Source organism: Danio rerio, chromosome 9 (genome assembly GCF_049306965.1).
Source record: "Danio rerio strain Tuebingen ecotype United States chromosome 9, GRCz12tu, whole genome shotgun sequence".
NCBI classification, from domain to species: domain Eukaryota; kingdom Metazoa; phylum Chordata; class Actinopteri; order Cypriniformes; family Danionidae; genus Danio; species Danio rerio.
In genome coordinates, this window is record NC_133184.1 from 36,486,395 (window position 1) to 36,550,965 (window position 64,571).

General features: G+C 36.0%; 1 protein-coding gene across 15 annotated transcripts; it reads right to left on the reverse strand.

Moving 5' to 3' along the window:
• Positions 1–40,422: 40,422 nt before the first annotated feature.
• Positions 40,423–60,361, reverse strand: crlf2 (cytokine receptor like factor 2). Of its 15 annotated transcripts, none has more exons than XM_073911515.1 (8): positions 60,273–60,361; positions 57,242–57,310; positions 54,366–54,568; positions 45,777–45,934; positions 45,437–45,602; positions 45,182–45,284; positions 45,002–45,080; positions 40,423–41,813 (listed from the first exon to the last, which is right to left on the reverse strand). In XM_073911515.1, the coding sequence occupies exons 5-8, from the start codon at positions 45,528–45,530 to the stop codon at positions 41,574–41,576; spliced, it is 516 nt and encodes a 171-aa protein (XP_073767616.1). In that variant the 5' UTR covers positions 45,531–45,602; positions 45,777–45,934; positions 54,366–54,568; positions 57,242–57,310; positions 60,273–60,361; the 3' UTR covers positions 40,423–41,573. The 15 variants fall into 15 exon arrangements, with proteins under 15 accessions (XP_073767616.1, XP_073767618.1, XP_073767611.1 ...); XM_073911517.1 differs by lacking the exon at positions 60,273–60,361 and adding an exon at positions 59,848–60,088 and having other exon boundaries at positions 54,366–54,540; XM_073911510.1 differs by lacking the exon at positions 60,273–60,361 and adding an exon at positions 59,848–60,088.
• Positions 60,362–64,571: the final 4,210 nt, after the last annotated feature.

Consider the following 64,571-nt stretch of genomic DNA (forward strand, 5'->3'; position numbering starts at 1 on the left):
GTGTGTAAAGGTGAATGTGACAGCTTACAGTATGTACTTTTATACCTGAGAGTTTGTAGTTTTTCAGTGATGCAAAAACAGGAAAAAGATGTCAGAATTAATCCAATACTCGAGTTTAAAGGGGTGGTCCACTACGACATCGTATTTTAAACTTTAGTTGATGTGTAATGTAAATGCGTGAACATTAACAACCTTTCTAAATCTAAGATGCTCTAAGTTCAATGCAATGGAATACATTGGCTTTTACAGCATTGGCTTAGCGATGCCTACAGTGAACAAAATTTGAGGACTATAACAAAATACATCCGGGTTATTGATGTCATAAACCCTTTAGGTTACACACACCCTACACAGTAAAGGGGCAAGGCCAGAGGCACTAATGTTATAACAAAGATGCATCCTGGTGACGTGGAGCTGATCTGTGAATCACAGCACATGTTAGCTGACCAATCAGAGCCTCTTGAGGGCAAGCCTTTCAGAGGAACTAGTAAATTTGCCAGTCGTTTTCATTTTAGCTGAGTAGCAGTATATAATTAAGTTAAGATACATAAAAAAATAACGTGATTTTCTACAAATGAAGCATGAGCACACATTGCTTTGCACCCCATAAACACAACAAAGCCTTAAAAATACACTCTGGACCAGCCCTTTAATACAACTATGAATCTATGAAAGGACAGTTATGCATTTGCACAACAAAAGCATTTTGGGGGCCTGAAAAGTACAAATCTTGATATACACTTTTCAGAGCTTTAAAAAAAAATTCAAAGAACATTGGACACCTGATTTTTTTAAAGCATTTCTGTAATTCTTTTTTATGGTGGAAAAACTCCCACTAATTAGGAAATATTTCCAATAACACAAAAAAATTAGCATTTATTGGCCGATACCAATATGGCTGCAGGTATTGTGCATCACCATTTTCAGTAGAAAAGATCAGTGGACTAAATGGCTAATCTAATGCATTCATGTTTTTAAGTTGACAGAAAAAGAGCTAAAAAAAACAACTGGCTCCATTTCTATTGTAAGAGCCATCCTGTGACTGTATGTCTTTTTTTAAAGAATGTCAAAATTCATTTTCAGAATAATCAACATCATGCCACTTTAAACCCGGAATATTCCTTTAAAGAAAATACACAGAAAAGAGCTCCTAATTGTGAATGAATGACTTCATAAGTATTCTACAAGAGGTTTTCGCAAAATGAGCCAAATATGCATGTACACACACATCATCAGCCGTCTAATCTAATCACGCACACAACAAATATTCATAACACAATTCTTTCATCAAATTTAATTGCTTGAGACTCGTCGCCCGAATAACAAAGACTCTGCGGCTGATTATATATGTGTTGGATGAGAATTTCTAACAATGCAATAATTCAGCGTAGTGGTAAAGTAGGGGGTCGGGGGCCATTTTGAGAAAGCTGGATTGAGAAAGCATTGAAAGTGGCAGCTTGGTCATGTGCAATAAGGCATCACCCATTAGCCCTGTTGGCTTGGATTTATTTTAATTCTCTAATCCTCTAATCAGGCCTCTCTGCCTGCAAGTAAATGACACATCTGATGCCGCAGTCATTTCTGAAGGCTAACAGATCTACTAAGTGGCATTTGACTCCTTAAGCTTGCAGGAAAAAAAAGAGTACCTGAGAGAGACACGCAGACAAACACAAGAAATGTTCACCCCAAAAAGTGGCGCTCGCGAGAAGAACAGGCCTAATGGGGGAATTATTTATGAACTATTTGCAGTGCACCTGAAAATACCTCCAGTGAAATTATGTTTGGCAACCCGAGCTGCTTTGAAGTCAATGGAGTGGCAATAAAAATTAGCCCTTCATTAAAGAACTGCACCCTTCAAACGGAACTGGCCGATGCTCAGAGGGCCAGAAACAGCCACGCAGAGGCAGCCCTCAGCAGCAGGCCACACATGTTAGCAATTTGCCTGATTCTCGGCTGTTTTTATGATTTTCTCCCAAAAAGTTCTCCCCGCTGCACTCTCTTTTATGTTGCATTTAGGAAATTAACACTAACCGACAAATTACTTTGTAAATAAAGGGGTATAACTTTAGAATGTTGAAACCAGGACTTGCCCCAGGCGGGTGCTGCTTGAAGAGCAACAAAGAGATCCTTGATAGCTGTTTAGATATGCCAGCCCAGAGCCAGGCTTTATTTTATCAAGTGCACATAATTTTTCAATTGAATCTAATGTAAGGCATTCATTTCCCCGGCGTGCAGGTCTTGTGCAACAAGTCCACGCTAGCTTGAAAACGGCTGGAATTAGCAGCAGACTAAAAGACAAATAGGTAGGGGTCATTTATAAAGCGCTCTGGGTTTCTGCCAGAATCTAACAATTCAGTAAAAAGACAAAAAATAAAAACATTTTGGTAGGAGGGGACTAAAATCTAGCAGTAAGATCTACAGAAACCAGACGCTCAGAACTCTAAGGGACCGTTATCTGGAGCGATGGATGCTAATTACTTAATCACTTACATTCCTAAATTGTATTATTGCTAAAGAAATTACTGTACTGATTAAATTACTGATATTTATCTCCTAATGGCGCTGATTAGCTGTTGAAGATAATCTGTCACGGTGAAGGCTGATATTAGCCGCATCAATCTTTCAGAACAATAAACATCTAGCGTGAAAGCAAACTTTTGTCTGTTCAGGAGCCAGATGGTGTGCTTTAACAGAGGAATGTTCTTAGCGGAGTGGCCACAATTTTGATGATGGGAACCAAAACTGTTGCTTTTTTTAATTGAGTTGTTTTGCCCCATTAACCTTTCATCAGGCGCATACATCAAACTAAGGATGAGAACAAAGATCGCTTTGTCTTTGGTTGTAATCAAGCTTTGGACTTTCATTTGCATTTGTTCAGTTCAAAATAGCTAGAGTTGGGAATTTCATTAATGCGCCTAAATCAATCTGAATTTCACAAAACCCTCATGTAAATAAAGAGGTATGTGAATTCCATCAGTTCAATAATACTAAACTAATTTATCAAAAAATAACAATGGAATTTGACGCCAGAGGTGAACAGCACTTTTTTATTCAGTGTAGTAAATTACACCAATAAGATTTAAGATGTTTTATTTTTGGTCTGATATTTCAAAAGTTGAATAGTAAGCATTTAAAATCGTAGACCAAACAGTACCTCATGGATTTAATCCTAAGGATATGCATGAAATGTAGACCTTTAATGAAAAGTCAGTTTTAATAAAGCATCATCCAAATCCAAACGTATGAATGTTGAATAGGGCTAAAATGATTGGTTGATGATGATAAGATTATCAAACTATTTTATGGTCTAATAAGCTGTAATTTTATTAATGACAACCACTATAAAATGTTAAATGTTATGTATTACATCACAATTTTTGTCTGACATCCCAAAAATTGAATAATAATTTTGGTCATAAAGTATCTTGTAGCTCAAACTATAGGACATGGGTTCAATTCTCAGTGAATGCATGCATGGTCTGACAAAATGCAGAGCTTTGCAAAGTCTGGATAAAAGCATCAGCCCAATGCATAAATTAGAATGTAAAGGGAAAACTGAAACAATTAGTTGACATTATTGACAAATAATATTGTTTTAACTAACATTCTCATAAGGCATACAACATTATAGGGCATAAATATTAGATCAGATTTAGGTTGTGATGCCGGGTGAATAAAAATTCAATGTTGTGTTGGAAAGTAACCAAAATACAACATCGAGCCAACATCTTAAACCAACATCAAATACTGACATTTATTCAACCAAAATCCAATGCCTGATAGACATCATAGTAGTAAAGTCCACACAACATCAAGCTTTAACATCATTAGACATTGATATTTTGTTGTTTATAGGTTGTGTGATTTTGGAAAGTAACCAAAATCCAACGCCTGTCTGACGTTAGACAATAGCTATGTTTCCATCCAAAAATGCGCATACGTGAAGTGTTTCCATTGTAGTTTATGCAAATCTTTGCTTTTCGAATAAAAAGTTCATCCTACTCAGTTAATGGCATTTTAAAAACTGGTGCGCATATTGGCGTTTCCATTAACTGATTTTTTATATTCAAAATGCGCATGAAAACAGGTGGATGGAAACGTTGCTACTGATATTGGTCTGACGTCGGGTTCTGACGTCAACCTGATTATCCTTTCCACCCAAAATGCAATGTTCCCACAACATTGAGGTACAACATCAATTTGACGTCATGTTGACGTCTTGTGCCTGCTGGGTTGTTTAGCTGAATATGTAATCAACAATTGCTATTAAACATTTCTATATTTAACAATTAGTCAATTATTCATTCAAATAATCAGTCAGTAACAATAATGTCAATAATGTAATCAATATTTAAAAAAAAAAAGATTATCAAAATAATTAATATTCCTATTAATTATATAGACCAGCCTTCCAAAAAAGACAGTCAGACAGTTACAGCTCATCCAAAACGCCGCTGCCAGGATTCTGACCAGAGCCAAAAAAATCACATCACACCTGTCTGTCTCTCTGTTACATTCAGAAAAGATTTTAAAGTATTACTACCAGTCTGTAAATCACTAAATGGCCAAGGATCTAAATATATTACAGATATGCTCACTTAATACAAACCTAACAGATCACTCAGATCTTTAAGATCATATAAACTAGAAATTCCAAGAGTTCAGACAAAGCAGGGTGAATTCGCCTTCAGCTGCTGCACTTCCGCTGCTGGAATCAGCTTTCAGAAATGACCAGATGTGCTCCAACATTGGGCACATTCAAATCAAGAGTTAAAACACATCTGTTTAGCTCTGCCTTTATCGAATGAGCACTGATACATCCAACAGTTCAAACTATTATGTCTTTCTTTTCTTTCTCATTCTTTTAAAACCTACAACTTTTTATCAGTTTTAATTTTTTTAATTCTTTTAATCACTTTTAATTTTCTTGTTATTTCTGTTTATGTAAAGCACTTTGAATTAGCACTGTGTATAAATTGTGTTACATAAATAAACTTGAGAAAAATGATGCTTTAATATAAATGTTTAGCAGAGCTAATAACTATTGCACTTAATTTCCCCACAGACACAGAAATGAGTCCTTCAAAAAATGCTAGTTTTTTAAGCTTTATTAAAGCTTAATGCATTCTTATAGTTAAACATGCAAGCATTAGAATATCTTGTAAAACAACACAAAATAGTTTTTTATAGTGCATATTTTTACAAAATCTGTGAAGAAAAATGAAACTTTTGTCTCTAAATATTTGCCATCCTGGTCAAATAAATGTGGAGACAAAACTACATTTGGGACGTTCACCCAAATCAGTGTTTGCTGAAAGCTCGGCAGAATTCCTGATACTCTTTCTAAAACACTTTGAAGGCGATATAACAAAAAAAAACAAAAAAAACTCTGTGAAGCTATTCTCCCATGTTGGCTCTACATGCTGCTGGTATAAATTATGCATCAGACATATGTATATGTATTGACTTTAATAAGAGAAATTTTATACATGCCAGCTATTGTACCTGCGCTATAATCACTTGGGGGTATCGGCACTCAAAAGTGCATGCTTCCTTGTTCACACCGGCGCTGACTCAAGCTAAGCCTGGGGAAATTAAACACAAAGAACCTAATTAAAATAATAATAAAGTCTCCTCTTGTTTGGAGCTCAGGTGCAACAGACAGCGCCGTACAGAAGCATTTGATTTGCTGGTAGAGATATATTTTCCGAGGACATTCGAGATTTGTTCACTCGAGCTTACGGATCCCACCTCAGCCTCGCTCCCTAATCAGGGCGGCATTGACAGCTCGCAGCTTGCTTCTTATCATCGTCTTGACACTCCATTGCGCTTTAGTGTGGAATACTTGATGACGAGGTGGGGGGGATGAGAAGTCGACTCCTTGAGCGCCAAACTCAAGCGCTGCATATATAGAATGACTGAAAAAGAAAAGTCTTTCCAGGCTCACCGAGGATGGCACAGGATTTTGGCAGGTTCATGGTTCAAAGTCTGACGTTTACAGCTCGGCGCTCTGTTGCGTACATGTGTTGTCTGAAGTAGCAATGAAAGAAATGTGTGCGAGCGTCTTGCTGAAAGCCCATTGGCCAAACTGCAGAGGAGGGAACAATTCGAGCCTGTGTAGGGTATAGTCTGCAGGCCACCCTCTGGAGGGGGAATGTAAAACACCTGTTGAGGGTAAAGACTTGATGGCACACACTGTCAAAACCCAATAACTCTGAGTGACTTAAACTAAGCTCTGGCCATGTGGTGCACGTCTTTCTTGGGAGGTATTTCCAGAGGGGGTCTAAAGGGGGGGCAAGTGAAAAAAGCTCACACTTTTTGTCGAGTCCACTAGCCTTTTCGTCAGCTTCGGATGACAGTGATAGTTCAGATGGAAGTCTGCATAGAACTACTGAATATAACCATGCAGGAAGGACATGTTTTGAATTAAATAAATAAGGCACAATATAGTTTAAAAATGTTTATGATTATTTAACAAAACGGTTTAACAACTTATTAATTTATATTATATGTACATTGAAATAACGTACTTGTTTAAATAAATAATAAGTTATTATATATTTAAATTTTACACTCAGATTTTTAAACAAACAAGATATTTCACAGCAAATGTGCCATTTTGTCATTAATATCTAAGACCCGAAGAGATTTTTTCATTTTTTTTTTCTTTTTTTCTGTGATTTCCTACATCCTTTGGGTTAAAGAAATATATGTAATTTAGAGTTTTTACATTTTGTTTATATTTTTAATTTTATAGCATGTCCACTGTAGTGGACCACAGGACCATTTTAGTTCAAAATCAACAAAACTGTACAGGATATGGCTGTAAAGGGATAATAATCCAATATTAATGTACCAAAAACAAAACAAAAGCCATTTTTTCCCCTTTGTACTGAAATTCCTGAAACAGTTTATAGTCTGAAAGAGAACCAAACTCAAAAAAATATAATATTAAAAAGAGATTGTTACTTTTTTGTTGGATTTGTTAATCCAAAAGAAATTTAATATAAAAGTGATTTAAAACTGACTGTCATTCTCTTATTGTCTCTAATTCTCTAATTTACTAATTGACTCTAAATCTCCCTCAAGAATCTACCACAACTATTTTATAAAGAATCATCTCTGGTTTAGTTCTGCCACCTATAACATGCAGTCATTAATTACATTAAGATGGTCCTGGTGTCCACTATAGTGGACATTTAAAAAAGGATGATATTTTGAAACAAACAAGTTAACAGCTTTGAAAGCTAAATGTATTGTTCCTGACACTTTAATAAACAATTATATATGTAATAATAATAGTAAAAAAAAAACAAAAATCATTTAAAAAGCTAAATGTCAAATTTTTTATAATTTGACATTTTTACAGAAAGTGCTTTGCACTTAGCAAAGAAAATGCAGAGCACTTAGCAATGAGCATAAAACATATACTCTGCCCTTTGCTATGTCGTCGGCGTTTTCAAGTGACCACCTCCATTGACAACAACAGAAATAAAGAACAGCACTCACATGTTATCACCATAAAAATGCTTCGGTGGATACGCACCCTTAAAGCCAGATTTATTCATCAACAGAGCAAATTTGTGTTAGAGTACAATTCCAAAACTGTCCAGATGGCTCTGAAATTTTTGCAGGTGATTTATTTACTGACAAAGTGCAAATTAAAGATAATAAACGTAACATATATTGCTCAACGCAATATACCAAGTAAGCATATTCTCTTAAGGTGTGGGTGGTAGGACCATGCACTGCGCAAGATTTTTTTCTATTCTGTGTCTAAGCGAAGGCTAAACAAACATGTGTAGTTCTAATAAAATAATTGATATTCTAGACATCATAATTTGCACATCACATAGAAAAAAGAAGACATACTGTACATATATATTTTTGGGGCAAAGAATGGTTAGAAACACAAGCTGAATAGTGTCCACAAGACAAGACATAAAACTTTTACTTGAAAACTACTGGACAGGACCCATGTGCTGAACTATTCCCATAACTTGTTTTAAAGTTAACTTTTTAAGCCATAACTGACTGTATTTATGTGAGATAGCCTGCACAATGTACATTTTGACAACTGCTTGTGTATTTGACAGTTCAGGTGCAAAGTGAACAAATCGCACACTGTCTAAGGGAACTAGGATCAAGCTTCAGTTAAGTCATTTAGCATGATTCCATCTATCCCAGCTTCTCTTACTGAAAAGTAATCGATTGTGAAAGAATGGTCATTTTGTTCTACAATGAGCTTGGTTACCTTTGATTAGGTTGTTCTTGTGGGACACTAAATGAGAGTTGAAATGGGAGACAGCCCTGGGAAAAACATGACATGTGGTCACACTATTGGGGGTCTTAATCAGAGCTATTCAAAATTTTGACAGGGGTATTCAGGTGTATGACTATATTTTTGGGGTAATCTTTTAATTCCTGATGCAACTTTTAAAAAATAACATGGTTTGACAAAAAATATTTTTGGATGATGTGTTCAACTGGCATTCCAAAAAAATCGATACACAAGGAAAAATTTCTCTCTATTCAACTACCTGTATGCACTCTCGTTGTCTGTGGTGCCTCCTTGCAGCAAGAACTGCAGCTATTTTAAGTCCAACAATGGGCTACTCTATATGTACAGCCAGTGTTGTTCAGCCAATGATAAACTTCTGGGGAAAGCTTAATGTGACTATTTTGAATTACATAAGGTTTCTTTTACAACATCAATGTTGTAATATAATTACAATACAATCAGTTAAAAAGACTTCAGCATTCATTTCGTTGTTTAAGCGTAAAATGAAATGAAAGAGCAAAGTCAGGATCAGCAGGCGAGCGCAGAAACTCCATTGAAAATTCTGGGGTAAAATAAAGTTATTTTAAAGACATAGCAGGGGAAAATGTAATTTAATGCAGTGTTTATTGTCCTGTCTGTGACAGGATATGTGCATATACCTTATTAAGACTTTAATAGACATAAATAATTGCACAAGTGCCCTTCATTTGAAGAGCACAAATATTAGTAAATCATGTTGCGTCATGCCTTTAAATACGCTCCCTCCATAAAGTTTAAGTCTGACAGAGAAACTCTTACAAATGCATATTCAATATGTTCAGCCACAAAAACAGCTGTTCAATTCTTCACTGCACGTGTTTAGTAGATCCTTGTGTCCTGTTTCTTTGTTAATGCCAAAAAGACAGTTTGTTCTGACAGAATGTGTTAGTAAATCTGGTCCCTAATGTCATTTTTCTTGGTTACACCCAATTACATTTTTACAGCTATTAAATTTATAAAGCTTTTTTCTTTTATGAGCACATTCTTACACAAATGCATACACTACCGGTCAAAAGTTTGGGTCAAATTTTTTTTCTTGTTTTTTTTTTTTATTCTGTTCATCAAGGCGGCATTGATTAAATGTAAAAACTAATTGTTAAATATTTATAAAAATGTTAAATAACTGTTTTTATTGTATGTAGTTTCAAATGAAATTATTACTCCAGTCATCATTGCTTTTACTACTATTACATTTATAATAATAATAATAATAATAATAATTGATAAAGATGATTTCGGAAGGATCATGTGACTATGAAGTCTGGAGAAATGAAGCTGAAAAATCATCATTAAAATCACTAGAATAAATGATTAAATTAAATGATAAACAACTTATGAGCAGTTATTTTATAGTGCAATACCATTTTACAATTCTACAATTTGTTCTGTATTTTGATTAAATAAATACAGCTTTGGTGAGCTGGATAAGCTTATTTTAAAACATTTAAAAATTGTACAGACCCCAAACTTTTGACCGGTAGTGTACATATACACACACTAATATATAAATAACTGAATCTCACTCAAACATTCATAATCATTCTCTACAAAGATGATTTCCACTTGCAAATCCACACAAAATTACACAAACAATCTTTTCCACCAAATGAAGCGCAGCAAGCTGACAGTGATCAAGTGTAACTGAAATATTGCACAAGATAAATCAATGCTAATGGGTGCAGGTAAGGGAACACCACAGCATTCTTTAATCACCCGACCGCTTAACCAACGTGTGAGGACACACAGGTTGACGGAGCGAAGACTGTGACCACAAAGCTTAGGCACCAGAAAGCTTGCTTTAGCTCGATGAAAGATAAATCTCAAACAAGGGGCAGCTCTTAAAATCACAAAAGACAAAGCATCCAAGCAGCTGCAGTAGCTGTCTGTTAATTGAAAAGCAGCCAGATATGGGAACGAAAACCACAGCTAGTCTGAGAAGAACTGATGGACAACTAGCAACAAGGGGACCGATCCTCTCAACAGCCTAACAATGTGATGAGTGAAGTCAAATCTTTTGAACCCGCGCTCATGAGAGGTCACGAGGCAAGAAAAAAAGGCCCCGGCATTAACTGTAGAGGAGGTCCCGATGTGTAGAGCAAATGAGTAAAGTGGCGACCGTGCTTTTGCACAGCTTAATTGACCAAACAGCTGTGAAATGACATCAGCCAAGAGCGCCGCGCATTCACTCGGCAACAATTTCGCTCTTAAAAGGTTCCATCAGTACCTCGACAGCAAGCCATGGTCCGGTACATTTAATCTTCTCTGTTTTGCAGGCCGCCAGCTGGTGGGGTTCAGAGCAAAAGTGTTCTGGTGTGGGTCACGGGCGTGGAGCTGCCATGAGTGAGTCATTGTGCTGCCTCCTGTCACTCACACTAAAGAGTGGATTACATTCCACTGATGGGAAAGCACCAACAAGCATATCTGCACAGGCTCGGGGGTTTACAAAAACACCTCCCAGAAAATCTTGAGGCAATTTATGGATCAAATGTGTGGGAAAAGCCTCTAATGAGAGGATCGCCATGCGGTACTTACTGCCACGTACAGGTCACACAGGTTTTGTCAGAATTACCCTACGCATGTCATTAGCTACTTGTGAAGAATTGTTTTGGAAAGTTTCAGGTGAATTTTCGTGTGCTGGATTTCAAACTGGTCTGTTAAAGGTGCTCTGTGTAGCAGCTGTGATTTAGCACTTAAGCTAATAACTAAATAAAACACTCTTACCCCATTTTTTCCGTCCAAGTACCTGTCCAATGTGGCATCAAGGGACCAATTAAACACGAATCCACTTGGCAAAGCTCTGAAAAATGGCAAAAAAAAAAAAACTATGAGCAAACAAATTACTAGCATAGAAAAGAATTGATAGTGAAAAACACAGTGGTACAAAGGAGATCATGGTGTTCTTACATAAAGTAGCAAAGCAGCTGCTGCTAAGAGTTTAAAAAATACATTATATGAAATGATTATATGAAGAGAGTGGGCTATGGAGTTTAGTGTCAAACATAAGAACACACAGAATCTCTATTTCAAGAGTTCACACTTAGATGTAGGCCACCGTTGGTCAGTGTTGACCATGGATGATGTTTACTAATCTGATCTTGAACCATGACTGTCTGAGACAGCCCTATTGGTGGTTGAAGAGGCCAATATGGGAGAGACATTCTTTGAGGTCGCACTGATAGGTGGCTCCCTGACTGTCGTTGTTCCACACATTTCGAACAAACTCATTTGTCCTTCAAAGCACACATCATGTTCTTTTCACCTGACTTGAGTTGTTTGGTCAGGGTGCACCTCCACTTCGGGCATTCTGCTGCGAGGTCTTCTGTGTGTTTATGCCGAAGGCTTTCATGTCTCTCTTTATGACATCTTTAAATCGCAGAATCTAGTGCCCTTTGGTTCTCTTCCTGGATGAGAGTCCCCTGTTTAGGATGTCCTTTGGGATTCTCCTATCCTCCATGCGGCATACATGGCCAAGACAACGCAGGCGATGTTGTCGGAGCATGGTGTACATGCTTGGTAGGCTGGTTCGAGTCAGAACTTTGACGTTGGAAACTGTCCTTCCAGGTAATGCGCAGAATGTGGCGCCTAACTCATAGGTGGAAGGTGTTCAGTCTCCTCTCTTGGCAATAGTCTTTCTGCTTGATAATATTAGCAAGTTTGGCATGCTGTCCCAGGATATAACCCTAAGCTCGGAGATAATTGAGCCCAGGGCTCCTTCTTGGTCAATTAGCATGTAAGGGGGTAAGAGATCAGGTAGTTCTCGAGAGCTCCCCCTGGTAAAGGAGGAAAAGGGGGAGGTGGGGGGGATTCTTTGAAAAACAAAGATAAGAGAGTAATACCAGACGGGCTATTTATAGTGAGTTTGGATCAATCCGATTGGCTTACTAATGATTACGGATGGGAGACCAGCCGCAATCAATCAAATCACATGCTTCTCAAAATTAGTTTGTGAAACTTACCTCAATTGATCATAAAAGGTAAAGTTCACCAAAAATATGCTTTTAATGTACTCACCATCAGGCCGTCTATGATGTTGGTGACTTTTTCTGCAGAACATTAAGGATGATTTTGTTTTACAATATCCAAGTTGACAGCTAAAACCACTGCGAAAGAAAAAACAAAGATATAGTTTGTGAAAGAAATCACATTACTCACAGCATCCTCCCTTTAGAAACAAAATAAAAAACTGCAACCTATAAAATATATTAATTATAATTGGAAAGATTGTCTTTGGATGAAAGTTCACACTCTAAACCGTCATCAATGTGCTCAAGCCCAATTGCTGTGAATATTGTTGAACATAAAGTTCAGTTTTTGCACAGATAGATCATTCACAGCAAGCATTTTTTGTTTTTTAAAAGATGTCTAATAGACGTCTAAGCTTAGTCGTCTTGGCTAAAACGAGGCTAAATTTGCGCTGTCAGTGAAATAGACATCCAAGAATAGGCCAAAGCTAGACTAGTCATAAAATAAACAGAAATGAATGACTACACATATAAAGTCTGTCTAATCTGTCTATTTGACGACTAGTCTAGTTTTGGACTATTCTTAGATGCCTATTAGATTTTCACTGACAGCACAAGTTTGGCCTTGCTTTAGCCAAGCTGTCTACATTTAGATGTTTATTAGACATCTATTAAACACAAAATTGTTTGCTGGGTTCAATTTTAAAAGACCTCATTGTCTTGTTTTGTCTCTCAACATGCCATTGACTTCTACTGTTACACTGAATAAAAAGTGCTTCTTGGTAGACCTAAGGGGGAGTAAATTATCTGCAAATTTTCATTGTTGGTGTAACTTTCCATTTCAAGAATGTCTATCTATTTAGTTTCTCAACAGCTCAGAGATGATTTATAGGAGTTTCAAATGCTCTGCGGTACTCATACATTTAAAAAGTGTATGAATTACAACAACTATGATGCTTTATGTATGAAGCAACTGACTGGTCAAGTTTCCTGTTCTTTGCCTGTCCTCGGTAATCAAACTGCTGCCCACTAACACCAAATCCTGCTGCTGTCACCATGTCAGGATGAACGTCTCTTCGCCTCTTCCTTCAATACAATATTTAATTCATACTGCTCAATGTTATTTCATTTCTAGATGAAAGGCACTGAGATGGAGGGCAACCTTTTCCTCCCCTCTATCTTAGAAAAGCCGAGATGGAAAAAGCAAGGTCGTGGACGAGCTTAATTTCGAGCCGATAATTTAGCAAATGGTCTTCACTGTATCACTTTGATCTTGCCAAAGTTTTGGAAATTTCAATCTCGAGCCAACTACAACTGGCCGACTGTAGCCCTGCTTCATTAGTGGACCTTTAAATGGTTCACAACAATTAAGGCTGTCAAGCGGCTGTTCTCTGCCCAGGAGTAAACCTTGACTAATGATTTGCTAAAAAGTCCTGACAGTCTGTTACAGTCAGCGGTAATTGAATTTAAGCGCTAACAAGCCTTTGAACAAGTGAAAGAAATATTTTATAAGCTTGATGCAATTTAGTGGAGCAGATAATGAATCATAATGAATATTCCCCTCTGATTTTTTCCGCTTATAATTGTCTTTTTCCAAACGTAATAATAACAAGCAGGGAAACAAATCCAGACAAAGACGGAGAGCAATCAGACTTCAATATCTTTCTCTCAGTGCCTCGCTTTCTTGTTCTTTTTCTTTTTTTGGCTTTTGTCTTGGTTATAGGCAGACACTGTTTCCTGCTATTTTGTATTCTTTTGCGTTCACCACCAATAGTTTCCCAGCTATTTTAACGAGCTTGATGTGTCACAAGAATGCATGCCCAGTTCACTGTGCGCGCAAGAAAAGCTATGACAACTATGCTGTTAATGTTGCGCTTTTGAGCCGCCACATAACCCCCTAACATAGCTCTGATGAGCATAAGTAGCAAATAAGCAAGCAGCCTCGTGCTAAAGTTTTGTTTGAGGCCTGACATGGATTAATTGATCCGCAAGAGCAAACATGCATGCATGCATAGATTAAAATGTTTTTTAAATGGGCCAAAATAAGTACATTAATAGTCGGCCTCATTAAGAAATGAACACACTAGCATGCGCAAAAGTCTTTATGAACACTTCACAGTATTAAAAGACTGTGCTTGCTGTTGTTTATAGAGTTCTTTGGGTTTGAAAGTCTGAGAAATGAGGGAAAGATGTTTTGCACAAACTCTTTTCCCTCAATGTAGTCAATTTGCCAAAAGGAAATCTGACATCAAACGACCGCATCATCTAAGAAGGTCCACTTACGCAGTAACTCAGATCACTGAAAGTGTCACGAGCTCAGTAAATTAGCACACAAAATGATGAATTGGATAAAATTGCGTCAAGAAAAACAATCAAATATTAAAGGAGGATACACATTTCACTTTGACATCAAGGAGACACTAAGTAATCACCAACAAGAGCCACATCATTTCCTCCATTTAGTGTAAAAGTAATAAAAGGCATGTCAAAATCCCTAGCGTGATACAAGACCCCGGCGGTTCATTACGCACCGGACTCCGCACTTTCCCTCGGACTAATAGGGACAATATTTAGGCAAATAAGGTCATTATGGTAATAAGAGTGCTGATAATAAGTCGCAGTTTGCTTATTTGTTTTGCTTGGGCTGTAACTGTCGTGATGAACAAAAGGAGGCCAATTAGATTTTAGGCTCTTCCCGAATTGGATTTCAGAGCAGAAAAACAGGGCCATACATTTTGAATTCATCAGGGATGAATAGAAAATGTGATTAAAATTTCAGAGTAAAGTCCTCGTTGGAGCATATAAGTTTGCGTGTAAGGACGCGGCGCTCTCTAGCTGTAATTACCTGCGAGAATTTGATTCCTCTTAAGTGGGTTACCAATGGATTTGGATGCGTTCACCGTATGTTAAAGGTTTGGGTTACTTATTGTATTCTATTGTACAATGCTGCAATAAGACCTCTAATTGGGTTAAGTGCCAGAGCCAGAACATTTATCAAAATAGTTTCTAATATGATATTATCAGTTAATTTTGAGCTACTTTCAACTCAACTTGTTTACTCGCTTGCATGTAATTTAAATGCATGCATAACATAGAAGGTGTAAAATATGCACAAACAATATTTGATCCACAAGGCCTTAGGCTGCTCTAGACAATACACAGAGTTGAAAAATGTCATAATTTGTCAGATTTTCCCAGTTAACCCATTACAGTCCTGTGCTTTCAACAATACACTAATACATCCTAATTTAAGCTGTGAGTTACTTGCATAGTTTTTAAATATAACTTGTTTAGTAAAGTGCCAAACGCTACTTTCACCAGCACAACACCCTTTTGGCATAACAAAAACTACAGGATTTTTGTGCATGTGTAATTTTAGCTGTTTCCTATTTGGATATAAGCCCTGCTATGGGAGACACAACTGATTCTTTGACATTTGCTTATCATAAAAAAGATCTTTAAATAAGTAAAACAATGTAATTTAAAAAAAACATAAATTAACAGATTGCAGTTTTTGAATCATAGAGAGGGGCAGAGAACACCTGCAGACTTTTTTGCCAATTCTTTTAATTTAATGACGTAAAAACTATCTGCATAAATATAAGGAATGATCTTGAGAGTATAGGAGCTCAAAACTTCACAAATAATAACACAATATACTTATTACCTTTAATTTAGGTTTGCAATGCATATCCAATTAGAAGCACTTGATTGGTAATCAAAGCTATACAAGGTAGGTCTTTTATAATACATCCACTAAAAGATAGAAAACATTACTACACACATTGTATTGTACACAAATCATAAAAAATATACAGGTATTTGAATCTGTGGAAATCTGTGAAGTTTTCTGTGGATTTCAGCATTTACAGATTCCATGTTGACCTAGTCAAGAATGTTCTCTCTTTACAAGTCCCATCCCGTTTTTCCTAGGACAGTCCCATATTTCAGCTTTATTTTAGTGTCCCAAATGAAAGTCATGACTTGCCCAATATTTCAATTGTTCTTAAATCTTTGATTGCTAAATATTAGTAGTAGTTGCTGTCCCATGAAAACAGACTAATCAATAAGTCAATAATGATGTAGTATTTAAAAAAAAAAACATCCAATAACATTTTTAAATCAATCAAGTTGGAGTTAGTAAAGGCAGGACCTCCACTTGTCAGGTCCAAACTACTAAAAATTTCAATAAATGTGACTGTCAAACTGTATTTCAAAAATTCCAACATCAAATGAAATTAAAAGTATAGAGAAATGGCCTGTGTTGGATATATAAAACATGCTAGAGCGTTACTCAGTGTACAATTGTTACTTTTAGAACCAACAGTTAAATGCCATAACCAAGTGGTTATAGCAAAAAAAAAATTACACTGCAAAGCATTAGTACTTTTGTTTGGTTGCTTGGTTTTCAGGAACAATAGGTTTTAAACATAACTGACATTTTACCAGAAACAAACATAATCTTTCCCTGAAATTAAAGCATAAATACAGTGAATAAAAAGTATTTCATCCCAAAATTTTTTTTAAATGGACTAAAGGTTGATTTCTGTGAGTTGTTCTGAGAAGGAATATATCATTCATTTGGTTCTGAGATATTTGTTCTTTATTAAAAACACTTTACAAACATACAAACCCTGTCATCGTCCTCAGCCCAATTAAACCTACAGCTTTAATAGTTTTGTTATGGTAATAAATGCTGTTTAGAAAATAAATACTTCCGAAATAGCAAGTTTAAGTTGTTATCATCCAAATACTGTAAATGGACAATTGTCCCCATGTTTCTTTCAATCCTGTCACATTTGCATTAAATTTAACATAAAATACTGGCAATACACCTTTAAGGCTATGACTTGAAAGTGACATTATTTGATAGAGAAGGTGACAGTGATCGAGGATGCGTTCTATCATTGCTAGAGCGTTACTGAGTAAGTATGATTTCTTTAATGTGAATGACATCCTTTCATTTATGGACTTGTAATGGACCGCAAGGAAGAACGTCCTAATCAAAAACATCCTTATGCTTGGAAAATTTTACATAAATAAATCTAAATATTTGAAGGTTAAACCAATGTTTTGTGGTTTTAATAATGAGATTCTTTTATATGTAAAATCCCTTAAGATATGGAAAACAAAGAGTGTAATTAATCTGCTGTCTTTGATAGAAAAGTATAAATTACAGGAAAGCTCCCTAGTCCTTTCTATTTATTATTATGTAGTATTTTACTTATAATAATTTCATGTAAAACACTGTATTATGTAGATAATAAGTTCTTTATTTGCATGTTTCCTTGTTTGTTTGCTTTATTTATTCATTTATTTGTGTAATAAAGGTGTACTGTAATAGTGCCAAGTTGTTGTACATGTATGCTCACTAAAAATAAATAAAAAAAGGATTTTATTATTATTATTTTTTATTTAGGATTTTATGCTTGTTTTGTGTAATTTTGTACAGATTTTTTTTTTTATAATTTTGAGGACGACAAGCCTAAGTCATGCCTGGCCATTTTTAATAAGTGTTAATGCAAGTTTCTGGTAGATTGTCCCATAGATTTATTTAAAACACCAAAACTATTCTAAAATTACAAAGATACTGTTCATTTTCCACAAATAAACCTTTTAATTAAAAGAAAAAAAATGAATTTACAAAAAAAAAAAAAACACGTGACTAAATAAAGGAAGATGGCCTCTCAACGACACCTGCAGTTCCCCTTAAAATATCACGACATAATTTTGTATAGTTTTTCATAACCTCCCTCCACCACCCTGCCTGATCTCACCATCTTCTCAATTTTAGCTCAAGCAATCAGCCTGCCACTCTATTGTAAACAAAACCATGTGATGCAACCTGCAGCTGTTTTATTCAACTTATCTCTATACATGGGAGGACAAATTGGATTGACAGGCGGCATAATGGCATGTCCCTGCCCTATTCACTCTTACCGCGCGTGGACAAAACGTCTGGGCTGATGAGTTCTTGATAGCATTTGGTGGCTCCTTTGTGTACTCCAGCTCATCTCCAAAAGTCAATTAAAATCCTGTGATGTTGACACCGCCAGCACGCGCCCCTATCAAATACAAGTGCGACTCGCGTGAACCCGCGCTCTCGAGGTCACGTGGCATTACGCAACAGGTCGGGTGATTAAATTAAATGATGTGCGCGAGCTTCTGAATCGTTTACGCAAATCGGCTCGTTTCAGCAATTGTTATGTCACAAATGCATGTCAAAATACAGTCAGTGTAACAATTATTTATGCTCGAAAAGCACATTTACTCTATTTCACGAATAATTAATTAATTATTATAATCACAATTACGGGTAGCACGATCGCCTCACAGCAAGGTCACTGGTTCGAGGCTCGGTAGGGTCAGTTGGCGTTTCTGTGTGAAGTTTGCATGTTCTCCCCATGTTTGCGCGGGTTTCATCCGGGTGCTCCGGTTTCCCTCAACAAGTCCAAAAACATGCTTTAGGTGAATTGGGTAGGCTAAATTGTCTGTACTGTATGTGTGTGAATGAGTGTGTATGAATGTTTCCCAGTGATGAGTTGCAGTTGGAAGGGCATGCTGCGTAAAACATATTTTGAATAAGTTGGTGGTTCATTCCGCTGTGGCAACCAGTAATTAATAAAAGGACTAAGCCGAAAAGAAAATGTATGAATGAATCACAATTACTGTAAGTGATTGATTTTTTTACTTATTCTGATTTTTAAACGTATTTCATGTCAACAACATATTGTCAGGGTTGGTTACTGTACAAAAAAACTATTTGTTTCAGTACTTTTTGTGTTTGTATTGATTTATCAAGAAGCCTATATAGCAGGCCCGTAGCCAGCCTGATGAAAGGGGTGGTTCTTTTTTCTCAAAAAGTGTACATTTTTGGAGTTATTCACCTCATTTTCTATTTAATTATGAGATTTAAATACTGCATTTAATGACATTTTAAGCACTATTTTTAGCTAGATTAGCTTGTCAGATGGTCATCATAACCACACTTTTTGATGTACCAAAATATTTCCTAAAGATTTAGAACAAAGAAATAGAAATAAATACTTTTTTTATGCAAATGTATTACATCATTAGAAAAAATAGGAATCTGTTAAACATTTTAAATTCAAAACTGTAACCGATTGTCATTTATTAGGTAAATAACAACACACATTTAATATCCCTCAGTCAGATTTGGCCCTTTAAATATTAAAAAATTAAAACGTAATAATAATAATAGTAATAATGTAGAGCTTCCTGATTTTTCTAGCCTCTCTTGAAGAAAAGTGGATAACAACAATAGCCAAATTAGAATTATCAATTAATTTTAATACGGGCATCACACCTTTATATTGGTCATTTTTTGTTTCAGGCCTAAGGTCCAGGATTTAGGTAAAAAGTTACTCGTAAAATGTTTTCTCTATTTAAAAACAATCAGCAGATCAGTACTGAAAGATGACTTCACTTACATCAGAATTAAACAATTACGTTTTATGTAAGGTAAGTACTTAGAATTTAGAGTGCATTTTTATTTTATTTTAGTTTATTTATTTATGTTATGTTTGGTCTGATTAAAAAAAAGAAACTGTTCTGACCATATACAGAGGGTGACACTTCAAAAGGACCATTACTGCAATATGTGTATATGGTCATTCATTTTCTTTCGACGTAGTCCCTTTATTCATCAAGGGTCACCACAGTGGAAAAAAATCACCAACTTATCCAGCATATGTTTTACCAATACTGGGAAACACCCATACATACTCATTCACACACATACACTAAAGCCAATTTAGTTTAATCAATTCACCTATAGCGCATGTCTTTGGATTGTGGAGGAAACCGGAGGAAACCCACACGAGCACGGGGAGAACATGCAAACTTTACAAAAATGACAACTGGCCCAGCCGAGACTTGAACCAGCAACCTTCCAGTGTCACCCTTATGGTCATTTTAAAACTAATTATTTTATGACATATTTGTTCTACAACAGGACTAAACGAACATCCAAATCAATGTAGCGTGCTGTGTTAAATGCTATCCTTTGCTTACATGATGGAAAGAGGTTTTAAAATATGTAAATTAGTCTTACTTATTTAGATAAACCGTGGTTAGTAATCCAGCAGAGTTCATTTTAATTGAATCAAGTGTGAAAACACCCATTAACCCAACCCTGCTTACTTTAAACACTAGCTCATATTCAGTGCTGGCCTTATTGATTCAGTGCAAACAATTCTGATGTGGATTTGACCCATTCCGACCTAAAATCAGACATCATTAATAAGGAGCATGAGTGGCAGGTGACGCGCTGTACCATTTGCTGTAGACAAGGGCATGAACAAAATCTGAATTCATTTGACAATGAGTAAGTGACAGACGTTACTCTCTCTCTCTCTCTCTCTCTCTCTCTCTCTCTCTCTCTCTCCCTCTCTCTTATTTGCCATCTCACTTCTTGTCTAATTGTGCTATGGACAGCTTTAAGCACATCTGGGAATTGATGCTCTGGCAAAGATTAACGGCCCCTCTATGCTTTGTTACTGCTGTATTTGCATGATAATTAGTTGAAGGCTGTATATATTTTAATTTATTTATTCTCTAGTGCTTGCTAATGCACACAGAGAGGGGAATGCAGCTACATGCATTAATTACAATGATTAAAGTGTTCACTGTGCAGTCTCTTGATGTGTTTATTAAATTAATAAGTAAATTGACAGATGAGACTTTGAAAACTCGCTGAATTTTTTCCCCCTTGTTTAATCTGGCATATTTTAAACCTGCAGTAGTTCCAGAAGAATCAATCTCTTTCATTCCCTGAGGGAGAATTGTGGAGCGAGGAAGAAACGTAAAGCTTTTGTGAAGCAATGAAGCCTGAACATACTATTGTGACTTACATTAAAGGATTAAATGAAACATAATTGGCTCCATAAGAATTTTATCCCTAGAACGACAATGTTCAAGTGTTGAAAAGGGGATTTGATCTGATGGGCAGACCATGGATTAAGTTAAATATTAAATAACTCAATATTGTCTGCAGTGTATTAAGAAGACATCAGTTTGTGTTAGAAATAAGCTTTGACAGCTTTTCTATTCTGTTTATTAACCCTTGAGCATGCATCCTCATGGGCATTTTTGTCTTTTTAAATGTATTTTTAGACGGCATTTTTGCTGTATTAATGAAAAAGACAAAGTTTGAAAACAAGGTCTATTTTTATGAAACATTGAACATTTTATCTTAATTTTCTTTCATAAATCTATTTTACACTAGGTACAAGAATAGTGAAATCAATTAAAACTGCAGTTTTTCCTTCATAGTGCCCTTTATGAAATACTGTAATTCTTTGTTAACAGGGTTTTTTAATTTTTTTCAAAATGTTACAATTTTAATATTCTGACACATTTTCTCATGTTTGGCCAACTAATCCATAAACACTGGCCAAAGTATTAAAAAGAAGTAAAGATGTAATTATGTGGCTTTGTTGATGTGGAAACTTATTCCCAGTGCCATTTATGTCGAAGTTGATATCTAGCCGTGCTATGTTGGTGTTACGTAACCTCATTTTAATGTGGTGGGTCATTAGCCTAACGCTCAACCCTTAACCTGGAGGACCAGGACATACAGTATAGCAAGTCTTTGAACTTATGGGGAAATCCAGAGCACGCGAACATGCAAACTCCACACAGCAATGTCAACTGACCCAGCCAGGGCTTGAACCAGCCACCTTCTTGCAGTGAGGCGACAGTACTACCCACTCCGCCACTGTGCCACCCATGTTGATATGGATATCACAGTTTATTTCTGATCATTGAATTGTCCAACACTAAAACAACTTTACTTACTTTTCTTTGGTTTATAATCTCTGATTTTTCAAGGGTTGCCACAGCAGAATAAACCACCAGTCTGCCATATGTTGTGGCGGATGCATTTCCTGCTGCAACCCAGTACTAACAGTAACTCGTGAACCCCCAGTGTTGGAAAAAACCCACAAACTCTCTCATTCACAAACACAATGACCAATTTAGTTTTTTTTTTAACCAAAGCACCAATAGGAAACCCACGCAACCATAGTGAGAACATGCAAACTCCACACAGAAGTACAAAGAATATTGTAATGATTGCTGTACGTGGGCAACTGGAGCTAGGAGAACACTCGTGTTCCGCACAACCCTGAGCGTCTCTGTTGTCAGCAATCTGCAGTGGTGGAAAGAGTACAGAAAAACCATACTTTGGTAAAAGTACCATTACTTGCCTAAAAATGTAGTGCAGGTATAGAGTAAAAGTATCTACTGTAAATATTACTCAAAGTATGAGTAAAAAGTAGACCTTTCAAAAGTACTCAAGAGTAGTGAGTACTGAGTATTACACTGTAAAAAGCTGATGCAGTTACACGTAATTAGTGTATGTGTCTAAACGTAACATTCGTGCATCTAATTATTGCTCAGCAGGCACACAATTTCATCAGACGTTAATAGGTTAGATTTAGGTCATGATGTCCAGTAACCAAAATTCAATGTCTAGCCAGTGTCTAAGGATAAAGTTATTTTGATCTCCAGTAACGAAGTCAAATGATGTTGATATTTGGTTGATTTTAGGTTGTGTTAGAAAGTGACCAAAATTCAACATTGAGCCAACATCGTAAACCAACATCATATTGACGTCCAATACTGACATTTATTCGTCAGGTATGGCAAGCAAAATCAGATGTCTGATAGAAGTCAAAGTGACAATTGTAAATCAATTATAAAGCAATTATAAATCACCCATATCTTGAAGTTGTTCATTATGATGTGATTTACCTTCTATGTGCGATTTGATTGGACAGGAATCACAGGACTGATATTTCTAATGCCCATAGACAATAAAAAATAAAGTAGACACTGCAGGTTGAAGAAAAGTAGTGGAGTAAAAGTACAGATACATAACTAGAAATGTACTCAAAGGAAAGTAAAAGTACACATCTTTAAAACTACTTGGTAAAATACAATTCCTGAGAAAAACTACTCAATTACAGTAATTGGAGTAATTGTAATTTGTTACTTTACATCATTGGCAATCTGGCAGAACAAGTAGGTAGAAGGCAGCGCTTAGTCTTTAAATTCTGAGCTTAGAACATGAACAGCTCTCAACAGGATTATACCATCGGGATGCTTCCTACACACTACCCTCGTTGATGGTGATGGCCAATATTTTATAAATAAATGAAGTATCAGGCTTAAATCACAGAAGCCATATATTCATTCATTTTCTAGTCAGCCGAATGAACCGCCAACTCATCCAGCACGTTTTAACACAGCGGATGCCATTCCAGCCGCAACCTATCTCTAGAAAACATCCACAAACACACATACACACATTCATACAATTCACCTGTACCGCATTTCTTTGATATGTAGGGGAAACCGGAGCACCCAGAGGAGACCCACATGAACGCATGGAGAACATACAAACTCCACACAGAAACGCCAACTGAGCCGAGGTTCAAAACCAGTGACCCAGCAACTTTCTTGTTGTGAGGCGACAGAAGCCCTCACAGAAGCCAACTCAAACATAAACACACATAAAGTGGCTATAGTGCTGTGCGCCAGGTCATTACAGTGTGAGTAATCTTAAAATTATACATTGGAGAAAACCAATTCTTAGTTGAACTCTTAATCAAAAACATGTATATTTAACTGTTTTAAACAAATAATATTAATCTGAAATGAAAGATATATTTTTAAATGGATGAAGTATTTTTTTCAGAGTTTTTTTCAGTGATGCTGATAAAGACATAGGTTAGTGAAAGTATGATCATTTGGTTATATTACTTAACACTGATGTTTTTGTCCCCACTAGACCTACATGTACTGTAATACATCGCCACAAGAGTTGAAAGACCCTTTACACTTTTGATTTTATTGACCAAGCATCATGACTTTTTCATATTGATTATTACAGTTTAATATAAGGCCCAGTGTTTCAGCTTAGACTAAAACTTTTCTCTTTTTTTTTCGTTTTGGAAAGTTTGTAATTGACAAATATCACCTTGAGCGAACCATCACTGCCAAAGCGGTCTAGTCGAACAGGCCGACTCTCAAACAAAATGAAAACCTGGGACGTGGATTCTGCACTTCACTGTTAGGCCGATATGATACCTGTCAAGTTGATGGAGGTCCCATCCTCCGGCCTCCTCCAGGTCTGCAGCAGAAGCCTGTACTCCAACCAAGCCCCCTCCGCCCAGGCATACAGTGCGGCCCATTAAAATTAAAGCTCCTTACCGTCGAAACGTCATGTCCATCCCATTCCCCAACATGCATTGGGAACAAAGGGAACAATCTATTTTCCTGATAGAAGCCAGCAGTTGGTAAGAGGTTTGAGATGAGTGCGAGGATACAATTTGCCTAGAGAGTGCCCGAGGATCAAGCCAGCCCTGACTCACACTGGAATGAGGCTGTCAGCTGGCAACCGGCAGTAATTGCTTCCCATGGCAGGACCCCACCAGCCAGAGAAGAATGTGTGCGTGGAGCTCGTCAACCCGGGGATCAATTTTCGCAACAGCCCAATCATAATTGTTTTTTAAGGATACGGAACTTGTTGCGAATGCGAGCAGAGGGCGAGGCCTGATTGACACTCATTGACCGGTGCGAGCGCGTTAGGAGGAGTATCGAGCTCCCGGCTCAGAGCCACGGCACACTGTTTGTCACTCAGGTTGAGGAGACAACGATAAGAAATCCTGACCCCGAAGAAGCCTCGGCCTGCTCTGAAACTGTCAGTCTGCACCAAGCAGCACACAATTTCTCAGTCGTGCAATTTACTAAAATTTGGACTGTTTCGAAAAGGACCGTTTTGACATTTCACTTCTTGTTTTTAAAAAAAAGGTGCCTCCATACAGTGTGCTATACTGTAGAAGTCCTTGAATGAATGTCCTGCATAGGAAATGCTCAGTCCACTAACGATCTATCATCTGTCCGCAGATAATTTCGTACGCTGTCAAGCACAGAATTGAATTGTAGGACACTTGGATGGCTGCTGCCACTGCCAACGGGTCCCAAGACCATCTCAAATGTCACTTCAGCCGACTGCTAACATGCGGCCCCTTGGCCAGTGCCTCTGACATGCTATTATCTGTCTGGAGAAGAGACGACGCGGTGTTGTCAGAAAGCCGTGTCTCTACACATGTATCCATCACAGAGTGGCAGATGGCTTGGATCAAATTATTTTTTGTGTAAAAGGCCGTGTGAAGTTTCAAAACGCGACTGCCGCAGATGCCTCTCGCAGGAGGCATAATAGAGCATCTTGTGTGGCGGCTGCAGATGCCTCTTGCAAAAGGCATAATAGAGGAGCACCTTGGGAGAATGCAGAAGCCATACGGATGAGGCTGTGCTTTACTGGAGCAACCCAACAAATTTACAAAAGAATGCATGAGGGTAAGCGGTGTGGATTTGAATGTCAGAGATAAATTCTGTTGTATTTGTTGAAACGTCAACACTAATGCGCAAGTACAGACAGTTTAATCATGAATGTCTCTAAAATTATAAGTAAATATACTGCATATATATATGTGTGTGCATCTATTTCTGACACAGATATGTCAATGACTGTGCATCACTACAGGCTAACAAGTAAGTCTCACTGGGAGACTCTTTCCGCTCTTCTGTCGCTAGCTTCATTAGCATCATTGTGAGGGGAAAATGAATGGCGTATCCCAGTAGCATTGTTTAGTAGCGTGTGCTGCCTGCATTGTTTTAGTGCCCCGTTCAAACGGAGTATTAAAATCTCACTCCAATCAGAAGTGGACGGGTGTCTCAGATGCATCTCCTGTGACTCTTAGTACTCAGGTTTCAAGGGTAAGGGGCTGTTTTGTGCATAAAATAGTCAAATACATTAGATTAAATGTATTAAATTAATCCCTCAGAATTCCAGAAATAATTATTTTGCTTATAATAATTTGGTGCACTAAAAAAATGATACATAAAAAATGTTTAATGTTACCTTAATCAGGTTTCAAAGCTTTGTATAATTTATTATATTTTACCTTAAAAAATAATAATAAATTATATATACAGTTGAAGTCAAGATTATTAGCCCCCTTCAAATTTTTTTCTTCTTTTTTAAATATTTAAATAAGTTTAACAGAGCAAGGAATTTTCCCAGTATGTCTGATAATATTTTTTCTTCTGGAGAAAGTCCTATTATTATTTTTGGGACAAAATTATTAGCCCCCTTAATATTTCTAATCACCCTACCAAATTATTACAGAGATGGTACACCCACTCTGAGTCTCTGGCCATCATCATAAACGCCCAATCAACCTACCTACTGTACTTATTCACTATTATCCTCTTACTTCTGTTCCCCTTCATACAGTATTATTGTTCCCTTACCATCCCTAAATCCCTACAATAAAGTCTAGCTCAAAGTGTGGCATGGTTCATGCTATAGTATATTTATTTTGTTTACATTTTTTTTACAACAAGAGACAAAATACAACTCCAGCCATTATTATAATTAACATCCAAATATAATATAATGCCCTTGGTCACTAAGTTTCTAATGTCCTCTTGTGGAAAAACTAAATCACACAAACTTGCATTTCAGCCTATTAGACTGGCCTACTGGACTCAGTGGAGAGTCAGAAAAAAATAAACAATTGCAATATGGAAAATACAAGTTTTTTGTATTGAGATAAACAGTATGTAGATTTTTTTTCATATTTTTAAAAAGTCCTTATTATTATGTAGTACAAAATGGCCCTTAATTGACCTTTAATGTGTTTAAAAACAAGAAGTTTACTGTTTGCATATTTCAAGGATTTCACACAAAGGGTGCACTTACACTAAGCTATCCAAACTGTTCCCTGCTGAAAGAGCTGCTAAAGCGCGGTTTGGTTGGGCTTTGGCATGGTACACTTGTACTGTGAGTGCAAAGCGTGCCTGAGCCTGAAACTAAAGACGCAATATCACTTTCAATGGACTGTTGTATATAGATTTATTAATCATTCTTACTTTTCAATGAACACAAACTGTTGTAGTTTATTAACCCCTGGCTTCACATCAGCTGCACCTTCAGCAAACGTGCAGCATGATGACTTTCATGATCATTTAGAGTGTCAAAAGTTGTGGATCTCTTCAACAAAATATTTGACTGTATGTCACTACATCCCAAACAAGTAAAACGATTTAACTAAAACAATGTCCACTGTGCTGAGCGAGAGCGCTTTTCCACTCTTGTTAAACTGGCTCGGAAGGCAAAATGCAGTGTGAGTGCAGGCCATCAGGGGAGAGGGGATGGGGGATAATCATACTTCGGCAAGGTTCAAGGCAACTGTACCTAGTGTGAGTATGCCCAAAGTCTCATCTCACTCCAATGAAAATTCAATTTGCTCATTTTTTAAATAATTTTAAACCGACCCAAGGAGAATATTAGGGCTAAATTAACAAATATTTAATAATAAATATTGTATATTATACATTATACATATATTATATTGAATAACATATATATATATATATATATATATATATATATATATATATATATATATATATATATATATATATATATATATATATATATTATTATTATTATTATTATTATTATTATTATAAATATATATTGAATATACTGTATAACCCATATAGATTTTTGTATTGATTTCATTATTTTAAAAAAGTGATGCTATTTGAAATATGCATTTGTGTCTTGAATATTAATTCTTTTTTTTTTTTTTAGCTCACGTCAAACAAAAATACATCATTGCCCTTTCATGGTAAATACTGCTCATTTTTTTTCACAGCCAATTCAATTCCCTGTGGTTTAAAATCCAGACCTGCCCAATACCTGAACAACCTGTCATATATCACATTATAAAATTCAATAGGCTGTAAATGCAGTTCCATGTCATCATTAAAACATTAATATGCACGCACCTCCATGCTGTTTACCATTGGCTACAGCAGGTGTCCCCAAATCCCCACATCCAGAGTAACCCCCACACACAGAGAGCGAGAGAAGCTGTCACCCTGTCAATGCTGTAATGTCAAGCCTAAAGGTGGACCTACAAATGACTCCTCAGGCTCATCAGTGTGCAGCTCCAGAATAGTTGTCACGGCAGGAAACCTCTGGAGCGCCTTGATGCGGCGTACAGTTTACCTACAGGCAGGGCTTTGTCTCTGCCAGCCTCTTCCCTGTGAGCGGATGAGAGCTGCATGACTACCGTAACACACATCCAGCCCTCGTACAGCAGCAGGAGACGGAGCTCACAGCGGGGTTTGTGTGCGTCTTGTGCATCTGTGCATGTGTGTGTGCGCGCGCGCGTGCCAGGCATCTGTTGTAATGACTATGTTGATTGGCGATCATGTGTTTGTGTGCGTGCGTTTTTTTAACCCACAGGAATTAATTAGACTGTCTTTTACAGAACAGAGGTGTCTATTGTATGTTGAGACAGCATGCTGAGAGGGTGATTTTTTATTTATTCATTATATCTTTTTTTTTACATGAGTAGCCATGCTGGGATTTCTCCTTGCAAACGTGTGATGATAATCATGCAAATCTGGTAAATGACTTGCATGCATGCTGATGAGGTCAAATGTCTCATATCGAGAAATTAATGCATATAGTGTTGCTGACTGAACTCAGGTCAGCTGTTTCTCATTCTACACCTGTCTGAATCAGCGGCAAGACAGCTGACAAAACTGCAGTGCTGGCAATATTTGTCAGTGAAGAATACTTTATTTATGTAAAAGATTAAAGTCAACATAAAAAGTAAAATCACTATATTTAATCAAAATGCATTTTTTTCCTTTCATATATATAAAGTTTTAATATATTTTGTTGGAGCCAGACCTTTACAATCATTCATTTTTCTTCGGCTTAGTCCCTTTATTCATTAAGAGTCACCACAGTGGAATGAACCGCCAACTTATCCAGCATATATTTTACAGCGGATGCCCTTCCAGCTGCAACCCAGAACTGGGAAACACCAGACCTTTAGATTCATGCCCTAATATAAAATACATATTAGTCAGTTTGACTGATGTAAGTTGAGTTGACCTGATCAGTTGATTCAACAAAAAATTTAGGCAGCAAGACTTTTTTCATTTATTTTTTTTTCCTTTGGCTTAGTTGACACAGAGGAAGGAACCGCCAAGTCATATGTTTTACAAAGCACTTTATTAGAGTAAAAGTTTAAAGTCATAAAATGGAAAATTGCTATCCCAGCAAGCTTTTTTTGTATTTAAAAGATGCCTAATACAATGTCTAATAAATCAACAAAACAAAAAACTAACAAAAACCAAACCTGATTGAGGGCTTTGGGCCGAAAACATACCAAACCATATTACAATAAATTTGCCAAGAGGAATTTCCTAATCTATTTGGTAATATTTGAAAATGATGCTTTAAATCATTTCAACTAATATAATTTCTAACATTTTATAATAAACTTACAGTATATAACACAATGGTGTTTAATCTGTCATGTGACAGTATTTACATTTTAATAATTTGATTCATTTACATTTAGTTGAATAATTAAATTTCAGTTTGGCTTTTTTGTAGCTCAGCAATAAAACAAAGGAACAAAAAGTTACGTCAATGGTTCAACGTTCGAAATGGCAATATCTTTCATAGGCATTCGCCAACTTTGGCCCGCGGGCCCTACTTTGGGCATCTTTGGTCTAAACAGTCACCTTGGCTAAAACAAGGCTAAATTTGGGCTGTCAGTGAACATCTAATATACGTCTGAGAATAGGCCAAAAGACTAGACTAGTCATCAAATAAACAGAATGAATGACTACACTGTCATGGCTGAGTTAAAAACATTTGGTGCTTTGTTGGGTTATTTATTTAATAACTCAACTAGTAAAATTTACATTTCAACAGTCTACTGATTTAACTGACAAAGAACAGCTGTGTTAATATGTGTGCGTAATATTGTTTTGCGTTATAAAGTTTAAGTTCTAATGCAATAATATTTCTGGTATTTTTATCATCCGTTTATAATCATTCAACACATCTCTGTGTGTTGAGTGATTTTTATATTTGTTTCACCAGCACTCTTAATGAATGATGATACAAATGCTTTGTAACCGATCTTTAATAAACAGATAAAAACAGTTTATCTTCTTTCCGTGTTCATTTATACTTTTATTCATTTAGAGGACCACCAGCTATTCATATTTTTTCATGCCTCCTTAACCAAACAGGTTCAGATCATCAGCTCATTAGCGGACACTAAAAGACTGTAATGGGTGTGACAAAGGAGACATTCAAAACATGCAGTGTTGGTGGTCCTTTAAAAACGTGGTTGAGAAATATTGGATTAGGTTATAGGGTTGACAACTCTAAATGGAAAACAGTGTAACACCAAGCAACTTCCCTGAGCAAAGGATCATGGGGGCTCGAAGAATCTCTTAATTAATCCTTCAAAAGGTACATTCAGCATGGCCCATTTTGGAACTTCATTCCATTCATTTTGAAATGACACTTCAACATGGAGATGATATTTCCCATTAGGAATGCGTCAATTTTTAATAGGGCTGTTCTTAATTTATTTCCAGTGAAACAAAAACAGTGGCAACTGTTCATCTCTGACATCTTGTGAACAAACTTAGTTGTGCAAAAACGATTCAAAGAGCATGTGTGAGCTGCTTATACATTATATGCACGAGCCGCTTATGTACAGTGCACAGATTTAGTAATAATTACATATTACAATTATGTTATGCACAGTCCAACGACATGCGCTGGTGAATTGAACAAACTAAATTGGCAATGAGTGTGTGTAAATGCAGGAGTGTTTGGGTGTTTCCCAGTACTGGGTTGCGGCTGGAAGGGCATCTGCTGCATAAAACACATTGCGGTTCATTCCACTGGGGTGTACTCTGAAACAGAGACTAAGCCGAAAAGAAATTATTGAATGAATGAATTATTACTTATAGGTTACTGATTTAAAATGTACTCTATTGATTTGTTCATTTTAAAGAACACAATTCTAAACGTCCCGCACCTCTGATTTCAATCGTATTTAAGTGGTATCAAAATATGCATTCTAGTGTACAGGTGCCAATAGCCAGGCCTGTAAATTTTCATATAACAGCTTTCCTGAGATGTTTCTAATTTTGTGCCATATGCATCAGTCATTAAGCCAATACTAATTTTTATTGCTAATTAATTAAGTTAGATTTTTCCTGATTTTAGCATCTCACTTAAAATTGACTACAAGCTTGATTCAGATACAGCTAATAGACTGACACAAGCTCCTTTCCTGCAATTGAATCTTTTTATAAAATCAGCTTCTCAGCTTGGATGAACAAAACATATGTATATAGAGGATACTGCTTTCTCCATTTCATTGTAATTTTTTTCTTAAGTGCATATTTGAGTACACCCTATTTTGAAAATAAATATTTGTATCCATTACTTAGGTAATATAGACAATGTATTTTTGGTGCATTTAAACAAAACAAATTTATTAAACAAATATATTTAATAAAATACTATATAAGTCACCAAACATATTTAAAAATTAAAAAAAATAATACAGGCACGCAGTGGTGCCATAGGTAGCACATTCGCCTCAAAGCAAGAAGGTTGCTGGTTTGAGCCTCGGCTGGGTCAGTTGGCATTTCTGTGTGGAGTTTGCATGTTCTCCCCACGTTCGCGTGGGTTTCCTCGAGGTGCTTCGGTTTCCCCCACAGTCCAAAGACTGTGAATTGGGTAGGCTAAATTGTTCGTAGTGTATGTGTTTGAATGAGTGTTTGTGGATGTTTCCCAATGATTGGTTGCAGCTGGAGGGGCATCGGCTGCGTAAAATTCCGCTGTGGTGACCCTGGATTAATAAAGGGACTAAGCCAAAAAGAAAATGAATGAATGAATGAAAATAATACAATTTAATTAAAGCAAAATATTGCAACAATAATTTAAAAACTACAAAATTTCAACAAAATATTTCTTTTTTTTTTTTGCTTTTATTAATTTTTCCTAATAATATTTTTCTATAACATAAACTTGGGTGTACTCGTTTTTGGACCTTTATCGTAAGTTATGTTAAACAAGCTCCAGATTTGGCTTCAGCACTGACTAATCTAATGTATATGCACAAATATAAGATTGTATAGCTTCCTATTAAAAATATGAATTTAAAAGATAGATTTGTGAGGGGTGTACTTAAACATATATGCTGAGCATTGTACATATACTGCCATTTTTGTATGCCTTCATTGGACAAAACAACTTATTTTACTATGTTTTATATTATATTCTGCCAGCACAGCCTACATCATAGTGCCTAACCAGGGGTCAGGGCTCAGAACTGAAAGCAGATCGGCTAAGTAATTGCCTGTAACTCAGGTGTTAGGGGAATGTGCTGGTCAAAGGTCAGAGTTTTTGTTTTTTTGCTGAACAGAAAAAAAAAATGGCCACCAAACTGCATTTCAATTGACAACTCATTATAATCTCTCCAAACGCCTGTCACTCTTCCCTGTCCAGATTCCCCAAATCCCTGGCCTTCCTTGCTCGACCATGTCCACAAATGAAAGGGAAGAGGACCACACAGGAACCAACGACGACGCCGTGTCACTGTTCAAAACAGACACCCCTGTAAACACAACACATGCTTCACATGGGCTGATCGTTGCAGTTTCACGCTTATCAAAAATAAGCATCGGGCTGGATGCACCTCTCGCCGCTACCTTCGCAGAATCTCAAGTATCTTATGCAAACTGTGTGCGTTTGTTGGGGAGCTCTGGCAGCGACTGATGAGTGTCTCATTATCTCCACACCAGCCGTACACAGTAAGAAGAGCATAATCAAAGCCTGGGGGTACGTATTAATTATCCTTTTGAATAGTGATGAAATTTTAAAAAGATCTCCTTAAGGCTCCCATCATCAGCAGATGAAACAAAGCTCGGCACAGCTTGCGCGTTGAGGCTCACATGTGTTTTTACATCTGTTCAGGATATTTCAATTTGATGCTCAACAAGCTGAGCCTGAGATTAAAGGATCATACGTGTCATCCACACAAACATCACTTCCAGAGCAGGCGAGCGTACGTGAGCTCAGCTTTTCCAAGAGAGAGGCGTCACCGCCGCAGACGACGCAGTCGCACTTCTGTCTCCCTGTGTGTGTGTGTGTGTGCAACTGAAGGCTGATGCGATGCTTCTCACATGTTTGAGATGTCGAGGAAGGAGTCTTTCCTTTTTTTACATGTGTGTGTGTGTGTGTGTGTGTGTGTGTACGTGTGACGAATTTTGCTTTTAAGAAATATTTATGAGCCGGTACCCTTCTTAAAAAAAAAAAAAAAGGAAAAAAAGAAAGCGTTGTCTTTAATGAACATGTTTTAGAGATTGTTTCAGCATCTATAATTTATAAGGTAAGACTTCATCTGTGAACAGGGCTAGTTTGTAAATGTGAATACTTAATAATAATGAAAAAAATATATATCTCACACAGCTGCTGTACTGGCATAATATGACACTTCTGGAGCAGACAGATATTCTCGGTAGAAGGCCAGTGTATGTATGTGTGTGTGTGTGTGTTTGTCTGTGGCCATATCTGTGTGTGTTTTAGGGGGTGGTTTCTCTCTCATAGTGAACAGCACCATGTTGATGTTGGCAGCATTTAACATTGGCAAATCAGTCTGCACAAATGGCCTCCCCTACCGAAGCGATACGAATCTTATTACTAGTGTACATACAATTAGTCATGTTACACATAATTAGTCTGCTTGTTGTACTTTGGCACTCTGTTTATTAGTCTATTTCTGGAAGATTGCTAAAAGGAGCGCTGAGACAGCATGTCTACATTTGCTCTGGATTTGGATCTAATATAAACTCTCAAAAACTAGCTGCCTCATTGTCTACTGTTTCAATAGGCAGCTGCCTTCATAAATAAAGGGACTGATTTGGAGCACCAACCAAAATATTTGAAAAGTAAAGTATAAAGTTGTTAAGAAAAAAATCCCATCCATGCTTGAAAACCTGGTAAAGTGGTTTTCTGGTCTTAAAATTTGTTAGCTAGTTTAAGGTACTTTAAAGCATTTAGTGGTCTAATAAAGCTCCCATAGTCTTGCCGAGCTGGTATTTAGCTGGTTCAGCTAAATGCACATTGTCCTTCTAAATGAGCCAGTATAAGCCAGACCAGAAGACCATTCATAAGTAGCAGATCATTCATTCATTCATTCATTTTCTTGTCGGCTTAGTCCCTTTATTAATCCGGGGTCACCACAGCGGAATGAACCGCCAACTTATCCAGCAAGTATTAACACAGCGGATGCCATTCCAGCCGCAACCCATCTCTGGGAAACATCCACACACACTCATACACTATGGACAATTTAGCTAACCCAATTCACCTGTACCACATGCCTTTGGACTGTGGGGGAAACCGGAGCACCCAGAGGAAACCCACGCAAAGGCAGGGAGAACATGCAAACTCCACACAGAAACACCAATTGAGCCGAGGTTCGAACCAGCGACCCAGTGACCTTCTTGCTGTGAGGCGACAGCACTACCTACTGCGCCACTGCCTCGCCAGTAGCAGATCAATTTAAGTTAATTAAAGGGGTCATATAAATGTAATCCTATATAAATATTGGTCATTCAGTCATTTTCTTTTCAGCTTAGTCCCTTTATTAATCAGGGGTTGCCACCATGGAATGAACCACCAACTTATCCAGCATATGCACTTCCAGCTGCAACCGATCAATTGGAAACACTCATACACACTCTAAGAAATGCTGAGTTATTTAAAACCAAATATGGATAAAATATGGACTAACCTAAACATTGGGTTAAATTTAGTTCTATTAATTTATTTCAAACAATTTACAGAGGAGATGGGTTAGTCCCTATTACACCCAAAATTGAGTTTAAATAATCTGGCATTTTTAGAGTGCACTCCTATTCACGCACATACATTACGGACAATTTAGCTTCCCAATTCACCTATAGCAGAGGAAACCGAAGTGAACACAGGGAGAAAAGGCAAACTTCACACAGAAATGCCAACTGACCCAGTCGAGGCTCAAACCAGTTACCTTCTTGCTGTTAGGAGACAACAATACACACTACGTCACCGTGCCACGCAATAAATATTGTCCCATATAAATATAGTCCATATAGTCCTGTTTGGACATTAAAAAGATCTGCAAAGATATAAAGCACAGGTCCAATTCAAAGTGACTAACAACATTCGCAGATATAACCAAAACTATATGTACTACTGTGTTTTGTGTGCCTCTGAATTCACTGTGTGACCCAACAGTCAAGGTGACATTATAATAAAGAGGTAAACAGTTGTGATTAGTTTAAACTGCCAATGCTGTAAACCATGTGCAGATGTTTCATATGTTGTTTCCATTGCAGGAGCTTTAAAGTCACCACCCACTTATGGAAAAGGGGCAGGAACCAGCAGCTTGTTTGCATTTAAAGGGACAAATGCAAAACAGCATGTTTTTGCTTCTACCTCAAAAAGGCAATAGTATCTGGATACAGACTTGGATTTGCAAGCTGAGACTGCATATCTCAGACTTGCAATGTCAGCAATGCCCTCAACTGCACTAGTAACATCACTGTGAGGAGTAGGTTAGGTGTGCACTGCACGTAGCTCACATTGCAGCTGCACCAAGTCTGCATCCAAACTCCTCTCCACTTGACATGAGGAATATTTAAGAAGGCTTTTCAATTATCCATTTGTTTACCATCCTCCCTCCCACTAAAAGGTTGGCCCTATGGAAGGGTTAGGCTCTGCCCCAGCTTTTGTCCTGGGTAGTCATAGCTGGATCAACAACCATCTGATTCAATCTATGGATGGGGCCTCCGCCAAAGAAATATTTTAATTCATTCATTTTCTTTTCAGCTTAGTCCCTTTATTAATCTGGGGTCGCTACAGCAGAATGAACCGCCAACTTATCAAGGATATGTTTTACACAACGGATGCCCTTCCAGCTGCAACCCAACACTGAGAAACACCCATACACTTTCGTTCATAAACATACACTATGGAAAATTAGCTTATCCAATTCAGCTATAGCGCATGTTTTTGGACTTGTGGGGGAAACTGGAGCACCCGAAGGAAACCCATGCCAACACAGGGAGAACCTGCAAATTCCACACAGAAATGCAAACTGACCCAGCAGAGGCTCGAACCAGCGATCTTCTTGCTGTAAAGCGACAGCTCTACCTACTGCGCGTTTTCTAATACAATCCTTTTGTCAAATAACATTTGAGTCTTTCTGGTAGAATTATGCTTCATTCACAATCTTTTCTCTACAGAGCTCACAATGCAATCTGGGATGGCTTTTCTGCTTTAAAATGTAGCATTCCTCCCACAAAACACAAGAGAGACAACACTACTCAATTTGTTCCAAGCTTAGCACATTGCAAGGCTAATGGCAAGTTACTCCAAAGGATAAATATTGTGTAAGCATTTAATTGGATTAATTTCTTGATCAATGTTTTGGATTAAATAATTTATCTGCGATCCACCATTATTGATTGTGCTTTTGTTCCACAAATCTCACAACGCATTGTTGAATTGCATTTATTGCAAAAAGAAAAAAGAAAAAGTAGGTACAGTATCTCAGAGCGTGGCATAATCATGTTGCCAACCTTATGCAGCAGCCTCAGTGTCAGGAGCTGGCCTGCAATGCCTAACAATGCGACCTACGTAGGGTTTTTGAAACCGAGCGCCTATATAATGAATGTACGCCATTCATCCTTAAGGAACAACAGTACAGTTTAAAGTTGACCTTTGAAGATCGCTGAATGCAACATAAACTCTCTGCCGGCTCCACGCCCACCACAACCACACATCCTCTTTATTCTCCGCCGAGGCTTCCTCCTCTCATCTGTGCTAGTGGCAAAAACTAATAATCAAATCTTTCCTCCCACAAACACAATGGTTTCTTCGGAAAGCCCCTGCCAAAATACCTACTCTTTGTCTTTGTTTGTCGTACAGCAGACTTAATCGATGCACCAGCCCAATGACATCTCGCTTCATACTTGGAAACCTTTGGTTCATGTAATTTGTCTGTCTAGTGTCGTCTTCCATAACCACAGAGGAGAGTCTTCGCAAGTGCCAAAGGAGCAGGCTGAATCTTGACAGGCTCGACTTGCAGGTGAGGTCACAAGTAATAAGCACTAATGAATACCAGATCAGGCTTGGCACAATTAGGCTCACTGCAACACAGCCCTTATAGTCCTCAAACAGAGCTTTATTTTGAGCAGAGCGTTGAGGATGTTAACACAGGAGGGGGAAAAAACGGCTGTCAAGCTCTCGCCCTGTCTGGAGCTTTCCACCGCTGTACGTTATATACGCGAGTTGCATTTGCAAGCGATTCTTCCATTTGTCAGGCTGTTGGCAAACCTGTCACACTCACCCGGTGAAAAGCAAATAATTTATTTATTCCAGTTCAACATAATTAGAGGCATTACCCCACCGCTTGGCAGTGACACCTTTTTATGTTATCAAGCACACAAGTGCAAAGAGTTATAAGATGTATACGGCTGTAAGAGGAGTGGAAGTTTTCGCTTTCTTTGAAAGCTTTAATATAATTAAAAGGCAACAGGGTGGATTTCTTTTACTTAGCTCTTTTGAATATGAAAAAAAGGGAAGACTATACAAAAGAAGTGCTTTTATCAGCACCTTGTGTTCGGAGGTTCACCGCAATCCCACAAATCCTTTAGAAGGTATTTGTTTCCATTTCCGGCAGTTTTGCACCGGTTACTATATAAATATGTTATTCATTCCTCCTGAACGTTTGGGCTTCTGAGGAAACATGTTGATACTATTGCTTCTTTCTTCAACTCTAAATAATTGAATAGAGAAGAGGGCCTCTGTGGTCTTTTTTTTATATTGAGAATCAGTTTTACAGTGCATCCACCAAACTCACATACAGTAGAACCCGGAAGAGACATGGAGGTGAAAAAACAGACGCCAGTTTTGAGCTTTTTGATAAATAAAAGCATCAAGACGCCAGGCGCAGGTACAATATGGTCAGCCTCCAGTGGGTTTGCTTGCTGTAACATTTGTCATTCGCCATTTACCGCCTGGGGGCCCTGACAGATTCAACGATAGCATATTAAAAACAAGTTGATGAGAGTGAAAACAACACAGAGATGTGTAGTGTTTTACATCTCCCTTAAGTGTCTGCTTCAGGGACAGTTTATATGCTAGAGATGGCGCTTCTTTGACATTGTCATCTTCTGTCACGTCGCCACAACTACTCGTTCTTCCACCTGCACGTTCTTTAGGTGCCGTTGAAGCAGCGCAACTCGTCTCGCTCTTTGTGCTGAATGTCTCGGGGCCTTTATGATAATGAATGCATGATCTGGGTCTTCCCCCACTAAAGCATTACAATAAATAAAACATTTTAGTCCAGCAAGGCTGATCTCTTCTGCTGCGTATTTGTGTGTGTGCGTGTGTTTCCTGGAATTTAAGAGCAAAAATCATCACAGATAGACCCACATGTTTTTGCCTAATGCTCTGGAGAACAATCCACCAGGGAACACGATTCATTCCCGTTTGCCAGACAGAAAAGCACAATGTATAATTAAAAGTGTAAAGTGTAAAGATGTAATTGTTGGAGCGTTGATTATCATTAAATAGCTCTGCAGAAACATGACTGTAAGCCATATTTAGCATACTTTATTAATCGAGCAAGCTGTTTGTTGCTTCTCTTATGTAAGCTGGAGGAGGTGTGAAGGTTTTATCTGGCGTGAACTTTGATTTAAGAGTCACAATGGTGACTATAGCTAACCCAAATGTTAGATGTAATAGTGGTCAGCATATGGGAAATTATCATGTGTGAAATGCGAACTAATACCACCTTCAGCCCCCTTCTTGGAAAACAGTTTCACAGTAAGAGGCGTAGATGGAAAATGACATAGAGTGAAAGATATTTATCTTATTTTGTATCGTATATTATTCTGAGTAAACCTTTTATCTGTATCTGCTGATCAAGCTGATTATTATTTTACTTATACGGTAATGCCCCGTAGTAGTATGAAGCAAAATCATAAAACCAAATGTAAATTGTTCTGGTCCCTTTGTCTCATGTTACCACTAACATTATCAGAGTAGCCATTTACATGTAAAAATGGTTTAGTATTCGGTTTGTCTACATTTCACTTTAATGAACTGTTAAATAATCAAAGTGCATCATCTTTATAAAAATATCTATTAAGAGCAACTTATTTATTATAGTTCTATGATTGTCACAAATTGATTTGGATGACCTATAAAACCGTAAACATTATAAATTGTATTTCTTTACATCATCAAGCAAAAAGGTAAGCAAACGAGTTTTTAAAACTTCTATCTGTAAATGATTATTTTGCCCATAGTAGTATGAAGCAAAATCATAAAACCATATGTAAATTGATCTGATCCCTTTGTGCCCATTTTGAGCCATTTACATGTAAAAATGGTTTAGTATTTGGTTTGTCTACATTTCACTTTAATGAACTGTTAAATAATCAAAGTGCATCATCTTTATAAAAATATTTATTAAGAGCAACTTATTTATTATAGTTCTATGATTGTCACAAATTGTTTTGGATGACCTATAAAACTGTAAACATTATAAATTGTATTTCTTTACATCATCAAGCAAAAAGGTAAGCAAACGAGTTTTTAAAACTTCTATCTGTAAATGATTATTTTGCCCATAGTAGTATGAAGCAAAATCATAAAACCATATGTAAATTGATCTGAGCCTTTTTTTAATATTACCACTAACATTATCAGAGTAACTATTTGCAAGTAAAAATGGTTTAGTATTTGGTTTGTCTACATTTTTTATTTATTTATTTATAATGTTTTAAACAGAAAAAGATTAAAAGATAATCGGGCCTGACTCAGCATGAATGCTGTTTATCAGCAGGTTCCTGCTCTGCAGAACATAAAAACAGACAGACATCTCATCCATCAACACAGTACAAACAATCACTAAACATATAAAATAGAGAAGAGCAGGCTATTATCTCAGTGGCTACAGCAATAGTTGACCATCAGATGACGAGCATGTGATTTTTTAAAAAGTCCATCCAGAAAGTCTGTTGTGGATCTTATAGGCCCTCTTGTACAGTCTGTCTATTGGCTCCAAGATTTTACTTTAATGAACTGTTAAACATGATAATCATGTTCATAAACATATCTGCAATGATGAAAGTTCACCATCTTTATTAAAATGTTTATTAAAAGCAACTAATTCATTACAGCTCTGTGATTGTCACAAAATAGTTTGAGCGACCTATAAAACCGTAAACATTATAAAATTTATTTCTTTACATTAGCAAGTAAAAACGTAAGCAAACAAGTTTTAAAAACTTATATGAAGCCATAAAGACTTTACTATTTTATCACACCAAAATAACACTGATCCATTTTTCAAAGCTGCAGGTATGGCTGAACAGGTACCCATTCGTACTGTATATCCGCCTGTGTTTGTGTTTGCTTCTATCTGTAAATGATCATTTGCTCATTCTCCCAGTTCATCAATCACAAGCGACCGGAGTGTGTGGCTGCTGCCCTGGCTTTGCTTCACCATCACACTGAAACTGCACATCTATTATGCAGGTTCACATTAATCTTTTAAATCAGTCTTCAAATTAACGTACATCCTCCCTTAAGAGAAGGCTGTGATGCTGTGAAGAGTGTGTTCCTTGTTGCCTTTGATATGTTCCAGCTCTTTAACACATCAGGATAGTCAGAGTGCCCTCCATTGTCCAAATATTGTACTGCACATTGTTTGTTGCAAGCAGATGTGCTTAAACTGTTATTATTATTAACCACAGTTATGATCGCAGACTTAAGGAGTGAGATCCACCCCAGAAAGCATTTTTTGTTTTTAAAAGAGGTCTAATAGATGTCTAAACAAACTTGTCTTGGCTAAAACAATTTGCGCTGTCGATAATAATGTAATAGACATCTAGGCTAAAACTTATCATCAAATAAACAGAAATGAATGACTACACATATAAAGTCTGTCTAATCTGTCTGTTTGATGACTAGTCTAGTTTTGGGCTTTTCTTAAATGTCTTATTGGATTTTCACTGACAGCCCAAGTTTAGCCTTGTTTTAGTCAAGCTGTCTACATTTAGATGTCTATTAAATACAAAATTGTTTGCTAGGAACCAATCAATCGATAATCTAAAATACTTAGAATTGATAGCTACATCTGAATGGCAGTCAATGCAAAAAAGGTGTTTGTTAATCCAGATTTGGCATTACAGAGGGTGCTAACAGGGCCTTTAGACTCTTGGTCTTCAGTTACTATCAAATATCTTCTTGTGAACTTTATAATGTGTTACACCAATGAGTCTCAGCATCATTTGTTGTAGTCCTCAAGAGCGATGTACCCTAACACACTCTTCGAGTATTGCAGATCTGTGTTTTCACCAAGCGTTTCAGAGGAGTAAATGTAGTACATGCTGTCATGTTGCTCGGGGATGGTGTCTGTGGGTTGTGTTACCAAAGTTTGATGAACCTCTTCGCTTTCACTTTTGTCAATAATCTCAACGTCTGTGGTTGGGCAATCTTCATTCCTCTGCGTAAGGTTTCCCCACCACTTAGAAAGGAAATGACAGGCAAAAAAGATTTCATTAGAAATATTGAATCATAACCTCAGCCTATATAATACATTAACTGTTCCAAAAGTGCAAATGACAAGTTTTTACATTTACACTATACACTGTAATTTATTTGTTTATTTATATATTTATTTTTATATTATTTTATTTAGTTAACTGAACTAAAAGTTTTCAATGAAAAAAAAAAATGAAATGTTATGTACAAGAAACTTTGTTTTGTTGTGATGGCTCAAAGTTCAAATGCATTTCTTGTCCAACATAAACTTTTTTATGTTTTTTATGTTTTTAGTACATTCAGTTTACCTATTTGACCTCTTTAACAGGATGTAAGATAATCCTTTGTTGTCTTCTGAATGTGTTTGTAAAGTTTCAGCTCAAAATACCCATCAGATAATTTATTATAGCCTCTAGAATCAATGTAGCTGTTTTTGTAGCCTGTGGCTTTAAATGAAAATGAGATGCTTCTCTCCGCCCACCATTCCCATGTGCATGTCTGCTACTCATGCGTTATGTCAGATAAACAGCAGTCAGTAATAGAGACAGACAATGATGCAGCTGAAATAAGGTCACTAGTCAAACATAGAAAGAAAATTTATTTCATGTATTTGTAGTGGAGTTTATTCAAGCCTTTCTGAAATGAGTCACACAATGCCATTTGAAATACACACACGCACACACTTACACCATTCAGTCAATCAACAGCAGCCTCTAGTGGAATTACATGACCACAGCAGGCATGAATGGCACTCGCAAGAGAAAGTTGAGATCTTAAAAAGCATACACAGCGGCCTCTGGTGGATTTGTGAAAACAAAAGCCGCAAAAAACGTAGCTCCTGGGACTTATTTGGCACTCTCCAGAAATGTATATAGCGGTGCATTTTCAGAATGAGCCTGGGTTGCATTTTTGGCATTATGTTCCTGCAAGTCTCTGTTCAGGATCATTTAAATCAAATGGACACATTGTACTGGTTTGTGGTTTTTTTTCCCAACAACAGATTAATTAATATGCATCTGACTCAGTGTACAAGGTATGTGTGAGGAAATTTAAGTATAACAATTATGAAAAATGCAAATGAAAATTTCAGACTTAATGTGCAAAGACCGTAAAGCCTGGCTTATACTCGATACTTCTGATAGTTTGCATGAGTGTGCGAGGCGAATGTGACATCATCGATGTGTTTGCAAAGGTTTGACAGGATTTCGGCTGGCGGAGGGCACAAAACATTTTGAGACTCGAGCGAACAGTTCGTGTGGCTCTGCGTTTCAATTGAGTTGAATATGAATCACTCTGAAGAGATTTTTTGCGTGATCATAGAGATAACCTGATGGACAATAATTCTTGGCTAGAAATTGCAACAGCAAGAGAAAGGGGGATTTTTTTTGTTAAAAAGTTTAGAAAAACTTGAGGGATAAGTTTGTTAAAACCAAAAAGAGAGGCCATGGCAAAAGTGGAGACATGGGTGGATTTAATATTAAAGAATATTTGTTTTTCCACCTTTAGGTTTTAATTTAATACTTACAAAACTAAAATGAAGTAACAAATTATTTATTTGATAACTGATAAAGAATATTTGAACCTATCAGTTTACAATATACTGATGCCCTGTTTTCCTTGGATTTATTGGTGATAATGGATTATTCTTTCCATAATAAAAAATATTTTTGTAGAGCAACACAGTTCTGTTGCCATTAATATTTTAATAAACTTTAAAAGGTAGAACTGTATGAGATATGAACAAAAACAAGTGATGAAACAAAAAAAAATCTTGAATTGATATCAAAACCTTTATAATCATTCATTCATTTTCTTTTCAGCTTAGTTACTTTATTAATCTGGGGTCGCCACAGCGTAATGAAGCGCCAACTTATCCAACATATGTTTTACGCTGTGGATGCCCTTCCAGCTGCAACCCATCTCTGGGAAAAATCCATACACACTCATACACTACAGATAATTTAGCTTACCCAGTTCGCCTAAAGCATGTCTTTGGACTTGTGGGTGAAACCGGAGCACCCGGAGGAAACCCATGAAAACACGGGAAGAACATGCAAACTTATGAAGAAACGCCAACTGACCCAGCCGAGGCTCGAACCAGCGACCTTCTTGCTGTGAGGCAACAGCACTATCTACTGCACCACTGCGTCACATCTTTATAATCATTAAAATATTTTATAAAAAAATGATAAAATAATTAGTTTAAAAATCTATAACATATGATATGACGTAGTTATCCGTCTGATTTTAGGGTGGGTTTCTTTTGACCGCCCCTCCTGACGTTTTAAAGAATATCACAATGGCAAATGCATCAAGTGTAAAAGCCTTGTCTGTTTCGTGAGGTCTGTGACGTGGCACCAGGCAAAAAAATAAGTCAGGCTTAAGACTTACCTGCTTACTAGTGTGGGCAGATTTGCAATGTCGAAGCACAATCAAAAAAACTCTTTTAGTTTTATTCCACTAGAAGGCCAAAGTTACATCATGTACATTTAATTACCTAAAGAATATTTGTTTATCAATATAAAGACACTTTCACACCATGAAATGGACCTATGGGTGTAAAATGTTCTTCAATACAGATTTAAGAAAAATGTAATACTTGAGACATGTAAGCTCCCACAGTAATTTCCATTGGGTTTGTAAAATAAATAAATTGTAAAAAAGCCTTTAGTAGAGATTCTTCTATCTGTATGCACAGTTGCTCCAATTATCAGCAAGCAATGTGTCATGTAACAGTGTTTATTATCAGATAAAGCGCAAGGTTAAACAAACTGCCAAAACATCTTTATGTGCATGCATGTTTTGATATACTGGAGGAAAAAGTGAAAATATTAACATCTCAGATTTTTTTAAAGAGCTCACTTTTGAGAGTTATCCACAATTTGTTCTACATGTAACAACATGCTGGAAAAACTTTCACATTTTGTTGTATGACATACATCACCGACCTCAAACAAATGTTTCATGATGTGAAATGTTTGCAAAATGTAAACTGCTAACAAGCTGCTACAGGAGCACTACAACAAGCACAAAGATATAAGTCTATTTTTATACTTAAACAAATGAAGAAACCTCACATATCTGAAGTACAGAGTTTAGTCAAAGTTCACATTTGATTGTGTAAAATGTATGCAGTAAAACAAATTATGAAAGTCTCCTCAAATGCCTTACCTGAAACTGCTCAGTGTCCATGATTTTATGTTTTAAGTGTTTGGGATCTGGTACTTCAGGAAGAAGCAGTTTTCTAATTCTTTCAAGACCAAACAACGTCATCAGCGTTAAGATGTTTAACAAAAATAAATAAAAACAAACTGCTTGGAGAATATTATTAATAATTAAAGTGCTTCTCACCTTTGTTGAATCAGCAGACAAAAGAGAAGAAAGGTAATCAGTGGCAGCATGATTATCAAAATGTAAACCCATATGTAGTAAGATGATTTCACCATACAGACATCTGTGAACAAAATTCTTCATTTATTTATTGAAGGAAAATCATTTTTTTAATGTGCTCTTGGACCATAAAAAATTGGTATCATCAAAACAAGTCCAGGGGATGAATCTGATCCTATGTTTATTTTATATAACACAAAGAAACAGAAACTATACCTTTATTGTTTCCCCAACTTTGTACTTTTGTCCAGTTGCTCCAGTCCTTTTCCAAACACTCATACTTCATTCTTATTCTGAAATCATAATTCATCTTCGTGCTTAAAGTAGACAAGTTTAAATGATTCTCCTCTTGATTATTTTGAAGTTTGATCCTGTGACTTCTCTGCATGAAAGCAAAACAGCCTGTAAGATTCTCTAGATTCGAATTTCATAAGGTTCACAAGCATCTTACTCCGTCATTATTTAAACAATTGTGTATGTCTCAGTTTGATGCTTGCAATAATCTTTACTGAAACTCTGTTGATGTGTAAGTGTCTGTGAGAACTCAGTACTGTACCTCCCAGTCTTTCTCACATTGGCGCTTGTACTGCACTTCTGTGTTAAAACACTGAGGGTCCGCATTATTATTTGCAACTCTCCATATTACTTTAACACCATATGGTGTTTTACTAATATTAAATACAATCCTGTCCGGGTCGATGTCTTCTATGGGTTCTTAAAAGGAATAAAGCATTTCTGATTAGGTATATGCAAAAACAGCACAAAGATTTTAAACTCATAGCTGTCATTGTGCATGCTGATTTATCATATGTCTCTTTTGAATACTTCATTTTGATTGGTCACTCAAATCAAATATTGCTTTAATATTTCATGATTAGAACAGTTTTTTGTTTTTTTTTGGCGATGTTGAATATTTCTAACTTCACTGTAAATGCTGAGTTTCAAACAATTCCTTCCTGTTGTCCCAACACAGTGTAAATTAACTTAATTTAGTTTTTACAAATTTAAGTAGATTGAACATAAAACACTTACGTTGTCCCAAAAAAACACAAGAATCATGTTGATTCAACTCATTCTAAATAAGTAGTTTGAACAAAAACGATTTTTTGGAATGTTCTTTCAAAGGCTTTTGTACCACAAAAGCAACTTGAGCCATTCAGCTAACCAATTCCATTAAAAATAAACATTGTAGGACTGTAGATTTCAACACATGTAAAAACATACCCCCGTATACATTTCTGGAGAGCGTGAATTATATAGTCAGAAGTACATAAGATAATAAGATTTCATCTTTAAAATGAACGCAGAGATGCGGTATGACGCTGCTGACGGCACCATGTACATCTGAGATGCAGAGAGGAGTTGACTGAGACAGCAGGGTTTGAGTCCAGTGAGGAATGGTTCCAGAAAGCAGGTAAATCAAAAACAAAAGGTAAAAAATAAAATAAACAAGTAAATAAAAGGGTGAGAACGTGGTAAGATCTTAAAATGTCAGGCAACTGTGAGGGCTTTTTTTTATCGCTTTTGAAAACACTGTCAGTTGGGTTTAGGAAAGGGGGTGGATGGGGGGGATTGATTGGTCGGTGGGTCAGTCAATCAGTCGACAGTGGCCTCTGGTGGATTTACATGAGAACAGCAAAGAAAATTTTGAGATCTGAAAAAGTGTACACAATGGCCACTGGTGAATTCACAGTAACAAACTACAACTGCAAAAAATGCACTGTACCTCCTGGGACGTATTTTGCACTGTCTATATAGAAATGCATACAGGGGTACATATCGAGTATGTATCAAGTTAATTTTGTGATAACTGGCAGCATTATCCATGATCTGCTACTCTATGCGTCATTTTCATTACTCAATGTAAACACATATGTTTAATACAGGATTTTTGTACAGAAAAACTACACTGTACAGTCAATTACACCATGCAGAAATTAGCAGTGAGCAAATGTTCTATGGTAGAGTTTTTATATGTACAACCTTTGAATGAGCAGTTTTATATTTGCCCATGTTTTTAAACGTTGTCATATCATTGGCAGCATTTTATTTGTCGTTACAGTATATGCAATTACACATACTTCTATCTGTCTTTAAAAGATTAATAAACAACACTGCAAAAAACCATCAGGGTTTTACTTCATGAATGTGTTCTGACTGAGTCTTTGACAAGGTATACAGGATACCAGCTGACATATAAATGCCTCCCCCTCCTCAGGCTTTTTGATGTGGCTCTCCAGGAAAGCATGTGCACCGCTGCCTGTCAGCAAGCTTATCATCATCATCATCATCATCATCATCATCATCATCTGAACCTTATCTAAACGAATACTGGCAAGAATGTGTGTCAATTGCTCCTATCCTACAAATCTGACCTATAACTCATACATTGGGCAAACACCTGTTTCCAGTGAGTGTACAGTTCCATTTGTGGGACTTGTTATTGTATGTGATCAATACTACACTAGTTCCTTACTCTCATAATGCAGTGAGAAACATTTTCTCACGCTCCTCAATCATTAACTTATAGCATATCTTTATAGATACATTGATAGACAGATAACATTTAAATATAATCAACACCTAATGTATTCAAAAGTCACTTTAAAATGTAAATATTGAATGTTTATTCTCTAAATTAGAGGTATTTTTTTTAATAAACTCACCTTCCTCATCATAATCGTCTGGACCAGCACTAGACCAAGCAAAGAGCAAGGTAGGGAAAAACAATAAACACAAACTCCAGTTGATCATGACTAGCTCACGTCTAAGTTACTTATGAAGAGCTCTCAGAGGAACAGGTGACAATATATATATACTGTACACCTGAAACACTCCACTCATTTCCTTCCTGTATGGCAAGCCATTTTAACATTTAATAAAATAAGAAACTTATGTACTTTTAATCTTCTAGTACTCATTATTGCCTTCTAGTGCTTATTTACTGATACATTTGTAAAAGAATCTAATGTTTATTCATCAATAGATAAGTTCTTATTTATTTAGCACCAATTTATGACACATTAGTACCTAATAATGAGTAGTAATTTTATTATTGCTAGACAGAGATTTAACTATGTATTCCAATCTTTATCACCATATTTTTACATACAGTGTAATTATTGATTAGGCACTAGTATCACTTTTAAAATACTGCTTTAAAAGTATAAATACTTACTGCTGCTTATTAGATACTTGTGTGTATTCGATCAAATTTTTTACTTGTTATATTAGTATTTATTCATTAGATAGTAGTTCTTATTAGATACTAGAAGATATTTATTACATATAAGCATTTAAGTATTGTCTAGTTCTAAGTTACAAGGGCCAGACAGAATCTGCTGACGTTTTTCGCTATTTCTGCTAAGAATTAAAAAAAAAAAAAATCGGTGGATTTATATGTAATTATTTTAGGAGTATCATAACTAAAAACAATATACTGTATGAAATCAACAAATAATAAATTTTTAACTTTTATTTAATTTTTACAATGCAGCTCCAATTAGATCAACTTCTTTGGTAAACAAAGCAAGTCTCTCAAATAAAATATCTACTAAAAGACAAAACATATTACTTTACAAACGATATTGTAAATGAATCGTATAAACATTTTATTATTACTATTATTATATCACAATAATATTAGTGAAAATAATTAAAAAACTGAACAAATAAACATTTACACACATTTACACAAGTAAATAAATAGATTTAGTGATGGGCTAGAAATCTGTAAAAATCTACCGATTTCTGAACGCACTTATTCCGTGTGGACCTACTATAACTAGTAAAAAAGCAGTTTTGACTAACGTTTAAAAGATATAAAATTATATTAGTAAAATATATTAGTGTCTAATAAATAATTAATTTATTCATATTCCTTTGGCTTAAGGCTGGTTTACAGTTCTGCATCGATTAATCTGTGTGACCTATGGCCAGCCTTGTGTGTAGTCGTGCATTTATACTTCTGCGCACTGTTTATGTTCTGAAGCAGGCAGAAAGTTTTTTTGTTCCTCTGTGTCGAGTTTCTTCGTGGGTGTTGTTTTTCTTTTCTGAATGCTACCTTAACGTACAAGTAGCTAAAACTCGCTCATTCGGAGGCGGGAACTGGTGGACGTGCAACAACTTTAATCATAAGGTAAACACAAAACAAGTTTCCATCTGGAGCGACACTTTTAAACACTCGCTCCAGCAGGCTTGTGTAGATCTTAGCACCGCTCACGTCACAGCAACCAAGCCAACCACTCCCAGAGCTTGTGATATGTCAGGTCAATGGGACATGTACTTACATTTTTTAAGAGGTGCATGTCAGCGTCGGCATCAGCCACAAGTCAAGACGAATTCTATGCGACAGCATGAAGTCTGCGCCGGATCAAACTCGTGTGCTTGATGCAGAACTATAAATCAGTCTTTTGTTTCTGATTTAGCATAGGTCACCACAGTGGAATGAACCACCAACTATTCTAGCATATGTTTTATGCAGCTGATGCCCTTCCAGCCACAACACAATACTGGGAATTAAATCAGTACAACCTAATAAACTATTAAAGTTATTAATATCTGCTATTTTCCTCCTTGCCAACACTAAACCGGAAACCACTAGGCACAAGTTTACCCAATGATTTATCAGCACTTAATAGAAAATACACGATTGTCTAAAACAGGGGTCACCAATCCTGGTCCTGGAGGGCCAGTGTCCCTGCAGGGTTTAGCTCCAACGATGTTTCAAGCATACCTAATAAGACCTTGATTAGCTTGTTCAGATGTGTTTGATTAAGGTTGGAGCTAAAATCTGCCAGACACTGGCAAGTTCGTTGACCACTTGTCTAAAACTTTGAATGAAAACAAAAAGCAGTATGTTCAACAGTCTCAATGTAAAAACAGCTTGCCATAGTTCTCACCCCCTCATTTCTTATTCTTGGAATGCTCTTTTGAGTCAAGGGTGAGGGAGGGTTTTGATTGTAACTTTTATGTCACTGGTGACTCTTATTCATTTCACATTTATTTCTTAGGACTCTAGTTGGTTCTTGGTAGAAGTTGTTGTTAGTTATTTCACCCAGTTCTGAAATCACTTTTTAAGTTCTTTTGAAACTAAGAAAACTTTTACAGTATATTCATCATAAAATGATCAATGCTCCGGCATTTAAACAGGCTACACTTTTGGCAATGGACGATAGCTAAAGCTAATATGCGAATATGAAATATGTATAATGTAAAATCACAAATATATGAATTTAACTGACAAGTACCCATACAGACACTGTAAACAAAAGTTTAATTAACTAGAAAAAAATGGATTTTGAAAGCATAATGATAGTTTTGATACAAATACATACAAAAATGTATAATAAATGAATAACAAACCTTTTTTTTAGAGTAAGAGAAGATTTAAACTTACAAAATAAGATATTACAGTTCATAAATCATTTTTTACTTCTATCTGTGAATATTTTTTTATAAATGTCTGTTGCACATGATTAAAATATTATAAATATGTTATATTTATATTTGAGTGTATTTTGAGTGTGAGTGAGCTTCATTCCTAAATAAAAATAATTAAAATGTTTATTAGGTTTCGTTATCTGCCAGGTTTATATGTCTTTACAGAAAACTGACTATAACTGGTTCATCACTGCTTTTGTTTTAAGATCTTTTATATTAATTTCACATTAATTTGACTTTTTTACTTTTAAGTACAGTTGAAGTCAAAAGTATTAGCCCCCATTTTTCTTTTTCAAAAATGTCCAAAATTATGTTAAACCAAGCAAGGAATTTTTCACAGTATTTCCTATAATATTTTTTCTTAATATGATATAATTAATTTATTTTCAATTGTCCACAGAACAAACAATATTATACTGTAATTGGTCTTAATTTTTCATGATGTATTGACTTTATTTTTCATCAATGTCAGGTTGAGGTATTTTAAAACTTTATATATATATATATATATATATACTCTTTGAATTTTTTTTTATCTTTTGTAAATATTTCCCAAAGCAAGAAAATTTTCACAGTATGTATGTTAATATTTTTGACTTTTTGCAGAAAGTCTTATTGGTTTTATTTTGACTAGAATAAAAGCAGTTTACATTTTTAAATAAATTTTAATGTAAAAAGTAATAGCCCATTTAAGCTATATATTTTTTATAGTCTACAGAGGAAACCATTTTTATTCAAACCTGCCTAGTTAGCCTAATTAACCTAGTTAAGCCTTTAAATGTCACTTTAAGCTGAATACTGTCATCATGGCAAAGATAAAATAAATCTGTTATTAAAACTATATGTTCAGAAATGTGTTGGAAAAATCTTCTCTCCGTTAAACAAAAATTGGGGAAAAAATAAACAGAGGGGCTAATAATTCAAGGTGTTTAATAATTCTGACTTCAACTGTATACAATAACATTTGTGTCAACAATATCAACTTGTGAACAATAGGTTCAATTAAACTTTTTTCCTGGACAATAAGGTTGAAAATGTTCATTAGGATTTTGTAACTTGCATTTTTGTAGTCTGCAATTTTGTAGTTGACAAAACTAACGTTTGTTTTATTGTTTATTAAATTTTGTATCTCCCTAAAATAATCTTTCAACAACTATTTAACTGTCAAAGAACAAGTAAATTACTACAGAATTTACTTATACTTTTTCTATAACTAAGTTATCAAAAACTGATTTATCTCACCACAGGCTCAGAACTCAGAGTTCAGCTACTAACCAACCACAGCAGGAAGAAGAAAACAGGGCTTAGACAGATAACCACACTAATAAAACAATGTTAAAGTCTTTCACTTTTAGCTTTTAACAACAACATAATGCTTTAACTAGTCTTCTATAATTATCAATCACAAAATCCTACCAGATGGTGTTGTCACTGTGCCACAAAAGATAAAAATTATGTTATGAATAAACATTTATTTACCTCTCTATGCTTCCAATAACAACATTTTTTCCACACAGCTGTTCAAAAGAGTTGTTTTGGTAATTTCCTTTATTGTATCAAATAACACATCTCTTGTCTTATTAACAAAACCATTCAAGCAACTTGATAATAATGTTGTAGATGTAGAATCCATCATAAAATAAATGCAATAAAGAGAGTTTCTTCATTATGATATGAACATATCTGATGTTGGGCATCAACTATTACACAAAAGCAAGTCTTACATGTAAACAGTCACATTTAAGACCCTGGAGCTGTTGTTTTGTAGTAGATAATGATCATGTTTTTGCACTCAGATTCAGTGTATTATACTTCAAAGTCAAAAGGAAGTGAATCTGTGTTTATTTATCTTCTAATGAAAACCAACCTTTAAAAAAATGCCAGTATGCCCTAATTATTTTGCTTATTTGATTTTTTACTCAAGACTCCTTTCTCTTAGTAATATTTAATATCTACATTTTAGCAATCTTAACATTTGAGAATCAGGTTGACTTTTCTTAGTCTGGTTTAAAATAAGTTTTCAACTTGGAAAGTAAACATAAATTAAATATCTTCTATAAATTTTCTTTTTTTACATGTTTTCTAGCTTTTTCCTGAATTTTTCTTTCATTCATTTTCCTTCAGCTTAGTTCCTTATTTTTTAAAATCTTTTTATTTGTTAATTTCTTTTGAAAAAATATTTATATACACTACTTAACAAAAGTCTTGTCGCCTATTCAAGTTTTAGGAATAAAAAATAATAACTTTTGGTTGATCATTTGATATCAGAAGTGGCTTATATGAAAAGAAAAAGCCTCCCGAGTACACTTATTTGACAAAAATAATATATGATGATGCCTTGATTTTTTATTATTTAATTAGGACAGAAAGATCTGACTTTGGTTAGACAAAAGTATTGTCACTTAACAGAAATAATGTACAGTATAGAATATAAAGCCATGGTGCAGTGGAAAAAGAATTAATATTGTGTATGACTCCTATGAGCTTGGACGACTGGGCTGGCCAATCCCGGAGCACCTTGACCTTCTTTGCTTTTAGAAACTTTGATGTGGAGACTAAAGTACACCCCCTACTGAATGTAACCCCAAACCATGATTTTTCTTTCACTAAACTTGACTGATTTCTGTTAGAGTGCTTTTATGTAAGAGTTTCCTGTCATTTTGGGTGACTTTAACTGCAGTTCCGCAGATTCACATTCACTCATGAACATTTCATTCATGTCCCGTGACAAACTGGGGTATTAGATGCAAAAAAGGAGTAAGGACTGGTGAGAGTGTTATGGAATTGAATAATGCACGCCAAATGGAAAGAAAAAACTTCCACATTTTGCGATGTGTGGGCGTGTGTGTGGTCCTTTACTGAAAGCTGCGTGTGTGGATCTTGTCGGAAAACATGGCAAAAAGTCCTACATGACGGTAATAGTTTAATTGTGGTGTTTACTTCAATAATGCCACTAATATATGCATACTCCACATGTCTTAATTCCATTTCCATTTAGTTCAGTTATGACTTTAGTCGGATTAAGGTCATCAAAAATTGCTGTTTCGAGCTTATGTAGGCCTACAGTTTAAAATTCATGTTTAACTGAATAAACATATAGTAAACACAAGTACATCTTACTGAACATCTTTTATTTTCATCACCAATTATCATAGTAGAACAGATTCTCAAGCAGTTTGTGATGCATTTTGGAAACCGGAGATGAGTCCCTGGTCTAATGCGCCACCTGGCTTGAGAAACCCATTCTCAAAGACTTACTTTTAGACATTATTTGGGTAGCACACATATTCTGAATGCCTTTGGCAGAATTCAAATGTATAATTTTAATCTAGATTAATTCCAAGATTACAGTGAGATAAATCTATATATTATATATTATATATATATATATATATATATATATATATATATATATATATATATATATATATATATACAATTTTGTAACTTAATGGAAGAAGTACTGATTAATTTCCATTTTTCTACAAATTTCTTTTTATTTCACAGTGTAGTCTACTAATTATTCTTTTTACACTACATTCTTGGTGCTTTGAGATCCCAAACAAGGACAGTGAAATGTGTCTTATCACAGCATGAATTCATCAGAGATCCACAATTCTTTCGAATTCTCTTCTTGTAATAGAGATTAATGAGACTTATGCTTGGCATTTACGAAACGTTGAATGACACTGACCACACCAACCTTGTCATTTCAATTGTGGCTCAGAGAGGGATGGAGCGCCGGCCCGGAGATGTCAAGCTAGAGAGTGAAGGAGAAAAGCGAGAGTCGACTCAAAAGACGAGGATAAATCTTTGAGCAGCACTCGATTTCGTCTGGGCTGCGGAGCAATTCTCCCCCTTTGGGAAGGGCTGCGTGTCTGCAGAGAAACCGAGCGAAGACGAGACCTGTCAGGAACAAAGAGCGAAATTCCAATGATATGTTTAGCTAAAAGGGTGAGAGAAAAGTGAATCAAAGCGGTGCAGGATCAAAGAAACGCTTCAGTAAAGTCAACTTGGCCGCCAAGAGACCAGCAGGGGATGCATATGATTTATAAGTTGTTCTTCAGAACCTTCTGATGTTGAAGAATTGATTGTTATTGTTGCTAGAGAGAAGAAGAAGAAGACGTGGGACTGAGGTGGAGGGTCACCTATTTGCGCTTCAAAAGTGCTGTTTTGTGATGCGTGACAGTCGTTAAACACTGGTGTGACACCGCTGGTCTTAAACAGAGGAACTGGAACGTGTCAGGAGCAATAAGTCGACACAAGAAAACAGCGGAAATGAAAGCAGCAGTTTTGTTTGTTTGCTTTGACCACTGACTTACAATCAAACAGACAGATCTGAAAGTCAACATGATGATCGCTGACAGTTTGTTTGAGGCGAGGGCGATGTAAAGGTCAGCGCAAAAGGGTCAGTGTCAAGGGTGCGATACAAGAGACGTCCAGCTCTCTGATCTACTCTTGCTTTGGTTAAAGCCGAGTGTTATCATCTTTTTAATAATTCATATGTGCATTTGCATTAGCAAAGCTGGAAAATCCACAGCAAAATGTTATTTAAATGTAATGTTCTTTATCATCATCAGTAGACTAAAGGCACATGATTAGATCAGATTTTCTTTTGATAATTGCTGAAGGTTGTATCAGTGTATATGTTAGTACAGTATATACCCAATATACTGTAAAGAAGGCTTCATATAATATCATATCTAATAATAAGTATATTCATAAAAATAACTCCACATTTGGTGTAATATCAGCAAAAAAAATATATACATTTTGCGATAAACACTCATTCAATCATTTTCTTTTCGGCTTAGTCCCTTTATTAATCTGGGGTCGCTACAGCGGAACAAACCGCCAACTTATCCAGCCTATGTTTTGCGCAGCGGATGCCCTTCCAGCTGCAACCCATCTCTGGGAAACATCCATACACACTTATTCACACTCATACACTACGGACAATTTAGCCTACCCAATTCACCTGTACCGCATGGCTTTGGACTGTGGGGGAAACCGGAGCACCCCGAGGAAACCCGCACGAAAGCAGGGAGAACATGCAAACTCCACAAAGAAACGGTAACTGACCAAGCCGAGGCTCGAACCAGCGACCTTCTTGCTGTGAGGCGACAGCACTACCTACTGCGCCACCGCGTTGCCCCAAACAAACATTAGGCCTAAAAAGAATCCAAACATTTTCAGCCAATATTACGAGCAAGATTCAGTAGAAGAACTATTACAAATGTAGAATAAAAAACATGTGTATCCAAATCAATCATAAGTTTGTAAAGGCTGGTGTCTATCTAGAATTGGATTTTATTTTATTTTAGGTCAGCATATTATTATTATTATTATTATTAAACATTATTATTATTTTTTTTACTATTATTTTCCCAGTATTAATAATTGCTGACGATTTTATCAGAATATACACTGTAAAAATGGCTTTACAAAATATTATAGCTAATAATAAGTAGAGTAATAAGAAGAACTCCACATTTATTGCATTATAAAGGACCAAAACATTTTCAGTCAAAATTTTAAGCAAGTTTCAGCAGATGAACCATTACAAATGTAGCATAAAAAACATGTGTATTACAATCATTTATAATTTTGTAAAGGCTGGTGTCTTTCTAGAACTAAATTTTGTTTTATTTTAGGTCAGAATATTTAAAAAGAGGGAAAAAAAATTACATGAATGGGGTTACTACTATTCCTGCAAGCTAAATAAATTAATATAATAAAAAAAATTTTCAGTACTTATAATTGTTGATGATTTTTTCAGTATATACCCAGCAGAAATGGCTTTACATAATATTAAATCTAATAATAGGTATAGTAAACGTAAAGAACTCCACACTTGGTGTATTACTAGTAAACTTATTCTTCCCATAATCACTGCACTATTTAATACTTGAATTTTTTTTTTATTGCACATATTCATTGCACTACATTGCATATCTATCTATTTATCTGCACACTTCTGATTATTAACAGCAACCTGTATATATATTCATCTATTGTAAATCTCTGTTCATAACTAATACAACCTGTATATACATCAGTACATCCATCTGTAAATATCATCATTGTTTTTTCCATAATTGCACTTTATAACTTACCTATATCCTAAACTTGCTGCTATTGTACTGCTGGTTAGACCTAAACTGCATTTCGTTCGCTTGTACTTGTACATGTGGAATGACAATTAAGTTGAATCTAATCTAATCTAAAAATCTTTTGTGACAAACAAACATTAGGCTTATAAAAGATCCAAATATTTTCAGCCAGTATTTAAAGTATGTTACAGATTAATGTGTTGTGATATGAAAATTCCTAAAATTTACTCTAAATGTTTAAATAATAAATAATTATGCACTTTTCCATGATAACAATATATCATGCATGTTCATTCTCACAATACTGTATTATTCTATTAGTTTCTCAGCCCCCTTCAAGTTAGTTATCAGGGTTGGACATCAGTGACATTTTGCAGTGTACAACACAAAAGCACCTGAACAAAAACATGTTTATTGAGAGATAACTGCAAAAACCACAAGTCCCTTCAAGACACAAGGTACTTACTTTGTAAGAACTTTCTCCTCATCTCAGAGCCTTATCAGCTTATCTCAAGCAAAACAGTCTGCACAGTTCCTGTGAAAAGAAAGAATTAGTGCATACTTTAATTTTTCTATCTCTCTTAATATGGGAGGACAGTATGTGATTTCTGATGCTGACATGACCTGGAGTTACCTTTACGCTCATTACAGGCCAGAAGATTAAATTACAAATGTAAAAAAAAAAACAAAACATGAGAATCATTTGTAATTTTGCAAAAGTGTCTCTATATTTGGATTTTATTTTATTTTAGGTCAGAATATTTACAAAGGAAAATAAATACAACATAAATGGGGTTATTACACTTATTGCAAGCTGCATAAAATAATAATAATAATAATAATAATATTATTAGGACAGCACAGTGGCGCAGTGGGTAGCACGATCGCCTCACAGCAAGAAGGTCGCTCGGTCGAGCCTTGGCTGGGTCAGTTGGCATTGCTGTGTGGAGGTTGCATGTTCTCCCTTCGTTCGCGTGGGTTCCCTCCGGGTGCAAAGACATGTGGTTTAGAAAAATTGGGTAGACTACCCTATTCCGTAGTGTATGTGTGTGAATGATGTGTATGGATGTTTCCCATTGATGGGTTGCAGCTAGAAGGGCATCTGCTGCGTAAAAAAAATGCTGGATAAGTTGGCGGTTCATTCCGCTGTGGCACCTAAGCTGAAAACAAAATGAATGAACGAATATGTCAAAATGTTTGACAGGTACTATAGGATAAAAGTTTTTTAAGCAAAAGAAGTCAATTGAAACAAGTTTTTTGAAAGTAAAACAGCTCAATTAATTAATCATTTATAAATAAAAAATAAAGAAAAAAGGCTTTAGGTTTGTTGTCTTTATTTTTTAAATATTTATCACGGACTGGGATCAGATAAGCTGTATGCATGAGAATGTGTTTATGAATTATTGAAATATTAACTAATCTGTTGGAATATTTAGGTAAATCTGCACTTTGAAGAGGTTTGGATGTCAAAAAAAGTTTTATAAAATAAACTTTTACAATTTTACAAGTCAGAGAGTTCATTCGTTTACTTATAAAGGTCTATAATTAATTAATTTAACTAAAGCTAAAACACAACACCCTTACATCGATTCGATATTACTGTTGTTGTTTGCTTTTTTTAGTTGTTTGTTTCTTTTTTTCAAACTGAATGAAAGAGTATAAAGGTGCGTGACATGACAGATAACATGGCATGCAAGACATCTGAGGCGAGCGGCGTGTGTGTATGTATGTGTGTTTATGAGATGCAGCCAGCAGAAGGCAAGGTAAGAGTGGTCCACTGGGACAACTCAGAAATAACAACAAAGAGGCATCAGAGGTCTGGATGAAAGCCCTGTCATGAAATATTTCACTTCTCACAGTCCACACCTCAATGAATGTGTGCTCATGAACTGACTGACTGAGGCCGCAGCCAGAGCACATGGGATTTTGACCTCAACAAACCATGGATCTGGTGGATACCTCAATATAGTCACATTTAATATCGCAGAACACAGTCACTGAACTTGTGCTTTAGCTCCAGTATCTGTCAAATGTTTAGTTGGTGGTGTAACTCATTCGTTTTGCTCTGTCACAATTAAGTCAAACGGCTTTAAAAATGACTCTGAATTGCACTAAAATGGATGAATTCACTGAAGTTTAAACAAATAAACAGTAAAATTGAAATAATAACAGACTGGATGCTTGTTTTAGTGTTTTGAAATGGTTTAAAGTTGATGTTTGTTTTAATCCCGTCTTGTTTATTCATGTTACATCTCAAAACCTTTACTTTGTTTTATTTTCATTTCAACAGTGCCATCAAGTGGACTTCTCACATGTCTGCTTAGCTGTAACAGGCATAACTCTTTACTGTGCAATAAGAAAAATGCTAAAAAGTAAATGCAATTTATTAGATGTTGAACCAACTTCCTGAGAAAATGTACAATAACTCTCTGATTCATAAGAGAAAGCAGATAATGTTTTAATTTGACGTCAGATGTGGTCAGTGAACACATATTTTCCAGAGTATCAACATGTGGAAGCGATTGTCCATTTCCTGTTATCTGAAGAAAGTTAATGGTTTTAAAACCAGTCATTTTAATATCAAAGCACTTAACACTAGTATTATAATTACTTGCAGGTTTTGCCAATTCCAAAGCCCCGTCAAGGTTGCATTTGAAGAAAATTGCTTAATATTTATCTGACATGTACAGTATGCTTGGAGTCGGACAAGGCAGTTCACATTACAGAAGATTGCTTTGCATTATAGCCATTTTGGTAAATTACATTGGCCTTTGATCTCTAGAGGTTGATTGACTTGCATGGTTTTCATTACTTGCAAAGTCTTTTTGGTGATACTAGTAAACAAAATCAAAGACAGGGAGACAGTGTACAGCTGTGCTTTAGATATTAGATTGAGTCTTGATTACAGAGGCTTTGAAATGCTGTAGCAGTTGTTTTGCTGTTTTAACCTTAAATGTGTATGCTTTCAAAATGAGCGTTCAAGTAGTGTTGTCCTGTATTATCCTGTTCGCTCCTGTCATGCCAAAACGAATGAAAGCCCGTCTGGCAGCGTCCACACCAGCCATAACTCACCTTATCTGTATCAAGCAACTAAAATACAGCTCCTGAGATGAACATCTGACAGTTAGGGCTAATGATGAAACTTCTACTCATGATATGAGGACAGCAGCGATGTTTACGAGCGAGCTAAATATTGCATATGGTACAAAGACGATACTGTTACTTCATATGTGCTTAAATACCTCTCTAAAATCACGCAAAGACTCTCAAAGAGCGTAAAAGGGTATCGGTCTGTCAGTCACGTGCGTTTGTTGTGTGACGTCACACCGGCGCCATTTTTGTGGTATCGCTTTGCGTGACAGCTTGAGAGACACATAACGCAAGAGAGATGCATGCCATAAAAAGGTCTGGAGAAGTACAAGAAAATCGAGAGCACGCGGTACCTCAATAAACTAAACAACAATACCAGGGATCGTCATTTTGATAAACTGACTTACATGCAGGGTATAGATCCGTTTGAATTAACTGCAAACCAACGGAGTGCGCTGCCGCCGACCCCTCAGTGCTGATAATAATGACATGTCATACTGTACATCATCAATGTCTTAATATACATTGTTTTAGTTTGAACACCATTAAACCACAGTAAGTATTTGTAATTATGTATTGATTTTTTTATTTCATTTGATACATCTAATACTACTTACATTTACAAACTATTGGATAGATGTTTGTATACAAAGTATTTTACAAATATGAACCATAAATGTAATGAAAGCAACAGAACAAAAAATGTAAATACTATCATAATTTAATAAGTCAAATACATTGAGTGCATAGACAACAACATTAAATAAAATAAACAGATAAAATAATACACCCAAATATTAGGATATGTTGAACACAAAAACAGATATTATGATAAAAGCTGAAAACCTGTAACTACTGACTTCCATTGTATTTGTTGGTTTTTCTACAATTTCAATTACAGATTTTCAGCTTTCTTTATGATATCTTTCTTAGTGTAAAGAGAAAAAATAAACTCATAAAGGTTTACAACCACTTGATGGCAGGTAAATAGTAAGTGACTTTAAATTTGTGGGTGAACTATTTAGCTCAAACTATTGACTTATTGTTTAACTTAGCAAAAGCACTTGTCTCAGTTCTTTAAAGGATTATTTAGTTCAAGTAATAACTGCTTACCTTGTGTTTGGTTCTGATGTACCAGTTTTGTTATTGTGAAGAACAAAAGCAATAAATGAATTAACAACACATTTTAAGTCATCCTCCATTTATTTACATTTATACAATTGATATTTTTATTAAGGCACTGAGGGAAAAGTCATTTCTGGAGGAATGCCTCTAGATGTATACTGTTTACATAAGACAGGATGAAACATCAGCAAAACACATACATACAGCGAAAGAAAACAAAGTTACAAAAATGAAATTGGTTTTTTTTTTAAATAATGTATCAATTATGCACAAAAAATCATTTATACACCTGGGCTTTTAACTCTTATTGACATCTACAGCTCTTCTACACTTCAGTTGAATGTTGGCTTGTTTGACAGTTACAATCCTATGCTGTAATGTAACATCTTCACCTTCACAAGGGAGTATCATGTTTATGGCTCAGTGCTTGTTATTAAGATTTTCTTTTTTTTTTCTTTCTTTTTTAATGTTTGGTACTTTAGCCTCATTCTTGTCACAAAATCCATCCGACATCCTGTATCCTTCAAGTTCACACAGCAGCTGTCAGTTCTCCTCCAACAGGCGGTTTACATCTACACATGTCCATACACAATTTACATTCAGATTGCCTCAGCTACCTCCTTAGTGTTGTGTGTCTTCTCATCAGTATCTCTCACCATCTTCAACCTCAAGTGTCTCCTTCTCAGCATGTTGGTCGTCCACATCTTTAGCTCACTGCAGTGTTGATTTTCTTTCCCTCCTCTCAGTTTGTCTTGCAGAGTGTACATTGTCTGTCTGTGTAGTTACTGGATTAAAATAAATGCTCATAAAGACATGGCGGGGAAAAAATGTAATTTAATGCAGTGCTTCTTGTACAATCTGAGACCCACTTTATATCGGATACAACTCAGCCAGTGGAGATCGCTGATTTTTAAAGAAAACAAAACTTAAACGTGCTGATTTTTCCATTGGCATACTATTTCACAGGAAGCGCTTGACTGGTATTATGAAACTGAAAATAGAGACGCTTTGCAGAATGCCAAGGCTGCTTTTATCAGTCATTCACACTGTCCTAAAGTTAACAAAAAAAAACTGCAGAAATCATTGTCCAGTTTCATGCATGGAAAATATCAGCTTGGAGACTTTTCTTTATAATCCTTTATACAATATTTTCAAGATTTTATTTTAGGTTCAGTTTAGTTCAGTTCAGTATAATGTAAATGCACTGCTGAAAGACAAAAATCTGAAAAGCAACTCCACTGGTGGGCCTATAGATCCATATATGATCTAACATACAGTTGAAACCAGAAGTTTACATACACTCTAAAAAAGGAACATAACCATTTAAAAAAAAATGTCTGATGGTAAATCATACTAAAAGTTTACTATTTTAGGTCCGTTAGAATTACCTAAATCATTTACATTTGCTAAATGCCAGAATAATGAGTAATTATTATTTATTAATTTCTAGACAATCAAAAGTTTACACGCATTTCCTTGGTATTTTTTAGCTTTGCTTTTAAACTGTATAACTTTGGTCAAATGTTTTGGGCATCCTTCCACAAGCTTCTCACATTAGTTTGAAGGAATTTTGGCCCGTTCCTCCTGACAGAATTGGTGTAACGGAGTCAGATTTGTAGGCTGTCTTGCTCACACAAGCTTTTTCAACTCTGCCCACAGGTTTTCTATAGGCTTGAGATCAGGGCTTTGTGATGGCCACTCCAAAACATTCATTCTGTTGTCCTTAAAGCACATTTTAACTAATTTGGCAATGTGCTTAGTGTCACGGTCTGTTCGGAAGACCCATTTGTGGCCAAGTTTTAATTTCCTGGCTGATGCCTTGAGATGTTGCTTCAGTTTTTTACATAATGTTCTTTCTTCATGATGCCATCTATGCTGTGAAGTGGACCAGTCCCTCCTGCAGTAAAACATGAACGGTTCCCCTCCCTCAAAGGCCATGATTGGGTCAGCCGGTTGACCCTGCACACTGTTCCCACTGTGATTGGACAGCTTGATTATCTCCTCAAAGTCTGCTGCGTCTCCATTGGAGGACATTCCATTCTGATGCTTAGTGGGTGGAGCTCGGTTAATGACCAGTGCTGCACAAACCTGAGGAAGAAACACAAGCGGAAAAAAGCAAAACATATTTCTTGCAACTTCATTTCAATTTCAATTCATACAGCGTCTCGATTACTTCAATGGTGATTGGTTTGTCGCCCCACTATGAAGAGATTCTGACGGATTTTTCAGTATTACTGCAAGACGAGAGGAAAAACAACATTGTATTTATTTTATTGAACCCCACTTACATGATTTAAGTAAAAGAAAGAGTGATTTTTTAACATTCACAGTACTATAAATAGATTTTTTTACCTCTGTCAGTAACTCTACCATTCACTTGAGTTGGAGTTTTAACATCTTTCTGCTAAGAAATGAATAAACCAGGTTAATTTTCTTTCATTGTGTGTGTTTTAGATGGATTTAGGTTTAAGGAAACACACACATCTCACCCGTGCTCCTGCACGACTTTTACGAGTCCTTTTCATGATTTCTTCCAGACGCTAAAAAGTAAACACAAACGGTAAACCGACAGAGCTGAACTAAAATCTCAAATATAGTTGAAGACAAAATTACGAGTCCTTCTGTGTAAATATATTGTGTGCTATATTTAACAATTTTTCATTCATTCATTCATTCGTTCATTCATTTTCCTTCTTCCTTAGTCCCTTTACTCATCAGGGGTCGCCACAGCGGAATGAACCGCCAACTTGTCCAGCATATGTTTTATACAGCGGATGCCCTTCTAGTTGCAACCCAGGAGACCAGAGCACTCAGAGGAAACCCACGCCAACACGAGGAGAACATGCAAACAGCCCACAGAAATGCCAACTGACCCAGCCGGGACTCAAACCAGCAACCTTCTTGCTTTGAGGTGATAGTGCTAACCACTGAGTCACCGTGCCGCCAAATTTTTTTCAACTTATTTTTTATTATACTAGTTTTAATAAGTTATTTCCAATAACTAATTACATATGATTGCACAATTATGATTGTGTTGTTGATTTGGAGGATTTTACCAGTTTAGCCAGTTCTTTCTCTCCTAATGCTGAGAAAGTAATAACAATAGTAATAGTAATAATAATAATAATACTATTAATATATTATGCACTCACTATATTTTAACATATAGCTGGTAAGAATTATTAGCCCTTCCATGAAATTAAAATATTTTAAAAAATATTTCCCAGATGCTATTTAACGTGGATATTGTTTTCAACACATTTTTTAACAATCATAATCATAACTAATTTCCATTAACTAATTTATTTTATTTTCACAATTATGACAGTATCTAATATTTGTATGTATTTGATGTACTATAATGCAATGTTTTTAAGATACTAGAATGTAGCTTAAAGTGCAATTTTAATTAGGCAAGGTATGTTAATTAGGTAGGTCATTGGATATCTGTTGTTTTGTTACATAGCCAGTCGAAAAAAATCTTAAGGGGGCTAAAAATATTGATCTTATATTGGTTTTTAAAAATTTGAAACTGCTTTTTTCCTTGCCGAAATTAAACAAATAAGACTTTCTTCAGGAGA

Excerpts from the sequence above, each read along its gene's own strand:
- crlf2 (XM_005167806.6), bottom strand. The coding sequence starts at position 47,974 with ATGATCAACTGGAGTTTGTGTTTATTGTTTTTCCCTACCTTGCTCTTT. Across the intron at positions 45,285-45,436 it reads AAGTTGGGGAAACAATAAAG|ATGTCTGTATGGTGAAATCA; the intron begins GTATAGTTTCTG and ends TTTTGTTCACAG. Across the intron at positions 45,081-45,181 it reads TGTCTGCTGATTCAACAAAG|AATTAGAAAACTGCTTCTTC; the intron begins GTGAGAAGCACT and ends TGGTCTTGAAAG.